This window comes from Poecile atricapillus, chromosome 3 (assembly GCF_030490865.1).
Source record: "Poecile atricapillus isolate bPoeAtr1 chromosome 3, bPoeAtr1.hap1, whole genome shotgun sequence".
In the NCBI taxonomy this organism is placed as follows: domain Eukaryota; kingdom Metazoa; phylum Chordata; class Aves; order Passeriformes; family Paridae; genus Poecile; species Poecile atricapillus.
The window spans coordinates 50549521-50621609 of NC_081251.1; positions in this window are offsets into that span (position 1 = coordinate 50549521).

The window sequence follows — 72089 nt, forward strand, 5'->3', positions numbered from 1 at the left end:
ACAGTTCCTGATGAAAGATTAATATAATCTTTTAGCAGTTAGATTTACATAAAATAAACTATCACTTTGGATTACTACTTAAACATTTTCACATTTTCAAAATTCAAGTTAATTGTTAATTATTTGTATTCTATACTTAAATAATTTCTTTTACATGAGGTCCATGAATAACAGAAATTGTCCAGCAAATTTATCTTACAATAGAGATAAATGGATCTAAGGAATTTAATTGCTTGAAATTATTCTTGAATTTGTTTTGAATTTAGCAAATATTTCCATATAGTGATGCTCCCCTTTCTGCCCTAATCAGTAGATTAGGGGTTTATATCCTACTCACAATTAAAATTTTTCCAACACAGTGATACAGACTATGCATGAATGAGAAGGTAGGTGCATTTTTGTTCTATTGGTACTGTTTGGCTTCATAAAAGATATTTAAATACTCATGCAGCTAATGAGATACGCTGTAGTTGGATCACTTTATGAGCTTTCACAAGATGGTGCTTAGGATGCAGTCTGGAGCAGATACTGCAAAGATGAATTCAAACTGATGTAGCTCAGTTTGAACTCATCTTTGAATTGATGAATTCAAACTGAGCACCGTCTTGTAGATGGGCAGCTCCCAGTACTGCCTGTTGATGTTGTTATGCTTCATGATGTACTTCATATTCATGGAGCAGGGACTAGGAATGGGAATGTACTGCATTGCTGCGGCCCATAGATTGTAATGTAATTTCTTTCTGTGCCTCAGTAGGTATGGAAGTACGTTGCACAAAGGCGGAACATACTCCACATAAGACATTGAAAATTTCTCCTCCCCCATGCTTGATGATGTGGATTCAGCCATTTCAGGGAGGGTAAGAAAACAGAATGGGTTTTCAGCAGAACAAAGTAGATCCCCAAGTAAACTGCTCTGTTGTGCATCACAGGCTCATGCCCACATCCCTCCCATTTCTATTGCATTGTTTTTTTATAGATCCCTCAGTCAGCAAATAGTCTTTTCCATGTTTTTGCTGCCCACTTCCCATTTAGGATCTAAATTTAAAAAAATGAAGCATTTTCTAAGCTGTAATCTTGGCCAAGTACTTATTACTTGTGGTATAATTATTACAATTATTTCTTATTGTTATTATTGTTCAGGATAAAATTATAAACTGCCTAAATCTTCAATGTACAGGTTTTCTACAAGTACATAAATGTGCTCAGAAATGTTGTAATGGGGAAGCTAATTTGAAAGGAAGTGGGAAGAGAACTTAGGTGTAGTTATGTAGCAAATAGAGGTCAACTGAACTGAACAAAGGAAGGAAGTAAGCAAGAAATGGTTATTTACTTATGCAAATTACCATCTTCTATTTTGTACAATACCTGAATTTACTTGTTATTTCCTATAGCAAAGACTAATATTGGCTTTTCCCCTTCTGTTCTCCACCCCATCATTCCCTCTTGTCTTTTTTTTTTTCTTATAAAGTTTTATATCCTCTTACGCTTTCATATAATTATGTTTACCTCTTGTGAAATAGGTTTCTGTGGGCTTGTTTGAAAAGACAGTTCTTTCTGTAACTACAATTGCATAGCAATAATCTCCTTTAGGTGGAATTTAGAGTATTCAAATGCTCTTGTAATTTTAATAATCAACCTTTATAGCCAGATTATAGCTGAGTTTCTACTAATACCTTTGTATTAGCTATTGAACTTGTTTCAGTCGGCTGTACTTTATCCCTGTAATTGCAGTCTTTCTTTAATAACCTCATTATTTTGTAGCTTTGTCCGTGTGATAGTCTTTCTCTTCTCTTGAATTTCTGAAATATTAACTCCTGCTGGATGTCTGAAGCATTTTGTGCTGGATGTCATGTTGTCATCTTTGTCATGAAGGCATTACTAAATTTTTAAATCCATTCATCCCATTGCTTTTATATATGATCTACAAAATAAGCACAGGTTATGCTTCTGATAGTTTGTTATGTATGTTTCTGCATAGTCATTTAAAGTTATCTCCAGTAGCCAGCCCTCAAGAGCTGGGTAATTGAACCGTTTCACTTCATTTTTGATCTTTTTTAGTTTTGCCTGATTTGTAGGAAGTGGCTGAATACTCTCCTCTGACAGCAAGTCTGTCTTATGAGGTGTCAAATATCTAATGCATGTTCTGTTCATGAAGGTGTTTCTAGAGCATTTCATCTGCTGTAGAAATAAAAAAAAAAGATAAGACCATGCAAAAAAAAGGGCTCAAGATTGAATTTGAGGAGCCTTAAAAAACATTATTAATCTTATCAATAGAATTGGTATTTAGTGTCTGTTGGTTTTCAAATTTTTCTCACCTGGTCCAGTTGTGCCCCCTCCCAGGACCTTGCCCACTCCCAGCCCCTTGGTGGTGGGGGAGTGTTGAGAGACACCACTGGTGCAGTGCCAGCCCTGCTCAGCAGTAGCCAGAACACCAGTGTGTTATCAGCACCTTTCAGATAGCCATGCAAAGCACAGCACCTTGAGGGCTGCTCTGGGAAAATGAGCTCCATCTTACTCAGACCCACCACACAACTTCTTTAAACAGAGGGATCATCCCCCTCAAAGATCAATAGCATTAGGAGATGGAAAAATTCTAAAAAGAGAATAAGATGGAACTCCTTGTTCTCCATCAAAATGTTCTGTTCTAAATATCACCTTTACATTTTCATTTCCTTCAGTTTTGAAGAATGAAATTCAAGCTGCTTATTCCCTAAAATACAGTCAACAATAAGGACTGTGCATGAATCAGAGCTTTGAGAATTTTAGCAGTGCTGTTCAAAGGTCATCCCTGCCTCCTTGTTTTTAAAATGTTGCATCAGTTATTAGGTGGAGACAGTACTGATGTGTTTGGACTGAATCACCAGAAGTATTGTCCTTCGTGACTTCAAAGTCTTTGAGATACTTAGGTGGTTGAAATCTTAAACCTTACAGAGGATGCTACAAAATGGATATCAATACCAATACCAGCACTGGTGAGGATAGGTGTGGGGTCAAATGCTTGGCTCAGGCCTCTCTTCTTCTCTTTTTGGACTTTAGTGTAAATAAGTGGAAAAAAAACCAGCTACTGTACAACAGGTGGTTGATTTTTTGTATATTGTTGTCAGTCCTTAAGTAATATAAAGTGGGGTTGGTTTTTTTTCCCAGAAAAATCCTGCATCCTGCATTGGTTAAAATATTTATATCTACTGCTATTGGACACCTTGAAGAGGATGTGATTCACGTAGCATGTAGTCAGGGAAGGGTTGCTGTGAGCTGGTCAGCCATGAATATGAACATGAGGTTTCTGAATTGACAGTTATCGACAGGAGCGGTACTAAATAAATCCGATTCCCTTTGTTCAGGTCTTTCTTCTCCCTGGGGCATGCCCAACCAGCAGGGTGCTATTTATCACTCTCTGTGTCATTAGCCATGGCAGATAAAGCAGCCACAGCAGCAGCTGGGGGAGATTTAGATTTCAAACTGGGAAGAATGACAGGTGACTAGGGATAGCAAGGCAGTAATCAAACACATGGCAACAAGTGAGCTGGTGCTGCATGGCAGTGTCTCTTTCGGACAAGTAAGTAGTTATCAAAGTTGCAGCAGTAGCAATCTTCAGGCTTTCTCATGCAGAAGGACGTTTTTCCATCACTTAGCTGCTATTTTAACACACTTAAATAAGAAGCAGGAGGGCAACCAGCAAGGATCTGTCTGTATAGTAGATTACAATTAGATCCCAGTATCAGGCTATGTCTGTGAAAGCTATAATTAGGATTTATAAAAAATATTTATTTTGTGGTTTTGCTTTCTTTGGGATGTTTTGGACTAACATTTTGGCTCCATTTCTTCCCCTGTATTTTATAAAGGTCTACACATTTTGAGAGGATGATACAGATAGCCACTCTGAAACTCTGCAATGTGTATACTGGTGATCTATGTTAACATGGTAAATCATTGGTTCTTACAACAGATTGCAATTTTCTGCAGTGGGAATTAAGAATTAAACAATGTCATTGCTCTTCTGAGAATAAGGCTGGGTTATCTATCAGTGCCAATTGCTGAATCAAGCCAACTAGCCAAGTGTTAGCAAATTATCCTTGGAAGTTATTTATACTATCACTTTGTCAAGTCTGACAGAGAAGTCATTTATTTAGCCATGAGTATGTGATAGCAACTTCTATTTAATTTCTTTCCTGTGCAATGCAGACCTATTACAACCTAAATTCTCTGGTGATATTCTCTAAAATGTGCAAAAGTAGCACAGACCCTTGATTAGATTCCACTGGCTTAAGGACAAAAAGAGCCTATTGCTTTTCCCTGTAGCATGTTCCTCTCCTTATTCATGCATGGCTTTTGGTAATCCAGCAACCTTTGGGACATTATATACACCACCATCTTGGCATTTCTTATTTCAAATACCGTAGATATAGAATGTTTTAATTTCTGATTTCCTTTGAAACATTTTTTGGGGTGATTAAACACATTTTTATCTCCCAAATATGTAGTCAGGTGAATATGGCATGTTTGAAAAATCAGCAAGAAATTGATGAAATGAATGTGGGGTTTGGTATATAGTATTTCAATAATGGTATTGATTGATAGGTGGTGTCTAGTTCTGCAGATGGTACTGCTCTAGCATGGATTGTTCAAGTACAACGTGTAGTAGTGAAGCAGAAATGGGACTTCCTCCAAGGAAGTAACACAGATAACAAAGACCTAGGCAGATATTATTTGGTGGTTAGTTTCATTAATATCTAAGTAAGTGTGAGGGTATGCCTAAAGTAATTTTAAAAGGCATCTGCAAGCATTTTGTTTTCAGTTTGCAGGACTTTCGGGATCTGAACATTAAATGAGCTTTACTTGATGAATATTTTCTAGAATAGTTTCATTGAAATTGATGGAACAATACAGTTTTATATGCTATATATTAAAAAGTCTAAGAAAAATAACTAAGCTGTTTTGCACCAAGGGCATTGTCTTTTGCTTAGCTTTTAGAAGTGTTTCAGAGGTTTTTCCCTCCTAAAGCTGTCTGCCTGTAAATGGATGCTTGGATAGCAGAATTCATTATGATAAAAAAAGGTATTTGGTTCTGCTTGCTTAGCTATTATGAAATGAAAAATAAACACTCAGTATCTGTTCATTAAGAGAAGAAATCTCAGTGAAGTATAATCTTTCTTTTGTTTGCTGCCAAATATTTACTAGTTTCCTGTGGGATGCTTGCTCACATTTTCTTATTTGTTAGCAAATGGACATTCAGATTTTAAGAGCCAGCCTTTCAAAGTTATTAAGTATAGGCTTACCATTTGTTTTCACAGGAAACTGAGAATCTAAATAAATGTGAGGGTCTAGTATTTCATAACTGAGACAAGTTCTAAGGATGAATTAAACAAAGCAGGATGGGTGGGAGGGAGAAATGCTGATGGGGAAGCTTAAGGGTAGTGGTACTGATTGATTCCCTCCTGATTAAATGAGACAATTGATAATGTAGTCCTTTGCTACCAAGTTAATTCACCAATTCTTCTTTTTTAGATCCTGTTCTTATAATAGGAAAAAGCTGAAAGGAAATACTGGTTGCTGACATTTGCATAACTCCAAAGAAATTCTGTTATCTGAACTTCTTTCTGTTGCCTGTAGAAGAGGTTATATACCACTTGTATGCAGACCTATGCACATGAGAAGCTTAGGCTTTTTTATCTTTTAGTTCTCTGTATACTCTGATATTTTATTAGGCATACATTTTGTGATCAGAGAAGGGGAGGGTGGTAGCAGAGGATAGCATTTTGTGAGTCTGTGAGGTAAAATTCATTTGGAGATTCTCCTGGTCACCTGTCTTGATGATATACTTCCAGAGAGCTGTATTTGAGCTGCAGAAAGAGAGCTGTTAGCAGAATGGCAGGGCAGGGCTTATGTCAAAAGAAAACATAGTCAGCTGATTACTGTGTTTTCTATGACATACTTGTATCACCAGATCATTTGTTGAAGTGGCAGAAAAGAAGGTAATAATAAGTATCCTCCAAAAGTATACACATAACTCAGTTTCAAATTCCCATGGAAAGAAATTTAGGTGTGACTCGAGATGGGAATCTCAACTAAAATTTGTGCTTCGTGTGGAAGAGGCCCTAAAAAACCTGATAGACCCACCCCTTGCTATTTATAATTGCCAGTACTCTGATATAGCCAAAAGTATATGCTGATTAGATCTCTTCATTACAGGAAATTACTGTGAAAGCAGATTTTGCCCGAACTCTAGGATGGACACAAACACAGTGTACCTTATGCTGAACAGTGGTTCCTGAGAAGTGGCACTTTTGGCTCTATATTTAGTCCCAGGTTCCTTGGTGACTAACTTCCAGAGGGCTTACTTGCCTCTCTTCCTTTCAGATTTAGAAAGGTGTCTGACTTATTTTGAAATGTAAGTTTCTGTTTCTTTGTCATATTTTTAACTCAGCAGTAACTGCGCGGAGTCTCAGTCACATCTCAGTGTCCCCTAATAGACTCCCACAAAGAATGCAATGCTACCATAGAAGTATCTAATTAAGCACCCTGGCTAAAGGCTATTGGATTCATACTAGCACTGCCTGTAGGAAAGACTTTCCTGGGGAAGAGAAAGCCATACGCTAGTATACGTGGAGGGGCAGCCAGCAGGAAATCATCTTGGAAGAAGAGGATCTAGGGGCACCCGCCTTGGCATCTGTTTCATGTCTTCAGAAGGGCTGAACTTAGTGTACCATCATGTTTTCTGCTCGGACTGCAAGTGTGACCCCATAAGCATCCCTGTTTCAGCTAATATCAAATAGCTACTTTTGGTCATCAACTCAGCTACTGCCTAGAGATTGCAGCTGTTAAAGTTGTACCAAAGTGTTAATTTTGCTTCAAGGTTTTTTCAGAAACATCTATTATTTTTATAGGATTTTGTATTCATTACCAAGAAACAGGTCACAATTGATATTTTCATTTTTAAAAAAATGCAAGCTAATTTGCCAAACTTCTTAGAATATGCACTAGAATAGTATTTTCTTTAATTTTTAAAAACTTTTATTTTATATTATTGTTAAGATTTAAATGATAAGCAGCTGTATCAGCAAATGGTAAAATATAAATCCAGGATGCACAAATTTTTAGTTTGGTACTGGGTCAAAAATGTACTTTAAAATGTGCCAGAATTTGGGGAGGTTCTGATGAGTGAAATAAAGCAATGACTTTTTTTCCTTGTTTATGAAAAAGTGCTAATTTTTTTAATTCAGTCTTTCTATCTTCTCTGCTGGGAAAAGTCTCAAAACATTTTTCTCTTGGATATAAATCCATGTCTTGATATTTTGAACAAGTGTTGGTTCACAATTCAGGTAAAAGTCAACACGTGCCAATGTGCTGTTCTTTCCTACTGATTTTGCCAGGAATGAGAATTTTTTGTAGAAACCTACCAAAAACTGGGCCAATTTTGAAATACTCTCTTTCCATCCTAACATTAGCTCAATGTGTTGCTCTTACTGGAACTGCCAGCTGATGATTTGTCCAGTTTACCTCATTAATTTTTATTGCAGTATTCTTCCACTCTTCCATAGTTTAAAATTTTATATAAATGCATAGCATACTGTTAGAAACTTTGACTCAAGGCTCGTCAGCTTTGCTGGCAAAATAAAGTGATGGAAAAGCATGAAATCAATAGATTTGAAGTCTTTTCCTTGGAAGGAAAAGGGTGGACAAGTAAAAAAAACTAAAAACCTTTCTTATTCCTATTCCCTTTACACCAGACCATTGCTGCTTTGCAGTACTCTGTTGCAAAGAATGGGTTCATACCGGGTCAGCTACCTCCTGTGACTCTGGCCTACCTTTCTGCTAGTTCATTTCTTGCTAGACAAGACAACACCTAGGCAAAGATTACAGCAAAGCCTGTTGTTTTCAGTACAAGGCAATTATCTATTTCACTTAGACCTAAAGCTGTTGGTGCTTGTCAGCAGTTGTTTCTTTAGATGGCTGGTGATGGCAATGTAGGAGGAAAGGAGCAGGATACCTAGGGATTGCTCTCTTAAGCATAACAAAGTCACAAAGCTGCAAACACACTGGACACTTACAGCTAATATTGATAGCTTCGGCTGGAAAGGGAGAGGGTAACATTGGTATTGGCAGCTGAAAGTGCTCAAGAGCCATCAAAATCATGACAATTCATGAAGCCATTACCTTTTTTTAATTTTTAAAAAAAAAATCTTTTATGAGTAGGAGCCTGTAAAATATACTTTATGAGCCTTTTCTGTGACTGTGGGAGCTTAAAATAATAGCTCCTTGAGCTAGGTTTTAAGTAAGACACATAAAATATTGAGACACTTTCATAAAGCTGAAGCAATCAGTTTTGACAGAGTTTGACAGGGACAACACCACCTTCTTTTCATGGTTAGGAAAGCAGCCTGGGATCTGTTGCCCTTTAAATTGCAGTTTTACTGCCAGAGGGTATTGGGAAATACCGTTCTGGGTTAGAGTGTGAAGTTTCCCATTGTGACAGGGAGTGACCTGGCATCTCCTGTAAGTCATGCCTTAAATGAAAATCTGTGTCGTAATGTGATTTTTCTGTGTACAAGCCTGCTTGTTAACCCTTGTTTATGTTCAAACCCATGATTGACATGAGACTTTTCCTTCATCCATCCATGGTCTGTTTAGCCTACCAAAGCAGTCATGCAGCTCCTCTCATTGAGGTTTTACTGTCAGAGGGGTTTTAGCAAACATTGCTCAATGGAAGTAAGAAGATAAATGTGAAACCCTTCCCTACCTTCCCTACCATCGTTCTATGAAGCTTTAATAGGAGTAGCAAGGTTGGGTTTACTCTAAAAGTAGAGTGGGAAAAAAACTAGATAAGATGATAAAACAACCCCTCCCCTCAAAACCATACAGCTTTACCTTGGCCCCTGCTTTCCCTGGTTTAATTGTATTTTCTGTCTCCTGATTGCAGAAGCATTAATGACCCACACAGAGTTTGATTCCCCTTTGCACCATCTGCATGCTGTGCTAATATACCTAGCAGACTTTGCTTATAGAAGGACAAGTAAGCCTTCACAAGGTCACACTTCCAGAAAGGCAAGACAAATGAAGGACTGGAAATGCTAGAAAGTACACTCGTTAGATCTGGGCTGTATCAGTAGGTAGGAATAGGATTCAAACTCTGTTTTGGAAAAAGAGGGGCTTTCAGAGAGAACAAGAGAATTACTAGCAAAGGGAAAGGGAGAGCTGAGTCAGGGGGAGGAAGAGGCTGAAGGTCTGCTGCAGTAGTTATCCCTTTCTTCTTTGCAGTGGACTTGAAATTCTTGTTTTAATGTATTGCTTTCAATGCTTGTAATGCTGTTGGAGGTTTACTGCTCTGCAGACCTGGAAGGAGTTGTTCTTCAACGAACCCATGTACCCTCCTGGTGTCCTTAACAGCAGATTGCTGTAGGCTGTATCTGCTTCCCAGAGGCTTTGACAGCTCTATAAAGCTTAAAAGAAAGTTAGATTCACGTGGCAAAAAAGCAATAATGTAAAATAATTTCTGGTGTGCAACTTGAGAGTTATGGCATGAAAATCAAGATGAAATATGGGCATAATCTGTGCAAAAGATGCAGAGGAACTTGAGATTATCATAGGGAGTGAGAAGTTGGCATGAAAGATAAGGAGTGACAACACTCTGGCAAGACCTGAAGGATGAAGATTGAGAACTGATCATGGAAAAATGATTAATAGCTGTAGAGGTAGATGACTTCACAGCTATATTTTCTTAATAGGAAAATGGAAAAGTTAGTGGAAAAACTGAAGCAGAGAAGTGGGTGGCTTGACTAATATGTCAACACCATCTAGCTTCAGAAGCAAAATTATTTTCATACCATGAAGATCCAGGAGATTAAACAGAGGTTTTATTTCAATCTGCAGATGTTTGGGTTTAAGTCAATGGCCTAAAATTATACTTGGAACATGAGAGTTTAGTACAGTGCTTGGGATGCCTCCTCTTGTGAAAATTTGTCAGTGCTCAGAACTTGCCAGTTGAAATAGTTAGTCCCTTTCTGTTATTTTGTTTGGCTGGAAAGCAGAAAAAAGATTGGGTCAGAGAAGTGGATATTTTAACATATATAGGCAAAATTCCACTTGCTCATCCACCCAAAACAAGTAGCTGTTTTGATAAGGTACAAATTTAAATATTTTATTCAGTTATAACAGGAAGCATAGTCAAAGACCTTTTACACAGAATATTTGCTACAATTTTATGCCAATTTAATTCTTGTGCTTCAATGCAGTTATTTTATTTCCCCCAAAATAATTAGGGATTTTGTCTATCCTTTTGAGTAAGAGGCTAAAAAGTGAATTTTTTAGAACAGGAAATGTAGATTTTTTTCTTATTTAATTTAAATTCTAAGTGAGAGGATTTCAGCATCTGTGTCCTAGGTAAGTAAAAAACTATGCAGTTCTTTACCCTGAAGATCAGTCTGATGACTGCTGTGTGAGCTGAAATCCACTCCATTTTCTAGAGTCTTTGACTAACAACCCCTAGTTATATTTTCACTTTTCATTGTGATTTTAAGGTTTACAAAGTTCTGTTGCTGTGAAGCTCATGAAAGAGTGTCTTGGCAAACAGGCATTAAAACCTGCCTTTTTGTGCAGTAGACACGACACTTGTGCTGACAAAAGAGATGTCACTAGGGAACAAGTGTATAATGGTACCAGCATGTGTTACATGGTGATTGTTGTTAAAGCTGTTTCTGTATGCAATTACATATTGTATTACTTTTCCCTATTTAACATTAGTTCTCTTACTGTCCTGGTTTTATAGGAAAGCTTGCAATCCTATAGCCAGAGACCATATTAAAGGTCTAAATTCTAGGTGTGAGGATGAGGGATGATAGGTTGAAAATACTGCAGGCTGAAAGTGTATCCCTTTTGCTTTCTGCTAGACATAGACAGAATCTGGGAGATTAACCTTTCTTTCCATAAAATATATATTTTTTTAAAAAGTACTGTGTAGAAAAGAATTGGTTTTTTTTTATTTTTTCCAGTGATACCACAGTTAAGTTGGCTACAATTAATTTTGCAGCTGACAGAAAATATAAAATATGTTGTGAAAATTTGTATTGCATTTTATGGTTTGTCATGTAGGAACACATAGATACCTACATTATTGCGACTGTTATGACTGTTTATTATTATTACCAGTACTACAGGGTTTTTTCCAGCCAAACTTAACTTATTTGCCATGTGGTCAGATGATCTTCAGTGAAAAATCTTAAGAAGGAGGCAAACATTTTCATCAGGGAATAAAAAGTGCAGGCAAAACATGATTTGACTTGGAAGAGATTTAAACCTGCAATTTAAGGCAGTGGAAAAAATTATGTAATTGTTGTTTCTGAATATGTAAAAAAAGAGAACAGGTTTTTATTCAAGCAGTTTTCACCAATAAAATAGTGGCTTTTTCTGCAAACACGATTCTGAACCATTAAAGTCTGGGCCAGATTTCATAGTTCAGTAATAGACATAAAGGACAGAAAGTATGCAAAGAGAGACAATAAAAATTGAATTAGTTAATTATGAGTGTCACACAAACTCGGCAAAAACAGTTACTTTTACTTTTGCTTCTGCAGTTATAATAAGTTGCTTTTACATTGAAAATGCCAATGATCAAGATATATATATATATATTGTTCAATAGTAAAAGTCTGTTAATTAGAAGTAATTGGTTGGAAAAAGGTGTGTGCAAAATTTTGGTTGATTATCAAGAACTGATCTATCTTTTACAAAAGTATCTGACTAGAAAATGATTGTGTATCTCTGCTGAGAAATATAAGTCAGCTGACCTTCTTCAGAGTTCTGTGATGCACAACCATAATTCCTTGCTGTCCTCTCTTAAGCATTATGTAGTCTTATGTATTATATCAAGTCCCCAACATAATGCAAGTGAACAGATTTGAAGAATATAACATGATTTTATTTTAGTACCTTTCATTTCTCCATTGCATAAAAGCACTTTGGAAAGCAAGGAACTAAACTCTGGTTGTTGAGTCACTATGTGCCTTGAAATGAAACATCATTTTGCACTCAGCAATAAACTGCAGGGAAACTTGAGTACAAGAATAGAACTAGAGACAGAGAATCAACTGGGAATTTAAACAACTCTGTTCACTCCATCTTGTTTGGGGGTGTTTTTGCAAAAATGGCTCCATTTCCAGATGTGAGATAGACTTTGCTGAGGTTCTGAAAGATTTCAAGACATTTATCCTATTTTTTATTTTTTTAGCCCTTGAGTTTTCTGGAACTGACCAGCAATGGAAGAGTCAAGATATCTTGAGAGGTGCTGCTGCTAGAGAAATTCCCAGCTGTGTTCAGAAGTGTTGGGAGTCCTGAAAGACAAGCAGTTCTTGTATTTGATCTACTCCCATTTGCAGACCACACAGGTCTGAAACTCATTTATTCCGATCTAAATCAGAAGCAATCATACTAAATTCAGTAGGTATGACTCAAATCAGCGTAAATGAGATCTAAACCCAGCCTTCAAAGGGTTTGATAATTTCTTGTAAAGATTTTTGAAATTTAATGGGCTTATCTAAATGGAAAATAAATGTAAAACTTTTTCAAGTTTTCCTGTTAGCTAGAGAGCTGTGTTTTACATGAGAGAAAAAAGCTGAAATAAGTACAAATTTTATGCACAAATATTTTAAAATAACTTTGGAAAATCACAAATCTCTTTTTATTTTTGTGTTGTCATTTCCTCTTGGAGAAGTATAAAGTTTCTGAGTCAAATGAATCTAATTTGTTCTTGGTTATGTGAATAGATTTTGCTGTAATTTTCCAGAGGTAAATATGGACACTGACCATTGTTAGGAAATTTATTTTGTGTTTTCTTATTAGCAAATTGTCACAAAGCTTACAGCAACTACAGAGTATCTATGAATTTGTAGGTATAGTTACCCCCTCTACAGGCAGTGGACATTGAGTTGTCTAGACATTATGGATGCTGTGTGTTTCACCTAATCTTAGCTGCCAGTCAAAACTCACTCAGATAAAAGAGTGACACTTTGACGTGATGGCTCATCTCAGCCTTTGTTCAGATGGGGCAGATCAGTGTTGGATGCACCTGTCTTTCTAGCTGGATGACAGAGGGAGCCCTTACACTTGCTATAAACAAAAGCAACAGAGCAACAAAGCTCCTTCTCAGGAAACTAACCATTCTTGCCCTCGGAAAAAAAAGGAGAGAAATAGATGCAATGAAGGTCTTTATAATGCTACTGAGTTTCCATTGGAGGGTCCTCAGCCCCGTCAGAGCAGGTTCATGCAGAACACTCTGTAAATTTATCCTGTGAAAGGGTATCTGATATTTTTAGGATGGGTACACAAAAAAATCTGAAACTTAACAAATGAAGTAACAGGCAATTTGGGAGACTTTAAGCTATGTTGCCTTTTTGTGTTTTGAGTTGTAATCTATATTTTCCCGAGGTATTAAACAGACCTTTCTTGGAGTATTCTTCCTTCCTGAAAGTAGTCTTCTGTACACCACTGTGGTATTTGGGTTAGTAAGGAGATACTCAGTGTTAGCAGCAGTAGCAGCAGTCTGGCCTTAGAGAACAAGACATTGAAGATTCTATTTCTGGAAATGTTCTGTCACTAGCATAATAGACTCCAGTGGGTAAGTCATTAGATTACACAAGGTCACTTTAGAAAGGTATTTTCCTGTGCAGGTGAAGAATTACTCTTTTTGAGTTAATAGCATATAATCTTTGTCAATGTTTAGAGGTGTCTGAACATTATGGTCTATATGATAAACTATTTTATCTAAATAGCTGCCCTGCTAGCCCATCTCCATTAACAAATTGTTGTGGTCCCTGGAAGACTACAAGAGTAACACTATTGAAAATGTAAGAACTGCATTAGGAAATTAAAAAAAAAAAAAAAAAAAAAAAGGTAAAAGCCATTCTTATGTTATATTGTTATATTATTTACTTTCTCCATATTTATTACCAAACAAGTGAACATATGCCTATAGATATATATAAATATAAATATGAAACCTTACTTTCATCCAACTGAAAAGTGAAAAAAAAGGAAAAATTTGCTTCAATCCATACTTCTTTCCACGAGACTTTTGATCAGCCACCTTTCACAGCCAATTTATCCTATTTCTCAATTGCCAAAATTATGTAGGAATTTCATTAAGATGCAAGAATAATCAAAACAATCTAGTTTTGCGTTCTCCCCATTCAAGGTCAGGACTGGAGGAGGTGCCCTAGGATACATATTTCTGTGAATTTAATGCAGATATAGGTGACATTTCTAGTGGATGGACCTTTTTGAGTAGTTCTAGATTATCTGGGCTCTACTCAGAAGGCAGGCTAGGACACTGATTTGTTCAAGTGACGTTGCACTCATAAATATTCCATTGTTAGCAGCCAATATTGTTACCACTGCATCTCCCTTTGACGGTTTGAGTTTCTTTCAGCCTAACATACTGATATAATCTTATCTATGTGAGCACTGAGGCCGAGCTATCACAAATTGATATATTCCTTTTTTTATTTCCCTATTTTTCATGGTCTTTTAGCTATTTTTAATTCAGATGATCTTAGTGATAAGTCCATATGAATAAACTTTTCAAGATATTGAAATAGATCAAACTTTCACTTGCTTCAAATCATAGTGTTTCTTGTATAATTTCTCCAATAACTGCTTTTGCACATCCTAAGTCATTCATGTTCATCTGCAAAAATGATTACCTAAGCCTCTCCTCACTATTTTTTTAACCTATCTAAATGTAATGAATCTTTTCAATGAAGTGTCACTACATGATTTCAGAATGGATAAAATTTTCACTTGTGCCCTTTTGTGGGTAAGGATTGTAAATGGGTGCCTGAGTGCAGCAGTTGAAATGCTGAACGAATGAGTAGCACTCGTTGCCTGCTCACTGAACCCCATTTAGTTTGTCAGTGCTCCACATCACTGTAACAAGTTCAGATATACTCTATTGCCATTTAGCAATTCCTCAGTCGTTGATTATATTTCTAAATACAGTTTTGGCTTTCTGCATGTGGTCTTGTGCTCTGCTTCTTCCAAGGTCTTTCTGAATGCCTCATCTGAATACTGAATTTGATGCTAAGTTAGTGTTAAAAAAAAGAGAAGAAAATGTTCAGGTTTCCTGAGGTTTTCCAAAGTCTTCTTGCTTTTAACTTTATTTCACTATTCTTTTTTTTTCCCCCCCCTACTGTCTGCAGGTGGATCATGAGGATGTTGCAAATTCTTCATAATGAATTCCAATATCTGCATTTACATATTATTTCCCTGGCAAATGCTTAGAAGTGCTTAATGCAGGTAAATATGTTCTTTGTCCAGAATATTTTTTTTAATATACTTTTCAAGGCTGTTCTATTTCTGCAAGTGCAACAAAGCAGCAATGATCTTCCAGCATTCTTATGGTAAGCACAAGGACTGATATGAACCTTCTATGCTAAAACTCTGTCTTGCCAAAATGCTGTCTTGTAATGCCTTTTGTAGGGAATTTTATTCACAAGGTGCATCTTAAGCCCAGCTGATGTAATTCCTTCTGCATGACACAAGTGTACTGTTCTCAATGAATAAAATAAATTCATTCTAATGACTACTGCTCTAGCTTTGCTTCTGTTTCTGTCACCACGAATGGTGTCTCAATCCATGCTGGTTTCTTTCCCCTTTTGCTCAATTTCTTGAGTCTGGAGGAAGTGATCCTTGAATATCAACTCTTGGACCCCTCTTCCCACAGGATCTGTTCCCATGGATTCTTCCAAGAAGATCCCTAAAGAGGCTGAAATTCCCTAAAGATCCCTAAATTCAGCTGTCGTGAAATCCATGGTTACAATCTTACTCTCTGCCCTGCTTCTTCCTTGTCCAGTGCTGAACTCCACAATCTCATGGTCACTGTGGCCAAGGCAGCCCCCCAGCCTTCACATCTCTGACAAAGCCTTCCCTGTTTGTCACTCTGAGTTAACCAGGACACCATTCCTTGTGGGATCCTCCCCTACCTGTGGCAAGAAGTTGTCAGCAATGCTTTACAGGAGCTTCCTGGACTGTTTCTGATTTTCTGTGTTACTTCAATCACCTAAATGAGGAGTGATCTGGTGCAGTGATTAAAAAAGAGTATAAAGCCATAACAGCTAAGGTTGTTTGCTCAAGTTGGTTTCTGGTAATAATGATATAGAATATTGAAGTGTAATAATAATGCAAAAAATAATATAGAAAGCACTGATAAAAAATGACAAAATAGCTAAGAAAAAGCATATCTGAATTGATATGGCAAAGAGATGACCATGATGTTTTATGACAAGTTGAGAAAATATGGGTGGGAAGGATGTTGCTTTAAAGCTATCTTTCAGGTAATGTCTATTTGCAAGTGGAAACAATTTGCACAGACCACATTTTTAATATAAGAGAAAAACACTTAATTTAAGGAAACAAGGAGAATTTACAATGCACAGCTGTTTGTCATAGTGATGTTCAGATCACATTGTACATGTGGCCCAATGCCCATGGATCCCTCTGAGCTGTGCGATGAAGAAGAGTTTATCCATACACATCCCATCACTCTGAGAGACATTATATGAGCAAAACCAGACTTGACACCTGAGCTGGGCTGTACTCCTCTTTCACTTGCTCCTTTGCCTCCATAAATGGCTCTCTGCTCGGCACTGGATCTCTGCACAAAATCTGATTTCTTTAGGATGTTCAGGTTTCCACTAATTGCAGGTGGAAGACAACATTTGAGTTATTGTGCATGAAAATACACTCGTTTTACTTCATGTAAATAGCATCAAGCTGCTTGCTTTGGAGAAGATTACCTGGCTGCAGGTTCAGAGGTCCATTCTGGTGCAACACTAAGGACTCAGGCAATTCTTCTGCCAGCCTGACCTAATGGGAAACAAGAAAACAAAAATTTCCAGTGTTTAACTTCTCAATATTTGTAAGCCCACAGTTTTCTATAATTTAATAATAGTGGAAGTTAATTGAATTTAATCAAAACTGAAAGACGGAAGCATATGATTGATGAGAAGTCTCTAAAAAAGATGTTCCAGACTTGACTACTGAACAAATTATAAATTAGAATTTTTCTGATCTCTTAATAAAAGTTTACATCCCATTACATGTTTTCTGTATTCAAAATTAAAGCATTCTTTTTTCCTCATTTATTTACCTCAGACATGCAGATAACAAACTCCTCCTGGTCTTCATTTTACTTGACTGAAAAGAAGTCAGTTTCATCTAAACTCGCCTTATATGATGGGCTGGTCATTGGTCAGAGCATATCAGTACTTCTTTACATCTGTTGTACATCTGATTTTCTTGTACCTAAATGTGTTGTGAAAGCTGTATTTTAAATTGGGAATCACATGACATTCACATTTGCCTAATTCAGCTAGAAACAGCTTGACTGAAATACCTTTTAATCTTATTATTTGTTGCTGCTTCTCTTTGCTGGTTTATGGCTTTGTTATGATAAATTAAGGTACTTATGAGTCTCTCCTTCTCCTTCAGTTCTAGCTGATGCTAAAAATTCATGTTATTTCTTTAATTCAGGATCTTGTATTTTATTTTACCATTACACTTCTGTTTCTTTTTGTTTCAAGGTCACCAGGTTCTCCCTAGGTGTTATTCCATTTATCTTTTGAAAGGATTAACTTCATGGCTTTGTGTTATTGGTCAGTTTCTTAATTAATTTTTGTTAAAGAAATGAATGATAACAATGAAATAATCAAAATTCTAAAACAGTGAGCAAAATTAGACAGTGAGCAAATTTCTTGAAGGCTATTTTTCAAGGCAATGTCACATAGTATTCCCTCCGTACCTTTTAAATCCTTTTCCTCTGTTCCTACTGTGTGTTTTTTTTCTGTGGTCCTAACTCCTGTATCCCTGTAACTTCTGAAAATGGGAAAACCAATCTGCTCTGTAGCCGAGTGGCTGAACTTCTTTCTGGTGGATCTTTTTGAGAAATGCAATACCTCTGATAGGAAATTGAGACTTATATTCATTTCAGTTTTGTAACTTCAGCCTCCATTTCAATAAACAATATTTTCTGAGAGGATATAACTTCACTAATTTCTTGAGCTACAACGTCAACCAGATCTTCCATTTTTATTTAATACAGAAAAATTCAATTAGTTAGTAGTTCTTAATGTTTTTCCACTTTCTTTCTATGAATAAACTCTGTCCTGAACTTGTCCTAGTAATTTCTGAAGTTTTCATGCTGAACAATTAATTTCCTTTCTGCTCAATGTTTTGTTAAATGATATATCTCAGCAGGTAGTTCCTGAGGTGAAGTAGTCATGTTCAATAGTCTTCTGGGTAACACAGAGCCTGCCAATCAGAATGAAATCAGCGTATTTCTCTGTGTTGCCATGTGAATTCTAAATCCAGTTAGCTAGGTTTTCTCTGTTCCGGTCTTTAAAGATGAAATAAAATTTATTAAATGCATAATGTGTTACAGGCCCTTCAGCAGGCCAGTTCAGCTAGCAGATATACATTTAGAAGGCAATTCTGCCCTTTCTTGGATATAGAGATTATAGTTGAGCTTAAAGATGAAGGATTAATCTAACCTCGGAACTAGATGTTACATTTCATCATATGAAATTGATGGACCTGATTTTAAATTTCTTAGAGAAGTTTGTTTCATGATAATGGAAAATCATGTATACGTATTTTGAGTTATTTCTATGCCTTGCACTAGAATCTGCTCTTTAAAAGTAATATGTTTCTTCATAGCAACAATAACAAGGAAACAGAGCACTTGTAATTTTCTTGTTTTAAGCCATATGGTATCTGGTAAGTGGGAAGCTGCTCAATGTTGGATGGTCAGAAGAAGCTCAGTTACCAATGCTACACCTCTGTAGTAGAGCCAGTTAAGACTCAGCTTCCTAAAGAAAGCTGGCACTGTCTTAACATGTGTTGTCTTGTCTCTTCTACCTTTTGGTGCTGAATGTTGAGCAAGAAAGGCAGCAAAGCTCTGCTCTGCCTCTTCTCAGTGTAAGCAGGAAATAGAACTGGCTATCTTCAGAGGCAGAAGTTTAAAAGCAACTTAAGAGATGTGATAAGGTTGGGGACAAATAAAATATTCCATATTCTTAATTGTCCTTGGAATTACTGGACTAGATTTTTGGGTTTTTTTTATTCATAGTTCAAAACGTACAAATAGATACAAGCAGCCTTGTGTTTTAATTATTTTAGAGCTGGATCATTACTGGTTGTCTCAATTACTTCATTTTTGGGGTTCATGAAAAGCATATTGCTTAATAAAATTCATATATAATTATTTTTGCGTTGAAAACCATTATCACTGACTCATTTTACAGTAAAAATATTTGAGTCTTGTAAGCTGACAATGAGTAACAAAATCACACCAAGCTTCACGATGTGAGCAAAAAATATAAAAAACCTGAGTAGGAGTCTGCTTCCTAATTCCTCTTGATAGAAATCAGAGGTGGCTTCCATAATTTAGAGGTTAAGTATTAGGTTTCTGTAAGGCACCATGAATCCTACAGGGCAGAAAAAACACTAATTTCATAGCAAAATTTGATACATCTGGTATGTTTGAATGATAAGCAAAAAAATATCTGTTCTTTGGGGGCAGTCAATTCTGTCATAACCTTATGGGTTATTTAAAGTGTGCAGGAGAGTCCTTATTTTATACAAAAACATTATTAATACTCTGAAAAATGAATAATTCAAAGATGTTAATTTTTTTCAGGTTATTTTCTTATTTTTCTCTGCCTTCTCCTAGGGCATGTTTGTCTGAAGATAAAAAAAATAAAAATACTTCTTGCATTTTCATATGTTCTACTAGGTGTTTATTAGAAGAGTGAAGGTCAAGAAGATTGGTTGTGAAGACAGAGGAGAAGATTAGCAAGCCAGTATTGGTTCTCAAGTCTTCTGATAATGTTTTCAGAAGTATTGGGCCAGGTCCAACTAATGTTTTGTCCAGCCAAGAACCCTAATTCACCCGGCAACAAGCAGCATTTTACCTGTTAATCATAGTGTTTTTTAGGAAAAAGCAGTTTTTTGGTTGGTTAAGGTTTTTTTTAAGGGAAGCCTAACCTGAAAGGTGATGCAAGATCTCGATTGTTACGGAAATTTCTGCAGGGAGACCCGAAGGCAAAGCCCAGTTTCAGACTTGACTGTATTTTCTGGATTTCTGTTTTATGTCCACAGCTATGCTACAATCTTTCTAAGCACATCCAGGATACATAGGGTCAGGTTATTTAAGGCAAATGATTACCAAGTGTCCTAGTCAAAATTAATTACTTCTCCCTGGATATTACTGTATCATGAAAATTTCCTATCAGTGAAGAAAAAGAATTCTCAAGTAACTTGTGTTAAGACTGGACTAATTATGATTACACTTTATCAAATAGATGAGAACATGCCTATTTGCAAAGGCTGTTTTCCCTGCCTCACAGTGTAATTCTAATTTTGGTCTGTTTAATTTTCAAACTGTTGTTCTTCATCCATGAACTCATCTCCATCAAAACGTAGATTAATTTAGTCAGGGTAATATACCTGTATGATGTGAAGGGCAAACAGAACTGTGTGCCATTAGCAAACAGATTCAAATTTGAGTCTGTAATGTCTAACCAGTTTTCTAAATAGTGGAAGATGAATGACCATTCTGAATCTTTGTGTGTGAATTGTCTAAAATTTTAATTTCTTGTTTTCTGTCATGAGATATGTTTGCTTAGCAAGAATTAGGTGTCACCTCAAGAGAATACATCCTTATAGAAGTAGCTGTACACAAAGGTTGCTCAGGCTATGAAAGTTAAAGGAGCAGAATGCTGTACAAAATATGAATTACCTCCTTAGATGGCACACTTCTGTCTCATGTTTTCATGATGGAAACACTGAACAATGCAGAGAGATCCCAACAGTATAAGAATGAGCATTATACTTCTATCTATGGGATAGTCATAGCATGGCTAATGGGTTTTTATTTCTGGATGCAGTGTGTACAGTATCAACATTATTGATAATGGGTATGCCAGCTTTAAAGACACTTCTCTGAAATTACTGAGGAACAGAAAGGGTAGTAGCTAGCCATTCAGATGAATTTTGGCATGGATTCATCAGTCAGAGATTAATTTCATCATATTTTCTGTTGTGAATGGAAACAAAAGTTTTTTCAGTGTGTGAGAAGGGTCCACAAAAAGAGCTAAATGACTGAATTTTTTTGCAACTTTCTTATATGCTATTTTTAGTATATTTTTGTTAAAAGTAAAATTACTTGGCTTAAAACTACTGAGCTATTTGTCAGAATTAATCTAATAACCATCATTAAACCTTTCTTCTCTCTGTTTGGTAGAAGAACTGAACAGCACTAAGACTTTGAATCACTTGGTAGCAGTAGTAGCTTAAGAAAATAGAGAATATGTAGAATCTAAATGAACAAGGGAGTTTCAAAGAGCTTTAATACTTTCCCTTTCTTGCCCCAGTTAATTTGCCTGAGGCATCGTTGCAAGAAAAATTAGATTACTGCTACATTTATTGACAGTCTTTATGGTACAAGTTTTTTTAGCATGCTTACTTGAAATATTGAAAGAGGGAAATGAGAAATGTTTTTGTGTTTGTCCATTCCTTAGAACTTCGATGTGCTGGATTCTACCAGAAAATGGTATAATCTGCTATTTCAATGGACAGGACACTCAGTGGAGAAAGGGTCCAAAACTTACATGGATCTTTTCCTACACAATTTATCTCTGAGGTTAAAACAAATATATAAGCCCATCATGCTCCTGGGAAAAGTTCTCAACAAAAAAGATGTGTTTCTGTAAACAAGAATTCTTAGTTTTGAAAAATTATGGTGAAAATCTATTGAAAAAATCTCACCCAGGCTGCTGGCTACAGTATACAGACTGAAGAGATTTGCTGTAGGAAGTGGAGGTTGAGGCCTCTCTGTTTTATTCAATAGCCTCTGGGACTGATTTTTTTTTCTACTAGGGGTCTGAGGAATAAAGAGTCTGTTATTTTAAGAATGTCTCATTAAGATATAATAAGCCAAGCACATTAATTTTATTAGCTGTCCTGTAGTCTTCTGACTGAGAAAATGAAGCTGAGTGCTTGTGCATGACCTTACGTGGGATATGTATGATCAAGGACACAAATCAGCTGAGCCAAGGGACAGAACCTGATAAAATACACTGGAGTTTTCTAATTGTAAGAATATAACTTATCATAGGGTCTCAAAGCTATCCTAGACCAAGACTACAATATTGCAAAATCCGTATGCAATATGTGAATCTGATTAAAATCCTGTATTTTGCATTTAATTTCACATTTCACAATATGAAAAAGACAATTCCTTAAGTTTCTACCTTACCTATCAGTCTCCCTAAATGTCATAGAATAGACAATCATAAAGTAAAAACACCACTGGCACGTAAAGAATATGTAAATGTAATAGCAAGGATGACCAGCTTGGTGAGAACAGTTGTTTAACACAGATTCATAAAAATTCAGCAAACCAAGCAATTTGTTTAATTATTTTCAATATTTGTATATCAGGGAAGCCAATGGAGAAAATAACCATGACTTGTGTGCTGTGTTGAGAAATTTTATTTTAAAAAGCATTTTCAAAGAACGCCTGTTTTCAGATGTATCCTCTACCATCAAAGTAGGGAGGAGTTTGAGCCTTCTCCTTGGACAGCTTTTCCATCATGTTTGCAGCTTTTCATTTCTGATAAGAGAGGAAAAACTGGGATGACTCCTCAGATATGTATTTGGAGAAATCTTCAGATATGTATTTGACAATATATGTAGGAACAGTTTGGATAGAAGAGAGAAATAGTTCATCTGCACAACGTGGAAAGCTATTATGAACAGAAGCAGACAGACCTAGACATTGTTTTTAAGTTAATGGAGAGAAAAACCCCTCAAAGTGAAACTAATAGTAAAATTATTAAAAAGGAAAAATATATTGAAAGCCAAGTGTAGTAATCTAAAAAACAATCAAAAAGAGAATAAAGGAAAGATTCACTAAACCAGAAATCATCTGCTTAAAATTATTTTCAGGTACAGTATTATAAATAAAACATAAATATAGAATTTCATTTCATCTTCTGTTTCCACAAAGATATAAGTAAATGGAGGCATAGGTAATTTTCAGTGTGTTTTAAGAGACCTCCATTTGATACAAAAGCATCATTGGAGGAAAGAACTCAGACCAGATGCCCACAAACAAGCTTACAAATTAAAACTGAAGGATAATACAAAATAATAGCAGAAAAATTTGATTTTTTGGGTGCTGGAGAATGAGTCTTCTCCAGAATCATGGGAAATATAACTCCAAATTACTCCTGACACATGCCTGAGTGACTAATTGGCCTGGATATGTTCTCGTCTCAGATTCAAAGCACTAAAGAGGCCAATAAATGAGGCTTTACACAGAAAGTGTGCCTTTCTGTAAAGCACACCCATTTGAAAGAACTTTTCATCATTCTGTTCATGCTTGCATCTGCAGCATAAAGCAGAGGTCATTTGCTATTTGCTGGGCCAGTTCAGAGTTAAAAAGCATCCTTAAAAAAAAATAAAAATCCTCCTGATCCCATTTTGCAAAATGGATAGGATGGACAATGCTATTGACCTCAGACTCAGATTAGCTTAATTTCATCACGTTTATTCTTGCATTGTTCAATTTGTGTATAAAAGTAAAGGAAAAAAAGAGATGAATGGCAGCTGTCACTCCTCCTAAGCCTGACAGACATTTTGTGGATGAATAAAGTATTTCCTTGCCAGGCAACAGAAATATGTTTATGTCCTTGTAAAATAAACCAGGCCATTTAGAAGCATTATTAACAAACAAAGGATGTCAAGGATGGATTATTTGTAGTCTCACTAGACTTATATGAATATGAATGACAGTTGCTTCCTGAATGTGCTGGCATAGGAAACACAACAACAAACTTTCTAATCAGAACTACTAAGCAAGTAGGTCTCAAAACATACAAGCCAAAACCAAATGTTATGAAAATGAGTGTGAAAACTCATAGTCCCAAAAGAGATGCTCTGGGAGCTGTTGATGAGCTTCCTGATCTGGACAGCCTCATTTGTATCCATACAATTGTTCTGTCCTGAGTATGTAGGGCAAGCACTCTTTTCATAGGCTGGACTCACATTAGCATTCTACAAAAAGCAAGTTCAGCTGATGGAGGTTCAGCAGTAAAAGGCAAAGGCAAACTAGAAAAGACAGGTCATTTCTGTGGGGACTCTGTGGTGTGACAGTAGCTAGGGGATTGTGTAAAGCTTTGGACACCAGTTTCCAGCAGGTATTTGTCTCTTCCTGGTTTGCAGAGCATACATACCTTATACAAATAGCAGTCCTGGCAGAATCTGTGTGTTAAAAATTTTATTAGCTTTCCACATGTGCAGTTTTGGCAACTCAAATGCACAAAAAATGCAAGTGGACACAAGGACTTGTGAAAATAGCTCTCAAACTGAAATGTAAAGTATGACAGACTGGTCTCAGTCCTACTGCTCTTCTGTGATGTTCCTGTTGTTTCCTTGTCTTATCCTGAGCCTAAAAGGCAGATTGTTGAATTACACTGGTGGAAACTGGCATAAATCAGGGCTAGATCAGCATGGTGACAGGAGGCTGTACCTGCTGCTCCTGACTGCTACCTGTTTTGGCATCTTCATGCTGAGTGATGGTCAGGGTCAGTTCAACAGGATCAGCCTACATCTGTGAGAAAAGTAAACTCTGGATGGATCCCATGACACACTAGCAGCATTTCAGTGCTCTGGCATCCCTGACAGGGAGCTGACTGACTGAAAGGCCAAACAGGGCTTTAATTGCGTTATTGCTAACCTGTCTTAAAAATAAGAAGTGAGAGAAGGAGAAATGGAGAGATCTACATGGCACAAATATGTTTGTATTACTGTGAACCAATTTTCTGTATCCTTTTAAATCTTTCAGCTTTTAAAGAAAATGTAAACCTAGATACAAAAATGATTAATGAATCCTTCTTCTGATTTTACTTTTATTTGTATGCCTTTCTTTCACTCTTCTTTTCACAGATTTTAATCTGTTCTTTAACTTATAAAGCTTTTAAATTTAAGGCTTCTTATCAAGTTAACTTTCTATAAGATCCAAAATAAAATAAAATCTCGAGTTCTAGCTGATTAGATTTTGCTTTGAATAGTAGAGTATTTAATTGTTGTATACTGTGAGTTAGAGGAGCATGTGTTTTCAATCATTAAATAATCTTGAACTTTATAAAAAGTTTTAAACTTTGCAATAGATACATTAATAAATAGTTAATTAAATATATTCCAGTTACCATTATAATCACTTGAACTGAAGGCTATAGATTATCATATTTAAAATTTTATGGCCTGACTTATCAGAAGTCATGTCAGTAAATGTTAAGTGAATATATATATTTATATATATGTGTATATATATATATATATATATATATATATATATATATATATATATATATATATATATATGCATTTCAGTTTTGAGCAGCCAAGGAAAAGATTAAAATATCGAAGCTAATGTACACACAACAAGGTTCTTTGTCTTTTTTGTGTGGATTTAAGCATCTGTGGCATGCATAAAGGGACAGAATTGTGCAAGGAAATGTGCCAGTCTCTCAGGCTCATAAATAAACCAAATACTTTGTTTATTTTCCTATCATCTATCTATCTATCTATCTATCTATCTATCTATCTATCTATCTATCTATCTATCTATCTATCTATTTATCTGTCTGTCTAATCTATCTATGTGTCTGTGTCTATTTATGTATGAATGCATCTAGCTATTTACCTGTCTATCTACATATTAAATAATTCAGAAAAGTTCATATTATTGTGCAGTAGCATTTTTATTCTTCATAACACATTCCATTAGCAGTGTCATGTTGGTTCCACATAAAAAGTGATACAATACATTAAAGGGAATTAATTTTAATTATTTCACAGAAGTGTGATGACTTACTCCCACTTATTATAGGAATATATAGGGAAATCTTGAATAGAGCATAAAAATATTTAGTCCTTATTTCTTTTGTAACCCTTTAGGATGTATCACATCAAAGGACTGCAAGTGTATCAAAGATATTAATTTACACTATATGACATTATGAAATTTGTGGCAGTGTAATTTGGATGAAAGGTGTCTTCAGGGATATTAGTTTTGTTGTTTCTGTTTTTTGCAAGTAGGCTGCTAATCTAATTGATTGTCAAAATTATCAATCAAATTGATAATCAAAAAGTTGATACTGTGGTCCCTGTCTGGTTGGTATATTGAAATGCCCTAGGCCAGATGAGATATCTGCATAGGACTGGCAGATATAATCCAGGTTCTGTGCCTTTCTGGAAAAGAAACCAAATGCCAGATCGGGCCAGGCAACTTGGCATTAGGTGACACCTGACATTAGGTGTCTACAAGGTATGATTCAGTTAGAGGTTTAAATTACTAAGCAGAGGTGTCATCACATAAGCAAGGTGCCAGACTCCTATTACAGCCAGTGGAGCACTTGTCTGTATCAAGCATATGCTGCAAGCAAAAGCTGCAGAGAAAGAAGTGCGTAGGTTTAGTTTTGTGATTTTCACCTCTACTCTGCTCTAGTGGGATTGCACCTGGAGTACTTCATCCAGCTCTAGGGTACCCAACATAAGAAGGACTTGGACCTGTTGGAGCAAGTCCAGAGGAGGTCACAAAGATGACTGAAGGACTGGAGCACCTCTCCTATGCAGACAGGCTGAGAGAGTTGAGGTTTTTCAGCCTGGAGAAGAGAAGGCTCTGAGAAGATGATTTTTGAGCCTTTTATTATAGAAAGTAAACTTCTATGAAAGATTCAGGAAGAGTTTTTACCAGGACCTGTAGTAACAAGAGACAATGCTTGTAAACTGAAAAATGGTGTACTTAGACTGAACATAAGGAAGAAATTTTTTATGGTGTTGGCACACTGGACCATGCCTCCTAGAGAAGTTGTGGATGTTCCTTCATTGGAAGAGGTCAAAGTGAGATTGCACAAGGGCTTTGAGAAACCTGATCCATTCAAAAATGCTTCCCATGGTAGGGGTTTGCACTGGATTATTTTTAATATTCTCTTCCAACCCAAAGCATTCTATAATTTTATGATTCAAGGTGGACAGAACTTGTCTGGTGAGATAAAATTTATGGGTTTCATTGGCTATTGGTCAAATCTCCATTGACTGCAAAGGGCACTTGGGCCTACATAGATATAGATAAACGTGTGTGTGTGTCTGTGTGTGTGTGTGTGTCTGTGTGTGTGTGTCTGTCTGTGTGTGTGTAGGTATCTTCTTTCTGAGTTGAATTCTACATGATTGAGTCTGGATTAGTGTGAAGAACTGACTGCAAAAATGTCATTGTAAGGCTGACCTGTCTCACAGATCATAAGGTCTGTCTGTGAAATGGGGCAGATGTCCAGTGAGTTGTACCTTAGTATACGTACCTCCAGTATTCAGACCAACAGAAAGTATCAGGGTTACCACTTCCCAGTTTTCCATCATACAGGAGAAAAGAGGGTGCAAAATTTCATTGCAGTTGTGGAAAACTCCTCTGTGCTGAAGGGGAATGTAGTGAGATTAATGCACTCTCCTAAGTGTAATCTCTTCTTTGCATTGACCTTGAGTCAGAGAGCATTTTTTACAAAATTTATCTGAAAGCTTTCCTGAAAAAAACAATTGTATTCCAGAAGCATGATACAGCCAGAGGCCTTCTTTAGCAACATCAGATTAGAACAAGTGTGTAAATCTGAAGAAATTTAATTTTTTTCAGCATAAACCCATCAAACTCTGCATAGGCTTGAATACCAGAGAAGTCTGTCTTTTCTGCTTGCCTCAGGCCTTGATGCTGTGCTTGCTTCCCACAGCATACAACAGAGTGGGGTGCAATGATGACAGACAAATTTATATTTCAGTGTAATCTGAGAGAAGCCAATAAGATAAGATTTGTTATCAGTGCGCATTTATTAATGTTTTTTTTTCATTTTTCACTGCGATGTCTAGCTGAAATGTAGATACAAAACTCCCATTAAGACAGATACCAGTTTGATACATCTGGTGGTGCCCAGTTTTTTGATAGGCAAGCTGATGTCATTTATAAAACTAGACCATTAAAAGTGAGCCATGAAGACAGTAAATTGATGAAATATTTGTTTTTCACATTTGTTAGTGAAACTGCTTTTCCTATATGCATATCCTTGATCTGTCCCTTTCTTTTCCACTTGGCGTTGATGGAGAAAATGGTAGAAGTTATGATGGTGCATGGCTCATGAAACTTTTATAAACAAGCTTTAAAAAAGTGAATCAGCTGTTAGACCAAAGACAAAAGAATTGACCAAGAACTCTTAATAATGCAGGAAAGTGGTGGTGAAAGGTAGTGAGAGGTGAAAATGTACAGGATAATTTCTAATCCTTGTCATATTCTGCTTAAACTCAACTTATCCTAAAGCAAAATCGTTCCTATGATTTCAAGTAACAGCCAAATCCAACTGTACTTAATGAAAAATATGGTGCACTGTCTTTGTGTGCGTGTGTGTGTGTGAGAGAGAGAGAATGTGGATTTAATTTAGATTCTTTGGATTAGAATAACCCTGCAAAAAAAAGTACAGAAAGTATTTCACAAGATGAGTTAAACTTTCCAGCACCACTTTGACGAATCAATATCTTCATTTTGCACAAGGAAAAATGGAAAGACAAGTGAGAATCTGTCTTCCAGGGTCTGCAGAAAACTGCAGCAAGCCATGAGAATGGTTTCTTGTGCAGAGACTTTAATTTCCCAGACCTGTGAGTTTTTAAAGCTAGAATTTTTCTTTCATAGATTTTTAAATGTTAATAAAATCTTTCTTTAATATATCGTTTTGGAGATGACTGTTAGAATGGTATTTCAATGTCTTCTTAAAAAATATATTTATGCCAACAGAAATATGTAGTTCAAAAATATACCACAACTGGATTCTGGGAAGGTGCCACCAACTGCAAGTGTGCTTATGCAGAGAAATGCTGTGTGGTACGATCTTGACAGGATAAAAGTAATAGATTAAAATGTTTTTCTGTTTATGATGGGGAAAAACTGAATAATTACATGTAGCTTTTGTCCGGTCCATTGGTCATACTCTGGTACAGGAAAGAGCTGAAGGTACTACAAAACAAACAACAAAAAGCTCCTCTTGTTGTATTAATACCATATTTTTTGTCTGTCATTTAGTTTTGCTGTCTACTTACAACTTTCTAAATTGATCTCTGAAATAGTGTTGTTCAGTAAAATAAAAATGAGAAATTCCTTTTTGTTTTTATTTAATTTTTAGATTAGTAATGATAATAGAAATTGTTGGATGTGTCATTGACTCACAAGCAGTAGCAACTGAAAGCCACTGCTGATTATCAAATTAATTGTCAGTTGTTTTTTTTAATAGGTTGGGTGTTGTCATCTGGTGAATCTTACTAGATGCTATAAAAAAAATTACACATTTATCTTTAAAACTAAATAATTTTGCCGCAGTCCTTAGTTTAAATAGGACAAGTTAACTCACTTCAACACACCTTATATTACACAAAAACCCTTTGAGTGGTTTGGGATGAGATTGGGAAAAAAGTTCTTAATCCCTGCAGTTTATTTTTTAAATATGTAAAAAGAATAGGCTATATAGGTTTTATTATAGATATTATATAAGATATATTATTAATTTATATTATTTGCTACAATTTTCCTGAGATGCCTAATGTGATACTTAGTTATGTTTAGCTATTATTTAAGGTGTTCAAAACCAAGTAAGATTTTGTCCATCTCTGCTGACCTCTGTCTGCCTTGGTCCTGACAGAAGGGACTGCAAAACCAGGATTATTTTATTGTCTGTTGAAAAGAAATTTTTGCCCTGAAACCTTAATTCTTTTTTAATCTTTTTCTCTCTTTCTTTATCTCAGTACTTATGCCCAGTGAAGTATGAATAAATATTGTTACAGTGAACATAAAATTTCTGATATTACTAGCAATCCATCTATGAAATAAAACAAATTTGTAGTTTTGGACATTGCTCTTCAAAAATTATGACAAAGTTTCAATTAATTTTGTATTTTCTTAGAAATTTTACTTTTAAAATATCCTTCAAAATGTTTGCTAAAGCCGTTCCTATTTCTAAAGTTTATCTGATTACTCTTGACAAAGAAATGAACTAATATTACTGAAAACATCCACATGTAGTTTGCTTCATACAGTTATTTTGTCTTTAATATGTATCGTTATGTGATCATGTTGTCAACTTAAAAGTGTTCTCTGAGATGAGATATAATAGTGAATACAGATGGTATCACTCTCTTAACAGTTAGATGTTCTTGAGTCAGTTATGAAGGCTCTCAGTGTCAAATGTTCCAGCATTACCTTGCTTTTAAAAACAGTTTATAAGTCTTCAAGCAGCAGTTTCAAAAATAATTTTCTTTTTGTTTTTCAGAATATGTGACCCACTGAAACCAATGATGTATGAATTGTAAACTAGTTGCAATCTGGAGGGTTTCTGAAGTCAAGGGAAGCAAAGTTCAGCAAAATAAAGGAAAATTCTCCTAACTTTTAAAGGCATAAGGGGCATGTCTGACACTAGATTATAGGCTGTGCTTCTGCAAATGCATCTGCAGCAATATCTATTGAAGCTGGTAGAGCAGAATCATGGGAGGGCAACTGAAGGTCCAAACTATTGACATTGCAGATATGACATCCAGCCTACATGTAGGTCAAGAGCTTTTGCTTCACACACATGCATCTATTAGGTAAGACTTGTTAGGAGGGCTCTGGACCTCCTATATATTCTGATTTCATCCAGAAGTCTACCAGTGTGAGCAGTGTGAGCAGTGTGAGACCAATATGTTTCATTATGAAATGAAACATAGTGGAAAATGAAGAAGCTTGCTTTAAAAGTGTCACCACAGTCTGAAATAAGAATCCTCTAATGAGGATGTAGTCTGCTTTGCTTCTCTTGAAGTGGAACCCAGGAACATGGTAAGGTCTGTGGTTGTGGTCCTCGCATTTGCTCCAGCTGCCTGGAAAAGTGGAAGAATTTGCAATGCAGTTCTGCTGCCTGGAAATAAGGAATTTAGTCTGTGATTTCTTATCCTATTTCACAGTATCACTGTCCATGTCAAAAGTGCATACTGAAGAATTCTGTATGTTTTTCAAGATCTGTTTTCAGAACTGTAACAACAGAACTCTGCTGAGGAGAAAATGCATATATCATCTCCTACCCATTGCCACTTTGTCCCTCTACTCCTTATTTCAGTGCTTCCTATCTTTTCACTGTCTTTGCTTCCTCAATATCTACATACTCTTCATTTGACCACTTATTTTATTGTTTGTCTGTTTCTACTTAGTCCCCTACTGTGTCTTTCAAATGAATTCCTGTTGAGAATAGTATTATTCTTGCTGCTTTTCCTGCAGTTCTAGTCCTTATTACCGCTTTCTAAAATATCATGTAGCATTTTCACTTAGTTGTGCTTGCATTTTACTAGAGTGAAGATAAATTTAGTGATTGGTAGATACCAGAAACATGCTCTTTTGATTTTGAGTATGGAAAGTGTACTGAGCGTTTTCTAAAACCTCTGGAGCTTCTAAAATAACTGCCAGTTATTTTGTGAAGCCCTCAACTGAAAGACTGCTTCAGTCAAAGCAGTCAAAATGCATACTTTGAATTCTTGGGCATATGTGTTTACTGACCTCCTGGGTTTCACCTTCCTGAAGTTTTTACCTTAGCTAAGGTGCTTGCATAAATTATTTTTATCTGGCTTTAAAACCCTCTTCTGAAATGTTTCATTTCATATTGCTTGCATTGTGGAAACTTTTAATACATATCCCATTCCTATAAATTGGTAACTGCTGGGGTTCAGATTAATGAACTCTCATTAGTTATTTCCTTTGCATTTTGTTTCCTGTATAAATTTTGAGATGATTGCTAAAATAAATTACTTGTACAAGCTTTAAGTGCTTTTCTGTTTCCTGCTGTGGTGACAAGTGCCTCATTCAATTGTTTTGAAATGAATGCCTTAAGTGACTTTTCTCCTTTTGAGAATCATCCTCAGTTACAAACTTCACTGAAGATAAAACTTTGATTTATGAATCATTTCCGTACATTAGGATTTACTGCAGGGAGTTTTTTTCTGAAGAAGTTATTTCTCAATAAGTAGCTGTTTTAGTTGCATGGTCCTGGAACAAATTGCACATGCAATTTCTAATACCCTTATTGAATTAAAGGTGCCAGCTCTACAAAATGGCATTAAAAATCTTTATCACTTATTTTTGGGATAAAATGTGGACTAATCTGTACTAAAATCATTGCTACCTCCTCTGTAATAAGAAAAGTAATTTTGCTCTCTCAAACAGAGAGAGCAAATATTGAAAAATTGTTGTCGTTCTACAGTAAAAAAAAATCCTGCCGTTTCAGACTGTATTGCAGATCTCAAAAAGCTAATGCAGAACAAAGAAGATCATATTGAGAACTTTTTCTCTCTGAACTCATCATGTTTACACAACATGTTGCCAAATGTAGCATATTGCATTTTCAAGTATGTATTTTTTAAATATTTATGGTTAGTGAATAATTCCTTTTAGTAAGAGATAAAAATGATTTCTGATCCCTTAGTGCACTGCAGTTATAAAACCATTATTCAAATTAATTAGATATTCCAGCTGTTAAATGAAAAACTCTGCAATGGCTTTTTAAAACTTACTGAAATATTTCTGATATAGATGATCGATTGTGACAGGTTTATTTGAGTCATGGCAGATGAAAAATCTGAAAGTAAATTTCTATTTCTATGATCATAAGTCTTACCTCTGCAGACCATGAAAGGAAATATTCAAGGTCAGGCTGGAGAGGGCTCTGAGCAACCTGATCTTTTTGAAGATGTCCCTGCTCACTGCAGGGAGGCTGGATTAGGTGATCTTTAAAGGTCCCTTCCAACCCAAACTGTTCTATGACACTGTGAACAGAACTTTGCTGCTCAGTGTTTTCTAAACAAATGCAGCTATGAGAATGTTTAAATAGTTGCCTTTCATAAAGTGAGAACACATTTTTCTTTTCACATTGTTTTCAGATTTCCCTTTGCTACTTTAATGAAATGGTTGCATATTGTGCCAGGAATTTGATTCTCTCTCTGAATCATCATTTAATCTCTTATTTATGTTGATGTCATGATTTGGCTGACTTTCTGATATGGAAAAGAATTCAAGAGGAAGAGATTCTGACATTGCTACAGTATAATTAAGAAAAGGCTGGTAATACTGAGTCTACAACTGATTTTCTCTCTTTTTTTTTTAAATACAGATTTTTTTTTTTAAAAAAAAAGAAAATTTCTCCTGACTTTTGATATTTTCCATATGAGCAGTTAGTTAGGTGTTATGACAAAACCAGTATGATGATCAGCACCAGTGTAATAACAGGAAGAAAAAAGAAAAAGGCCAGTTAACTTTTTATACTTAATTCCTTCATAAAGCTGCTTAAACCTCCACTTTAATGTCTTTATTTTGTTTTAGATTGGTTTTGTTTTGATATCCTTGTTGTTACTGCTCTTTTTTATATTGGTTAGACTGGGTTTAACCCAAATGTATTTTTGACTAAACACTGCTGTGTTCACTTCATTGGGGGAAAAAATAATTTTACTATTCCATCATGGTGTTGTTTTGAAACCCATATCTTCACATTGATCTTTCTGAGATGTCCTGTGAGGGACTCACTGATTTTATGTAGACATAGAGGATAACATCTTCTTTTCACTTGTATTAAAACTCATATTTGGGATGTATGTTGGCTACTTTAGCAAAAGAAGAAAGAAGAAAAAATATAATGGTTATATAAAAAATGGGAAAATGCAGGGATTTTGGCCAAGAAAAGCTCCCTAGTGACCAATTGCTTCACTAAAATTATTTTTCAACAACTTTTGGTCTTTTCATCATGGATATTTTGTATCTTTTCTTAATACCACAGTAAAACATCACCACATTAAGAATTCAAATGCAAACATTCGGGTCTAGTAACTAGTAATTAGCTCTCGTGACAATGGAAACTAAAAATTACAGGCAGCATAAATTACTTTAAACTCAACTAGCCTATTTTTTTTAAGGTTTTCACCAGTATAAAAATTTCTTATTACTATTGAAATTATTTTAATGTGACATATTGAATTATAATTAATATAATTTAAAATAAGAAAATATTATTCAAAGACTGTTTATTCAATAGAACTTGTTCCCATAGAAACAAGGAGAAAAAGATTCAATTTATTCAGGTTTCGTGGCAAATAAATATTCTTCTGCTCTGAATATTTAATGCTCTCACATCTATGTTTACAAGAATATCACGAAAAAATCAATAAGCTACTGAATATAGAATATTTCCTTAGCTCTTTACATGAAGTTTTAGTTGCATTTATTGTAAAAAAACAAAACAAAATAAAACAACCCTGAGTAAATCTGTTTGTACTCCATGAAGAGCCGCAGATGTTTTCTTGGTATTGATCTCCAACAATAATGATTTTTAAGCACTGAAGTAGTGCATATGGGGATTTTGTGTGATGGCCAAGGGAAAAAAAAAAAAACAAACTACCAAAAAACAGCAAAACAAAACATGGAAGAAATGAAGACTAAAGAGCTGCATCAAGACGGCCAGCAGTCAACACAGCTTTCATCTTATGCAAGTACTGTCAGCTTGTGTTTGCAAAACCTCATGATTTATTTAGAATTTTAATTAAAGAAAAGGAGTGATTGGAACAGCATCCTAGCAGTACCTAGCATCTGCCGACCGTGCCTAATGATTTTTACAACCTCATCTGCAAACACTCCATTAAAGAAGCTAACCATGACGTGTGACACAACTGAACCAAATGAGTGAGGAGAAAAAAATAAATTTGCTTGCAGCTATCACTAATAAAAGAGACAGAATAAGATTAAAAAAAAAAAAAAAGGGAAGAAAAAGACACTGTGCAAAGTGTTGTAGCTTCAGGGCTCAATCTCAAGTCCTTGGGAAGAAGGATCATTACATACTCATGAGCGTGTTAAGCATTTTGGCCTCTGGATGCTCCCTCGACAGCTTTTTCGGAATTTGCGTTATTTTTCTGTTTTCCTAAGGAAAGAAAAAAAATCCAGTACTTCAATTTTAAAAGCAAAAGACCCTCAGATTTTTCTTCAATACTACTTGTCATTTGGTCTCTCTTTTTGTAGGTCTTTAAAAAACAATGCTTTGCATTTGGTTGGAAATTCACTGTTCAAGGTACAACATAAAGTATAGCAGCTCCTGGGTACAGGGGGATATTATAGTCAGATGTGGTTATGGATGGGGAATACAGAGGGACAATGTGACTATAACTTCCCCGGCCAATGGCTGCAGTTTTTTCTTCTTTGATTAAATACTCTATCTTTTCCTTGGTTTCAAATAAGTTAAATATTGCAGCAAACTGGATCCAATCAAGATTCTCTGCAAAGCACACCTTTTGGGATTTAGCCCGACAACCAGCAAATTCTAATGTTTTCTTGGGAAAAAAAAATAAAATGAAGTAACCACTAAGTATTACAGTATTCCCTAAGCTATTTCAGATTTTTTGTGTTCCACTTACATAGTTGTTGGAGATGGAAAAGAACTATTAATGGTTTCAGCCCTTTCTCTGCCATTATGGGGCACTTTACTGCATTATAACACAGTAATACTGCCACCGTAGTGATAGAGTTCATTTTTCTCTGGATATCTATTAGAGGAGTCTTGAATCTTAGGTCTGGCTCCTCTCCAGACTGATCTGTGCATAGAGACAAGCACCACATGTGAGGGTACAGACATGTAAGCATCTCCAATGACCACCAAGCTCTTCCTGAGTGTCCAGCAGATGGAAAACAAAGAGAAAATTCCCAAAGGTCAGATATTGTGTATGTCAGAGTTCAAGAAACCTTGAGACAGTTGACTAGAATAACAGGGAATCTTCATTTCACACAGAACACTTTAAGAGGAAGGTTCTTGTGACAACTAAATCATTGTAAAGCTTGAGATGCATTTTGTGTGGTGCATCACAAGTTAAAAAAATATCCCCCTACTACATGAAGTTATTCTATAGCTTGGCATATTTAATTAATGCATTTGATAGCTTGTGGGTTATAAAAGATTGTATAAAGAGTATTGACAGAAAAAAGAAACATGCGGAGTTTTCCATTCTCTGTTCCTTTCCAGAAGTAGGAACGTTTCTTATCACTGAAAAGGACCCTGTAGAAAAACAACTTGCTTTCTTTTGGAAAACAGTCTTCTTAGGGAATGTGGGAATTTTTCCTGGCAGATTTGGGTCTTATTCCAATTGAAAGAACAGTGTAACAATGGTTTTTAGTGTTCTGGAAGAAAATACACCTATATAATACGTGTTCTTGCAGGTCATACAATCCCTTCACACCAGGCATCTTTGAATTTGCTTGCAACTGGATTTCACTTCATTGTTTGGCTGGCAGGCTTCAGCTGCTTTTTGTAATACTGAAGGCACATACCAGTAGTTTTACAGCTGAAATAAAAATCCTTAAGCTTTCTTTTGACTGCTAACCATGGTCTATGCATTAAACTTCATCTAAATACTGTAATGAAGCATATTTTTTCATGTCCCATGTCTTCTCAGTATGTTACCTTTAAATCCTATGGGTATCATGGAATTAATTTCGTGGGATCTGGTGGGATTTCAGAAATGTCCTCTAAGGTGATGCTTCACAAAATGCTGTAGAGAGAAGCATTCAGACAATTCAATTGAACTTGTAGGAGATCTAAAATAGACTTGAAATATTCTGTATGGATTTACAGAAAAACCACTGGACTTATGTTGTAACACTACTGAAAAATTTCAGACCGACAGTGAAAACAGTAGTTTGGACTCAGCTCAGAACAAGCTGTATCTGCTCATATTCCTCACTTTTCAATTTGCTAATGTTTCAGTTGAGAATATGACCTCAAACAAATTCAAATTTCTAAGTACTTTTATGAGTCACTGAAGTGGAGGAAGCAAAGGTTCAACTGCATAGGTAGGCTCAAGTCAAAAGTCTCAGATTTACATGTTTTAAATTAGTTATTTCACTCTGTAATTAGAAGCTGAAGATATTTGATCTGAGTTTTAAGTGTCTGCACTCAACACAAAATTGAATGTGGGTTACAGATATCCCTGGTTACCCTAAGCTTATAACTGCAGCAGCTCTGAAAAGGACAACTATTAAAATATGTATTTCAGTATTTAACTTTAGACAATTAAACATAATTTTTGTGGATCGTTGGTCTAGTTTTGGGTAATGTGATACGAACCATATCCCCATTAGGAGATGTCAGCATTCAAATCCTTTCTTACCTGCCTGGATTCTGCACAACCTGATCAATCTCAGTTCAAGTGTTGGGTGGCCAGAATTATTTATGGTAGCCTTGCTAGAAGAGTGCAGAGACAGAAAACATGCCAGATTCCTTTCAATTTGTTGCATTACCTTTGTTTGATTTGCTTTCCAGGCATGGATTGATGTGCTAGAAACAATTCATTTTTCATATTTTTAGATAAATTGAAGGTGGGCAGAGTATCTTTTTTGGTTGCAAGAACATATTTGAAATTGAATTGTTGTGAGACAATGGAAATCTGTTTTCAGAGCAATTTTTCAAACTATCGCATCACTCTTTAAACTTAGAAGTACTAGTGCCTTATTGGCTCTAATTAGATAGCTAGATATATAATCTCATATTTATGGATTTCAATATTTATATAGCTCAATAAGTTAGTTGAAAGTCCATGCCAGATTCTTTTACATGTATTCCATTTTGTAAGGGAAGATATAATGTATTGTCCTTGAAAAAATTACTTCACTGACAAAGCAGTACTCAAACTGTATTTGTAGAGGTGCCTTTTGCTGTTCTGTGGAGAGCTAGCAGACATTAATGTCAGGGCCTTGTCAAATCTTGATTACTTAGAGTATTATAGAATATGCAAAATGCTTCCCCAATGCTTATGTCATATATAAAATTTCTAATAATTGCTAGCCAGGTGATAGACAATGGCAGTATAAAAAAAAAAAAAAAGAAATAGAGAAAAGGAGGATAGTTCTAGTAACTATGAATTAAAGGTAGGCTAAAATCAGCCAGCCTGTGGGAAAGATAATCAGAGTGATTGTTGAGATATTATATTTATTTATTTATCTATTTATTTAATTAATTTTTCTTTCTTAAATGAAATCTAAACCCATGGAAAATCAGGTTTGCACTTGGCCTTTTAATGAGTAGACAGACCCATGCCTTTAGCTAGAGACTAGAAAGAGCCAAGCAGCCTGGTCTCTCCCCTGGCATGTGGAGAGACTGGTCATTGCAGTACAGCTAATAGGTCCAATTTTACTGGGGTCATTGGACCACACATGGCAAGGCTGTGTGAGCGTTAGTACAAAACAACATTCTGGAAAAATGAATCCACTGCATATGCCAGCAGTTCTGGCACAATTGACTTTTCTTTTGCCCTATATCCTTTTTGAAATTCAAATCTATATCCTGTCAACATTCTGTTACTCACAGGTGAATTATTTGTCTTGAGGATTAAATATACTCAGTGTCTCAGCAAGCAGGAAGTTTCATTAGCTGTAGTATGGTGCATCTCTCTCCCTACCACATGACATGATGCAGTTGATTGGAAGTTGGGCTCTTTATTTCAAGTCCGAATGTAGGACAGTATATTTACCAGATGAACAGAAGGTTTAAGTTTAGGCTTTAATCTGATTTATTTATTTATTTATTTCCATACATGCCCTCTGCTACCTCAATGTTCCCTGATATAAAGCAAACCCAGAGAATCCATTTGGATTTTTGCATTTCTCATAACAATTTTCATTATTTGGCAGATACATAAGCAATGGGCAGCTCCCAAGACATCTTCAAGAAATTATGAAACTGTGCTCCAGTGGTCTTCTTGACTTCTAATTTTTTTTTTCCTATTGATTCTGCTGATGTGAATATCATAGGTGAATTTGATATATTAACTTGGTGAAAGGGAAGTATTATTGGTGTTGAGGCTGCCTGCAGATTTTTCACAACAAACCGTTGGATTACCTTGTTTGGGTTTTTTGATCTGCTAACATATATTTCAGGGGAGGCAGAACTGAACTGTAGAAGGTTGTCATTAACAGCCATTATTTTTACTTAGAACCATCATTCTATGCATATCTCTAAAGTGGTGGTATATTCTGAACCTTATAAAGCAAAATATGAAAGTATTAGACTAGTAAGAAAATACTGTGTTCAGTTTTGTGTTTGTCACTACAAGAAAGACACTGATGTTCTGCAATGTGTCCAGGGAAGGTCAAAAAGGCTGGTGAAGGATCTAGAGAGTAAGTCATGTAAGGAGCAGCTGGGGGAGCTGGGGTTTATCCTGGAGAAAAAGAGGATCAAGGGCAGACTCCCTACAACTGACTGAAAGGGTGTTATGGCCAGGTGGGGGTTGTCCTCTTCTCCCAGGCAACCAGTGAAGGACAGGAGGATATAGTGCCAAGGAAGGCTCAGATTGGACAGCAGGAAGAATTTCTTCATGGGAAGAGCTGTTGAACACTGAAATGGGCTGGCCAGGGAAGTTGTAGAGTCACCATCTCTGGAAGTGTTCAAGAAACCACTAAAAGTGACACTTAGTGCTTTGGCCTAATTTACAGGGTAGCAATCAGTCAAAGGCTGAACTCAATGGTTTTAGAGATCTTTTCCAAAACAAATGATTCTGTGATTCTCTAATTGTTATATTTATAAATTGTTTTAACGGGGATATAATATCCACAGAAAGTGGCACTATGTCCCAGATACTCCAGATAGGTTTACAGCAACCCTGGAGCAAACCTAAAGCAGGAGATTTATAGTTAGGTGATTATTTTAAACTGTTTCCTATCTTTATTCTATATCCCACACTAGGCATGCTGAGCAATGTAGAACTACAGGGTTGCTCTTACATTTATTTCATAGTATCCAGACATGCATGGTAAACTATTCTGGGATTTCAAAGACTCATATGGGGCTATGAGCCAATGTTGCCCAATAGCACCAAACACTGTCATGCCGCAGCGGTGTCGATGACAGGGGTGTCGCGACTACCCTGAAGAAGCCGTCCTGAAAAGGACTGCCCAGGGGCACAGGCACATCCTCTGCCCGGCGAGTGATTTCAGCTCAGCAGCAGCGTGCAGGCGACACGGAGAGAGACTAGAGAGCTGTATGGCATTCCACTGAGAAATAGCCTTTATTATAGCAGGGCCTTCAGTGAAGGGAGCCAGTGACAACAGCTCTCCAAACAAGGGAAAAACTGGGATATTTATAGGGAAGGAGAGGGGCATGGGAAACTTGGATACATGTATTGGGGTGGATTGATAGGGAGGGAAACCAATGGGGTGTAACAAATTAACATGTTCAACTCTAGGGCCTCTGGGTGTGACACTTTTTCTCTGAATGACATAAAGTGTCTTGCCTAGAAAGAAGCTCTCCAGGTGATAGCCAGGATTTCTCAACTGGCAGGTTCCCTGGCCTCCATACTGTCATGCACAGCAATTGCATATCTGTAATCTGAGCAAGTGATTCTCTGTTTTTGCAGCTCAAAGTTGTTTTGTTCAGATTTCTTTCCTGAAACTTTCTGCTTCTATTTGCTATTATATTTAAAAGGCCATCTACTGTAAGAAACTTTCCATTCGATGCATATTTTCCACATATAATTTGATTGAAAATTTCAAGTGCTAGGATTATTATTCTTTTTTTTTTTGTAATTTACCATGATGCATCTTGTACTCATGACCACATTCTGCTTGTAGGCACATTAAAAAATCTCTCTTTCTCTCTTCTAAAAATTATTAGCTATTCTTTAATTTTTGAAAGCATCCAAAGAAGGGCAATGAAGATGGTGAAGGGCCTTTAGGGGAAGCTGTATGAGAAGCAGTTGAAGTCACTTGGTCTGTTCAGCCTGGAGAGGAGGAGATTGAGAGGAGACCCCCTCACAGCTACAACTTTCTCATGAGGGGGAAGCAGAGGGAAAATCACTGACATCTCCTCTGCCAGTGACAGGACCAAGGGAATGGCCTGAAGAAGTGTTAGGGGAGGTTGATGTTGGATATCAGGGAAAGGTTCTTCACCCAGAGGGTGGTTGAACACTGGCACAATCTCCCCAGGGAAGTGGTCACAGCACCAAGTCTGACAGAGTTCAAGAAGCATTTAGACAATGCTCTCAGGCATATGGTGTGACTCTTGGGAGGTGCTGTGCAGGACTGAGCTGGGCTCAATGATCCTTATGGATCCCTTCCAACTCAGCTTATTCTGTGATTCTGTGATTCTGTGATTTATGTGTATGTATTTGGTTTAGGGCTTATTATATTAAACACTGTTTTCTTTTGTGGAAATCTTACCACTAATAACCAGTGATGGAGTCATTCAAGCTCTATTAAATCTTTCTGCAGGCCTTTTTAGGTAAAATGTATGAAGCATTGTAACTGATTCAGAACAGTTGGGTATTTTTCAGTTTTGGTTGGTGGCTGAGTTTGTATCACCTTATACTGGTATTACCTTATACTGGTCAGAACCTTTAAAACATTTTCCACTGATGCCTAGGGTTTTCAGTTTCTGTAGCAAGTTTGTCAACAAGATGACTTGATTCCTGATGGTTAGGGAGTTGAAACTAGCAAAGTGCTAATAATGTACATTGATCAATGATATAGGGGTAAACAGAAAACAGGCGAAATATAATTTCTACTGTCCTATGATTGGGAGAAGCATGAATAAGTCTCTGTAACTCTGCTTTCCTTGCAGCCCTCCAATTGACTGCATTACTGGTATTCACTCCCTGTAACCTCCCCCCTTCCATCACCATCCTTACACCAAGTGCAGGTGTGGGTTCTCACCTGCACTTTTCTGCAAGTGAAACATGGCAAAAGTGTGCAGGAACTAAGGAGATCAAGACAGAAATAGAAATCTGAAGTAGAATAAGAATAATATTGGAATGTTTCCCTTTTTAATCTCTTCTGAGTGATGCACTAAAATCTCTGGAAGACACAAAGAAGGTCAGGTCTAAAGACCCCAGTGGGTCTTGTGTGTTGGAAAAGGGCAAGGTTGTAACCCATTAAGTATTGGTAAATGCAGAGTGCATTCTCAGGTGAGAATAAACAGGTACCAAAGCCCAAACTGTGCATCTCCTCCTGTTGTGTGAATAGATTATCTATTTCCTTGATTCGGTGACGCTGAGTAGAATAAAATGACAGTGTCAGTGTGGAGGGTATTTTCTCCAATTTGAAGCTAATGATTTTGTTAATTTATGTGTTAAATAATCTCTCTAAATGTCTGAAAACACAGTTTAATGAATACTTACTTATACGCTTGAACATAAATGATTACAAAGATTCTATATTACTATAGGCAATTAATTTATACTAACTTAAGATTTATTTTTTCATGGTCAGTGGGGATATATCCTTCCTGGGTTGTGACCAGTTGCTTAAACATGAAGACTGTAATTTAAGCTTTTATTGCATTTATATTACTACCTCAGTAGTAATGGATTTGACTCTTTCTAGCAGGCATCTCAAATCCTACAATTTGCTGGTCAGCTTAAGGAAAAAGAAGTGCTCTGCAAATGAGTAAAAACCAGTCTGCATCTCTTATCTGTGAACCCTCTGAGCCAGCTGCACAACTAATAGAATCAGCTTTTGCTCTTTTCACCTGTGGGGAGCACATTCTCTCTTAATAAAATCACTGCAATTCCACAGTCTGATGCAGTTTGGAAAGAAGTGAATTTTGGACTCACTGAAGCACAAGCCTTTCAAGCAGAATTTTCGGTTCAGAGTGAATGAGTCCAGTATCAGAGCTGGTAATGGAGAGGAGAGGTGCCTGGAATCTCTTTGCAGCTCTGTCATTTATTTCCAGTAGGAGCACAGATGCTTTCAAGTACTTGAATCTCATTCTTCTTTTTTCAGTATTCACCTCCAGCAAGTTCTGTTTAATAAACATTTTTTTCTCAATGCCCTTGTCCCAAGTTTTATGTGCTTGTGAATTTGAGGCCCTTAAAGATACAGTTTCCAGGGCTGCTTCTTCTTTCCCTGCCAAAACTTAATACTAGCTAACAAACAACATATGATCTTAAGTACTTAAAACAAATCTGCTATCCAGATTTAGCAAACATGTTTTTTTGATTTTTTTTAAATCCTTGCAGGATTCTGCATAATTTCTTGGACTTCTTAAAATATCAGTGTAGCTGCAAAAACTTTATCACAGTTTTGGAGCCTCAAATATCATATTAAGATGGCAGTTTTGGCTATACACATTTTGATGGGAAAGGAAGGTCATGCATACTTGGCATTTCAGAATTACTGTCAGCTGTGTTTAGGAAAGTAGGGTCCTGAAGATAGGACTTAAAGCCCAAAGTACATGCCTCTGTCCATGCCTCTGGTCTCTACCAGGGACCACCTGACAAAAATTTTCCTTCTTATTTCTTGATCCAGGGTTTATCTCCTCTTAGTTGCCACAAAAAGTCCAGTTTTTGACTTATAATTATGTTTTTGGCATTTTTAAATTAATTTTGAGGTTTTTCTTTGTTTTGTTTGGTTTGGTTTTTTTTTTTTTTGTGTGGGTTTTTTTTTTGGTGTGGGTTTTTTTTGGTGTGTTTATTTTTTTGTGTGAGTGTTGTGGGGTGTTGGTTTGGTTTGATTTGGTTTGTTTTGGGTTTTTTTTTTTTTGGAAAAGAAAGCCATGCAGTTCACATTTAGTATTTTCCCAGGACTTGGTTAGCTTAATTAAAAATTATTAATGCAAAAATGTGTCTTCAATTGAAACATTAAATTAAGTACCCTTTGTGCCTCCCTTCTGGAAGCTCTGCTCTTCTTGAAGCACATCTGTTTGGGGAACAATCTGAAACGTTATTGGGACAATGCCTGCAATACAGACACTGCAGCTGAGTTCCTATGCACACCTTTATTACCACGGATCAAAGATAAGTTAAAAAATCCCACTTGTTCCCAGTCCTGTATCTTTGTTTCCTGGGTAAAGCAAAATATGTAGAAAGGAACATACAACCCCAAATATTTATACCTGTGAGCTGGCAGAATCTAAACCTACTGGTTTTACATAGCTATTTCAGCCTCTTTATATTGATACAAATCTCTAGTCTCTCTGAATATGTCTAATTTTATTCTAGTTCTCAGCTATTTACATGAAAAATTGCATTTTATCAAAATCCTGTTTCATCAGGGTCATTCTATAATTTAAAAGACCAGCTGACAAAAATCCTTGACAGGCTGAGCATGGAGCATTTATGCTTCCTGCAAGGAAGAAAGACACAGAGGAGATTTGAGGAGTCAGCAATTCTAGGAAACTGATTTGGTTCCTGGCAGCCCAAGCCCTGTGTTATTGCTGTGCTCTGCTTGGACCAGGCTACCTTGCTGAACAGATATTAAGCTCTGGCAGCTCAGACTCCCATGCTGCAGGCATGGGCATGGAAATGTAATTTTTAAATGATAGCAATATATCTGTTGGAATTCATTTCCTTTTAACCCTCTAAAGAACATGTTTATACATTTTCAAGCAGCAAGCAGGTGTTTCACAGTTCCCTAGCCTGGTGGTATACATGGACACAGGCCATTTTGGTAAACTTCTAATCATTCTTTTTCAATCTCATTCAAAGCTTTCCTTCAGCAGCCAAAGTTCCTGCCTGGGAATGGACAGGCTTGCTAGACAGTGTTTTGTGCTGGCTTTTGTTCTGTGGGTAGGAAGTATTGAGTGGTAGTAATGGGGAGGTGCCTTGCTTTGACTCAGATTTAAGCGGGTTCTGAAGTTTGTGCCACTAGCTTGTTAGGATAATGCATTAGCAGCTGCTATACTCTTTGTGGGTTTTATTCAGCCACAAAGAGTCAAGAAGGGCTGAGTGCTTCCTGCAGATTTGGTTTCTTAAACACAGAAGCAGAAAGCTTAGTGCCCAGTCATCTTCCAAATTCCTATGTAAAGGCTGGCGCTGTGAGCAGCCAGGGTGGATGAAGCTGTGCCTGGGAGAGGCTGCTGGAATTATCCACTTGTGGAGCAAGGCCCTGGGATGCCCACAGTGAGGCCTGGCACCAGGGGAGCGCATCTCTGCCTGCTCCTGCAGCAAACACGGGTGCAGGCCAGAGCAAGGCAAACAGCGGCATCCCGGAGCAGGCGGCGAGTGAAATCCAGAATGGGAGAGTCCCCTTGGCACCTGGCAGGCAGCTCAGCTGGTGTGGGACTGCAGAGACTGCGTGGATGGGAGGTGAAGTCTGCAGGGAGTCCCCCAGGGGCTGCTCTTTCTGCATTGAATTGTGCAAAATGTTGTGGTATCAGCAGCAAGTCACACGCTCTCTGTCTCTCTTTTGAGGCAAATCACTGTCAGATTAACTGCTACAAAAGAAATAGCTATGTTAGAAATAATGGGTGAGGCAGATAGATAATCGTATTGTGTCTTTTGTGGGGTAATATCTTATGTTTATAGTACCTTTTCATAAGATCAGAAAGCCTTCAGAAGTGAACAAAAATGGGAAGCTATTTGGAAAGCCTGAAGTAACCCCAGGTAAAATGGGAATTAGAAGCAGCAAGTCATCCAAGTCCCTGCACAGCAGGCAGTGTTATCTTCTGTATGCACAGCAAGCTGAGCTGCTCAGAGTGGTGAGCAGAACTAAACCTGTCACCTCCCAATTGCTATTTAGCTAACTAGCCACAGTCACTTGGTTCTCATGCAAGGCTGGGAATGGGGGTAGTTGTTATTCACTGGAACTGCTTTCCGCTGGTCTCTGCAACAGGTTCAGCTCTTGTAGAAGTGCAGTCCTGTCTGCCAGCCCTGAGGCTCTTCTTTACCGTCTGGAAATGGGCCATGGCTTCTCTCTGCAAAAAACTTTCACCTGCCCTGGTCTTTCTGCTGTCAGAAGCAGCAGGATACTCTGATGTGATCCTGTTGATATAGCTAATCTATGCAGTTGGTAGGGAAGGCCATTACTAGCGTTCAGAGAGTTAACTTACCTTAAAGGACTGACTTTTGTGTGCCCAGCCCTGGTCTGAAGTTTTTCTGATTGAGTAGGTCAAAGGCTGAGAGTTGTACACATGTTGATGAGGTGTGATTTTAGGAGAAGCCATCCTTCCCTTCTCCAGCTCCCAAATCTTCTTTCTGCCCAAGGAAAACAAAGGTGTCTGAAGACCAAGTAAGTTCCAAAGGTTTTCTCAGCACTTGCAAAAACTGTTTTTCAAAGAAAATATAAGCTAAATGAGACCTGGGGTAAGAGTGAGAGAACAAAGCAAACCCAACCACAGATCAGGTCATGCTCCTGTCCACTTTGTATCTTGCTGGCTGAGGAAATGAGTTTAGGTTGGCTTTCATCTCCTTGAGATTGCTGTTTCGTCCTTATGGGCAGCTGGGGATTTGGGCTATGAAAGAAAAGTTAGCAGCTTTGTGCTCTGTGTGTGGAAATGTCTACTTTTGACCTAGAATTTATCAAAGAAGCAAAGCAATAATGGCCATGAAAAAGCTGTTGGAGTTGCTCTGCTCAGTAATGAGAAGATGCAGTGATGCTAGATGCAATTGCTAAGGCCAATTAAAGTAGCTGAGAGGGAAGAAGTCAGTCATGTCATTTTTCCCTCCTCTATAGCTTTAACTATTCTAAAGGTCACAAATATAGCTGTTTACTAGAGATCTCCAGGCTTTCACAGACAAACGCTCAAGAAAATATGTAAAACAAAGGACCTGATCTCTCAAAATATTTTTTGTATTGAGCAACTTTTCTTGCAGAGAGTGAATCATGCTCTTCATAGCACCTTAATGACCTCAGACATACTTGATTAAACATTAATAAATTAACTCTGTTAGATTTAGGTTACGTTTTTTCTTTCCTTTAGGTCAACTAGTAACCAGAACATAAAAGCATTATATATGTTTGAAAGTGATTTTGAAGCTGTTGTATTGATGAGGGCTGATATTTTTCTTGTGACTTAAATCTTGAATATGTGATTACCTCTGTTTTAAGATAGAAGGGACAATTTTCTATTTATTTATTTATTTATTTTTAATGGGGCTGTGGCATATTCTGTTAGGGAGGGCTGCCTTCTGCTGAGCCAAAACCCAGGAAAAGCAAATAAATGAAATGGATTGAGCTTTATAAAAAGAAGTATTTTCTTTATGAGACATAGAATTAAGAAGCTAGTGAAATGAAAAAGATTAAATCATTATCTTTGGTACATAACCAAGGGTTCTGAGCCTTAGCAGTGAATGTATCCAATTTGAAAATATCATCATTTAGGATTCACTTTTTTTTTTTTTTTTTTGTAATCTACTGGGTGTTTGAAGAAGACTTTTCCATGGGAGACTGTCCTGTATCCTACTTAAAGTAGAAGCACCTCAAACATCTTTTGGAAGATTCTATTCATTAGGATATTTAAACTTATGGACTCAGATCACATCTGGTTTTATTTTTACCCCTTTGGTAGAAAATAAGGAAATAAAAACTGGCTTAATGAACACATCCAATGAAGGAGCTTTTCTGAAAGGAACAAGAGGGAAAAAATGCTGGGGTGAGTAGAAATGAGCAAGTAAAATCTGAAGAAGCCTATTAAAATTGAGGGATCTAGTCACAGCAGATATTAATACAGAAAATATCTGCATGCCAGGTCCACTCTTGGATACATGTTCAAGGATACAAATGCTAAACACATGTCGGAAAGCCTTTAAATATGTGTCTTTTCAGATGCTGAACTGAGCTCTATGATCAGTCCATGATGACAATAGAATGGAATGGAAACTCAGCTGCAAGCCTTCTAAAGCTCAACAGAAAAGAATCTACATTTAACCACAGTGGCTTGGTACCACTATAAATTTAGAAGTGATCAGCAGCTTATTCACACCATGAAAACCATCAAACCATTAGCGGTGCTGGGACTTGCTCATAGATAAAAGATATTCTGCTTTATAAAGTAGAATACCAAAGATGGCTGAGATAATTGAAAATGATGAATTAGTTTTATCTGACATTCAGAAACTTCAACTGCCTTGTAAAATTAAATAGCTGTGAACTTATGTGGTAGTTTCTTTTCTCTAAATCTTTGGCAATTAAACATGACATTTTTATGACCTTATTCTATCTCTGGTGCATATCGTCCCTTAGCATTGCTGGTGACAATATTCACAAATACAATTAATATTTGCAAAAAAATACCTAGACTTTTTTTTTAGGCAATCCATGTTTTTCTCAGTGACTGTTTGTAGCAATAGACTAAATAGGTACATGTGACTCGTAAAGAAATAATTCCTTTGCATGGTTCTAGATTTACATCACTTTAGCTGCAGTCTGATGTTTTTTCTTTGTATTTTAAAACAGATGAGAATTTATAACTCAGGAGTGATGGCTCCATTGAACTATCCCATTTATCAACAACTCAATTCACTGCCACTGCCTGGCATTGATAATCTGTTGCCAAAATCTGTCAGACAAAAAGAAGTTCTTCTTGCCTCAGTGATGGATGGCTGTTCTGAACAAAGATATTTTTCCTATAAAATACTGACTCTTTTCTTTTTGTCACAGACTAATTTTAAGTGCCACAGCAACATCAATACGGTGTCATTCCACCAGGCTGGGCCAGCAGGTGAGAATACAGATTTGTGCCACTGTTTTGTGAGTCAGGGGCTGAAGATACAAGCTCAGTCCAGACATTCTATTGTCACATAACTGGGGTCTGTTTCATGATGTCCAGCTCTACTTAGGCTGTACTAGTTCAGGTCCCATGTCATGCTAGTCTTCTTGTGGGGCTCTCAGCGCTGGTGCTTCATGGTCAGCTCTGTTCCTTTAGGTGCAGCAGCACTCGAGCCTGTTCTGTACTCTGAACTGCTGAGGAACTTAAAGCTGGGAAAATTTTTTTTGCCTGTCTAGTTTTTCTGTGTCTTTTTTAATAACCTGTTTGTTTCCTTTAGACCATTTTCGTATAAGACACACCAAGAATGTTCTCAAAGACATGAAAATCCTTGGCATTTTCTGGAGGAAGAAACTGAACTCATTGCTGACACTAAAAGAATATCAGTGAAAGCTTAAATTATAATGGACATCTAAAGTTTTGCACAGATGGAGAGGAAGATGGTTAAACATTCATTATTGTTCTTTTTGTATCAGGAAGGACTGCTTTCTTCTAAATATATTTCTTTAAAGCAAGGAACGCTTCACCTTCTCTGGAATCCCTTAAGAATTTTAACTTTTTAGGGAGAAAATTACGAAATACATGTTCTCCTCATATAAAAAGCATTGCAGGGGACTACTATGCTAAAGCAGAGCTGTCATAGTACTACCATTTACTGTTCTAATGCATTCAGCTAGTTCAGCAGAGCTTATTGCACCCAGATTTTGTTGGGAAATGGGTTAACATTATGCAGTATTGTATCCTATAGCCATCAGATCCATGCAAATTCAGTAATCATGTTATGTGAAGCTTCCTGTTGGCCTGGGTAACCAGAATGTATAAATTAAATCAAACATTGTTTTAAATGAAACTGAGCAGTGTGAAAACCTAACAACCAACTTAAATAATGAGCCATGAAATAAGAAGGATTGCTGGAGCCATCTTAGATTCTTGTGTCTTTGTTCCATTATGCTTCCATGTTTCCTTAGAGCTTATAATTTTTTTCTTTATCCCTACTATTTTAAAGTTCTACCTTGATAGACAAGTGGCTTCCAGCAATTCAGAATAAAAATAAGTCTATTTTTTTAAAAGTATTTTTTCCTGAAACCACTTCTATGATATTTTGTATTATCCCACTGAAAGAAAACTGAAATATATCTCAGAATTGCACTTGACTATAGTAAATCAAGTGGGCTAAAAGTCCCAACCTGATAGTGGCTTTTTCAGCTCTGTTCATGAGGCAATGGCTGAGGAGTTGATGCTAAGTGTTTATATGTGTCTATAAAGCAGAAAGCTCAAAGTCTCCTTTGCAAAAGATTTTTGAAGATGAGCTACTTCGAAAGTTAATACCTCTCCTCATGTTTGGTATTAACAATGCCAGTGGTAGAGTTCAAATGATGGTGTTTTTATGCATAAAAAAATTACCTTTATGTAAGATCTATAGAGGAACATGAAATAGTTGATAATAAGTACTTTGTCTGCCTATTTTGACTTCCCTCAAACCTGTCCTGCTTGTGTTGTTGCAAAGCACCAAATCTAAAATTCAGGTTCTTCATGTGCAGACCGTATATACGACATCCCTCACATATCGGCTTTATTGAAAGGAAAGGGCAGCTTAATTACTTATTAGTAGATTAAGTACAAATAGAGCTATAAAGTTCTAGTTTGAACACATCTGGATTACTGTACAGAATGTAGGACTGACACTAGAAAGAACACAAAAGAAATAACATGAAGTGAAGAAAAGAGCAGGTAAAACATAGGAAGATGAAGAGACAAAAATTATGTATTCTTTAAAAGAAAACAAGGGACATGAGAGCTGTAAAGTACCTTCAAAGTAACACCCCTAAATGAAGTCACTAGCATTGAACACAAACCAATGCACTTAAGAAAGAACTTCAAAACAGACAATAATGAATAAAATCCTGTTGTTGCATGAATTCCTAAAGGAATTACTCAAAACCAGAGCTATCCACAAATGGTGTAATATTGGGGGAAAAATTAATTCATGTAATTGATATTTAACTGTTATTTATTTATAACCAAATAAAACCCCAGACTTCATTAGAACAATTATTTTATATTAAATAGTAATTAATTATTGGTACACAGCAATTGAAAAGTAATTACCATGGTGTTGGTATGTAGTATTTTATTTTCCAGTCTCAGCAGATGGCTTTAAAATATTTTTGTTATTAACTGATACAGATAAATGTCTTATTGAATAAAAATAAAATTAATATTCATTGACTATCACTTAATCATTTACTTTCATTATTTCCAACAGGATTCTCTTAGAGCCCTACCTGGTTTTTTTCCTTCCTTCTTCCCATCTTTATGCCTGAGGATACTAATAACGATGAAGTGAGAGTAGAAAGTCATAAGAATAATTTAATTATTTGGCAGGTAGTGAAATATTTTATCCTTTCTAAACTGCACAGAATGTGCTTGTGATTAGAGAACAAATTTAATAAAACAGAGCATATTGATTACCAAAGGGGGCATTTTTTTTTTTCCCAAACTAATGGTGCTAAGCACTGTAGGAGACTATACAAAATAAAGGTACTTGTTCAGACAGCTGTCATCTGCAAGAGTGATCCAGATGTAGGAAACATCATAGCTGTGAAAAATAAAATGTTATTATCACAGATAATGCCTGCAGAGAAATTCTGATGGAATGCAGCTGTTCTAGATGTTACTGTAGTTCAGGTATTTCTTAGAACACATGGGTATTTGGGCAGTTTATAGTTTCACAGCATTTTGCATCTGAGGATTTCCAAGCACTGTGTCAGTGGCAAATATTTGGACTAAGCACCTTATTTATGAATACATCTCATGCAAAAACTAGATAGAAAATGACTGTCATGCTTTGTGAAATTTGTCTTTCAGACTTCACCTGTGTTTATTTTCAGGTGAGTGTTAAAATTCTGCAACAAAATGCCATTTTGAAAGAATTTAACAAGTGTTAAAATATCAAAAATGTGAACACTTTCTCTATAAGGTAGAAATTATAAATATAATATATGTATATTGTTATAGTGACATTAATATTATAGAAGTTATAGCATTTCCACTATATCTAGACAAAATACTTCACTATTTTTCATGTTACTGAAACAAGCATGTAGAAATTATTTGTTTTGACACTTCTCCCCCAAAATATAGTCAAATTTGACACATACTTGTGAAAGGTTTTCATTTCCAAGTAATTGTAGTTTTTCTGACAGGTCTGTCTGTCCCACCAGCTATTTTGCCCAGCTTAGAGCTGTTTTCTATTTTAACTGAGGCCCAAAGGACATGCTTTCTAGATCACACAGGAGTTGGTGACTTGCCTTGCATTAGAGCTCCCGGCTTGCAAGATTTGTTCTCAGTCTGAAAGAAGGAATTTGGATATGTTCATCTTTGACAGCTGCATTAGCCTGGCACATGCTGCAAGAAAAAGTGTCAGCATTCAATATTGTTCAAAACATGAAGGTATGCCTGGCCATACTCTTTTAAAAACTGGAAGCAGGCTTGAGGTTCTGTGAACTTCCTTCTGATTTCCCAGCAGAGGAAGGACATCAGCCTGTTGCAGCAAGGCCAGAGGCTACCAAGCTGATTAGAAGGATTCAGCACATCTCCTATAAGGTAAGGCTGAGAGAACTGGGTTTGTTCAGCCTGGAGAGGAGGTGACTTTGGTGTAACCTAATTGTGGCCTTCCAGTACCTGAAGGGAGCCTGCAAGAAAGATGGGAGAGACTATTTAGAACAGCACACACTGGCAGAGCAAGGGGGAATGGCTTCAAACTGAGAGTAGGTTTAGATTAGATATTAGGAAGACATTCTTCACGGTGAGGATGTTAAGACACTGGAATAGGTTGCACAGAGAAGTGTTTGATGTCCCATGTCTGCCCCATGGAAGCTCCAGGACAGGCTGGATAGGGCTCTGAGCAGCTTGTTCTAATGAAAGGTGTCTCTGCCTACACAGGGTATTGGAACTAGGTGGTCTTTAAGGGACCTTCTAACACAAGCCATTCTATGATTCTATGATTCTGTATTCAGGTAATGTCTTGGCATCTAGGAATTTGTGAAACAATGTGCTATTTCACAGCAGATGAATCTCTCTGTGAATCTTCATTTGGACTCTGAAGAAATGTTTTTCATAATGTTCTTGCTCCTATAGGAATTATTTATTTGATCATTTCTGTATTTATTAGGGAAAAGGAAATTAACCCATGACAATATGGTGTCTGGTATATTTCTTCTCCTTACAAATTAAACAACTGGTCTAGTTAAAAGAGTTTTACGCTGACTGAAAAGCTTAGTATGGAAATTCCAGTTCTTAGAAATCGCTCATTCCAGTGTGAGAATCTAAAGATTGATCCTTTTAAAAAAAATATCCTAGCCAGTGGTTTAGTCACAATTAAGGCTGATGCTGGTATTGACTTTTAATAGTTGCTAAAACAATGGCTGTTCTCTCATCTATATTCAACCAGCTTGATATACCCAACTAGTTCTTAGAAAAAACACTAGAAAATATAAGTAAAATAATTATCTCATTCTATTTTCAAAAACTCACAATCTTGTGATGTTACATGGTCATTCTCCAGTGTTAATGGTCATGTGAAAGCTCTGTGTTTTGAAGACTGGAATAATACTTCGTACTACAAGAAAACAAGGCTTTACAAATCTATTAGAAATCAGTCAAGAACAAGAATAAACACACTCATGTACTCATTTTAACAACAACAGGAAATTGATGAGCACTATTCTTACCTGGTATTAAAGTAATAGAAACAAATAGAACTTGATGTAACAGGGAGGACAGATTCACAGAGTACTTTGCCAACACCTTGCCTTATAACACTTAAGGGAAGGAGATGCCTCTGCTCTTTTTAAGTGCAGAGCTGTCCATGTGCACATAATTGTTTCATGTCAAGGTTAATGCGAAAAAAATCATATTTGAATCTTAAGTTCAGACAATAAATCTGTCAGGATCCATGAAGTCTTGGGCTTCCTGGGCCTACCGGTGAAAAGTAAGGATGAAAAAGGTTTTCTTCAGTCACTAATCAGATTAGGCTTTTAGCCTTGACATGAACTGAGGAACCTTGAACTTAAACCCTTTCTCTGACTAAAGCTTTACTTTGACCAAAGCAGATGTTTGATTATAAGTACAGAACAAAATAAATAGCTTTAATTCAGGCTGGACTGAACTGCTGGAAGAACATCAAAACTTGATCTCCACATAACAGAAAATTTAAGAAAATCCCATGTGTGTTGTTATGATGGCTAGATGCACCCAAATTGTGACTCTGTAATCTAGTGCAGCAGGTATAAAATGATACTGCATTTGAAAGAGGTGGTTTTGGACTCCCATTTCCCATTCCCATCCTCATGCCTCCCACAAACATGAGTGTTATCAGCTGGTAACCTGCTTGAACAACCAAGTCAGAAAACATACAAAAGAGAAAATTAAGTTTTGGGTACTAAGTTCTCTTCAGGATGTAGTCTACACTGGGATTGGTTTCTATGTGAGAGAGAAGATTCAAGAAGATAAATAAATTTATAAATATGAAGAAAAATAAATTGTGTTTTTTCCTTTCTGTTTTCATTGTTGTCATAAAGTTACATCCCTAAGTTAATTTTAGATACCTCTGTGGGTTTGATCTGTTCATGCAGAAACACCTGGAGAATTAGTTACTTTCGATCTAGGGTTTGAAGATATTTCAGTCCAGCTTACAGGTGTTGTTTGCTTTCTTTGTGATTCTTAGTAATCCTTCTAGGGGATAGACAAATATTTTACATGATTATTGTTGGAAATACACTTCTGGGCTCCATGGTGCTAGAGAAATGTGTCACAGCCATTAGGTCTGTCCCATGTGCAACTTCCTCTGCAAATCCCATCTCAGCTTTCAAAGAACAGGTTAGGATGTGAAAGCAAATACTCCCTGAGGAGAGAAAGGGCATTGTTTAGCATCCTGTGTCAATATGCATAGAAATATTTTTCTAATAAAAAAGAAAAAAAAACAAAAAATGCATTAGGGATCTTTCCTGACTTGGAGGACTTTTGTACTGATGCAAAAATGAGGGAGTGCATCAGGTCCTCTGGGAAGCTCCCAGTCAGAACTCACACTGTGGTATGGTTTGAAGGGGTATTGTAGCATTTCTTAGGAAGAAATTCATAATTTATTAAATTTATGAAGTGTACATGGTACCTGGCTACTGCCTAGAAATTACGTTGTCACCTTAGTCTATATGGGAACTTTTGACACAACACAAAGGGATAAAAATTGCAAAATATATCAAACAAACTCAGACCAATTTTTTTTACTAACATTTTATTTTTTGTATTTTCAATCTTTGTAGTGTCAAGGTTATTCTTTTCACTTGACACTTCCTTCACAGATATAACAGCTACATAGGTCATCTTCTGTATCTTACAGCAGTGACAAACAGTGTGCATCTACTGAAGGTTTGTCTGCTGGCTGAAGTCTTATGGGTGTGCTTCCCTGTTCCTTGGAGATGTTCCACTTCAGTGCAAAATTAATTTTTTTTATTTGGGTTGTCCAGTGTATTAGTAAATATCTGTCTCAAGTTGAAAACATCAGTGAAATATTTTCTGCCTTAAAACTAAAGCTTTGGATTCTATCAGTAGTTGGTTACTAAATGGAGAGCCTCTCTTTTTTATGCATCTTTCCAGTATTCTCTCAGTCTACCATTATTTAGCTTTTTTCTTTTTGGAGCAGTATGACCATATGCTACTTATAAAGAAAGTTTAATTGCCACTTTGTGCTTCAGCACTCTTGTAGTTACCAAGTGATTATGAATCTTACATTTTTAGTCCATAATGCCCACACAAGATAAACTCTGAGTTACTTTAGAGATACAGTATTTAAATAATATAAGTTTTAGTGAGATTTTTATGATGATTTCTTATGCCTTTGATCAACATTTGCCTTTGTCCAACAGTTCTCTTATCCTGGTAGGGTGATTTTGAAGCATGCTCTTGGGGCACTGCGTGGTGATGTATGAACCTGTGAGAGCAGAGGTTTGTTTCATTCATGCCCTTACTTGCATTTCACCTATTCACTAAGTTATTGAAGCACCCATATTATTGGGGTTAGGTTTTTTTAAAGATGGAGAAAAAAGGCCTATGACCTTGAAAAGTCACAAATATGAAAAAGCGCATGCTGTTTCTCTGCTGTGCTCTGTTGTACCAGTCCAAACAGCCCTAGGCATTTCTACCACAGAGAATTGTCCCTGTGTGCTTTCCCATGCAAATGGAAGGTAAAAACACATTGCAAAGTGTCAGCCATTCTAAAAATGTCTAGTACTGCATCAGTTTTATAAGACAATGTGAAAGGGGAGGGTATCACAGCAATAACATTAGATCATTGAATTGTATCACAGAAGCACAGAATGGTTTCAATTCCCCTGCCACGAACAGGGACACCTCCCACTAAACAAGACCCATCCAGCATGGCCTTTAACACTTCCAAGGATGGAGCATCCACAGCTTCTCTGGGCAACCTGTTGCAGGCTTTCACCACACCCACAGAAAAGAATTTCTTTCTAATATCTAGTCTAAATCCACTCTCTTTCAGTTTAAAGCCGAAACTACCCTAGGCTGCTTGAAAAGAAGTGTGGCCAGCTGGTCTCTCTCTGCCCTTGTGAGACCCCACCTGGAGTTCTGTGTCCAGCCCTGGGGCCCCCAGCAGAAGAAAGACGTGGACCTGTTGGAATGAATCCAGATGACAACCACAAAGATGATCACAGGGCTTGAACATCTCTCATATGACAGCAGGCTGAGAGAGTTGGGGTTGTTCAGTCTGGAGAAGAGAAGGCTCTGGGGAGACCTTATTGAGGTGTTTCAGTATTAAAAGAGGGCTTACAGGAAGGAGGTGTACAAACCTTTTAACAGGGTCTAACAATAATGTTAAAGCAAGAGTTAAGAATATATATTCATACTAGATATAAGGAAGACTTTTTTTAGAATGAGGGTTGAGAAACACTGATACAGGGTGTCCAGAGAGGCAGTAGCCCCATCTGTGGAAGCATTCAAGGCCAGGTTGGTCTGGGTTCTGAGCAACCTGATTTCATTGAAGATGATCCTTCTTATTGCAGTGAGAGTTGGGTTAGGTGACCCTTAAAGGGCCCTTCCAATCCAAACCCTTCTATAAATCTATGATTTTATGAACTCCTCCAAATATCCCTCTTGCTGTTTTGAGATGGTTGCTGCTTATACTATATAGCCTGTGAGAGTTGCTCTTTATCCTGCAATCTGTCACATACATGGGATTTATCTACTGGTGAATGTCATAGTTGCATGAATTATTGGAATACCTCCACAAGATGCAACTCTTTTATGGTGACAAGGAAATGCATGAGACAAATTGGTGTCATTGCCAAGATTCCTGTCTAGCCAGCAGAGGTTGGCATTCCTTTGTTGTTTCATGTTGCACTATGAACCGGCTATGCTTTGCTAACAATTTCCTTTCTGCATCCAGCATAAATGGAGAAATTTATATTCTCAGAGTAAGAGAATTATACATATATTTTTGATGCAGCAGAAGGGGCAGGTAATGTTTATGAGCACCAAATAAGTGGAGCTTTTTTTTACATAAGAGCCAAACTTCAGTAGTTTGTGATAGGTACTTTATAAGCCCCATGCACTATTCTGCTACAGATAATTGTTTCCAGTGAAGACCTGGTTCCAGCACCTGTGTTTTGTGGGGATGAAGAAGCATGCAGCCTCTATGTGGCTGCTGTAATCAACAGATGTTTGTTGGTAGGTAGCACTGAAAAGAGAGTGACTCCATATAAACAGAATTGCACAGAAAATATTCACACTGAAATTCCCTCTGCCTGGAAAGTTCAGTCCTGCAACAGTTGTAAAAAACTCTAGTCTGCACAGTCTCACCACTCAGCCTTCTGTCCTCAGTGGACACAAACAAAATCCATGTGCAAACCAAAACCTGAAGGAATATAGTCAACCTGCCTCGGATCTCACCCTGAGGAACGTTGACTAAGTTTAATAGTGCAGTATACAGAAACAAAGAATTAATATCAATATGGATTCCACAGAGGAGTGGAGAGAGGCCTTTGAAAATTCTTTGACAACAATATGTCCATATTAAATCATATGAAACCATCTCTCAGCATCTTGATCCTCTGAAGTTTAAGATTTCCATCTACAGATTCATACGCAAAATTAAGAGCAAGTGATAGAAATCACCCCTCCAATCATAACGGAGTATTTCATCATGAATAAAGAGGACACTCACAATCAATCTACCATTGTATACAGGAAGCTTTATGAGATAGTGCAGTTAGTAAAAGAATAATCCTTCAAAAGTGTGAAGAATCCCAGGTACTCTTTTGATAGATAAGGATAGTCATTTGTGGCTCATTTTTATATGGCTTTTTTATTGCAACAGCAACATTAAGAGCTACAGAATACTGCAAAATTTACGAAGTTAATATTTGTCCAAAGTTGTTCCTGGAATTGCAGTTGCATAATTCAGATGTTGGTGTACGTGGGGTTTATTGCCAGCTTCTAACTATGAGGTGAATCTGAAATGAGGTTCTCAGGTATGTAATAAAAGGAAATATTGTTAGCCTGCAACTCTTTTCAGTAATCTGTAATACTGGGGTTCAGTTTCATTTGGTTGTATTTACATTCCAAAATTTAACCCTTAATACTGAACTGGTCTGTTAAATTCTACTTATAAGCCTAGATAAATAGGAAAAAAATTGGAAACAATTGATTGTGTACATCATCTAGTCCAACTTCCTGCTCAAACAAAGGCTACTTTCAAAGTTTAGATAAGGTTGTTCAGGGCCTTGTCCATCTGAATTTTTAAAATCTACAGAAATGAAAACCTATTCATGGGCTCAATCATGTTCCTTGAGGAGAAAGTTTTTTCTTAGCAAGACTGAGTTTAACTTGCACTAACTTGTGTCATTTTCCTGTGGACCTCCAAGATGAATCTGTCTTCATCTTCTCTTAGTGTCCCTTTATATTGTAGGAAAGAGGAAAGAGCAATTAAACTTTCCCAGAGTTTTTTCTTCTCTCTCATATTCCCCTCATACATTATGATCACTGTCCCTTGAGCACTTCAGCATCCTCATCTTCATTTTCTCCTACTCCTGAGTCATGTCTTACCAATGCATAAAAATGCTGATCCTGAAGACTCACAAGTTAAAAAAAAAAATAAAAAAATCCCTTTTTATGTCAAATAAGCTTCTTTTAAGTGACTTTTTTTGCTGTTTTTCTATTCCGATGTTATGTATGAGACATCTTTCTTCTCTGCTCTGTTATTGCAAGAGGAGCTGAACACAGAAAGCTATGATCTGTAATGTGCAGCATACTGGAGAGAAACAGAGCTCAATTACTCTTTTGCACCCATAGAAATTGCCTTACTTTAATTCCTTGAAATACTTGTGAACAATTTTGATCTTTAGAATACTTAAGGATTGTGTCATTGTTATGTAAATCTTAGACTAGTTCTCATGTTTTTTACTAAGTTGAATTATCCCATTTCAGTTGCATGTCTCTGGTCCTTACGATGTTTTTTTGAACAGCTAAGTTGGACAGACAGTGCTCAAAGGTACTCCTGTCTTATAATATCAAGCAAGGAGCTTTTTTGCTCCCAAAGAGAATCTCATATGGCATTTTCATTGTGTGGGATATATATTTATTGTTATCCAGAAAATATTTTTAGAACTATTCTGAACCTTTCTTTTTGGGCTCTTTTTCTTTACAAATACTTCTGTTTCCTTTTGAATTCCTGCTGGATTCTGTAAAATTAATCCAGCCAAGAGTTCATCTCCTCAGGAAAAGAGGACCACTGTGAACAGTTTATCAGTCTGCTAGTTGCTCTCACTAATCTCAAAGAAACTGGCATTTCAGACTGACAGCTACAGTCCCTTGGCATCATAAATGTGTTCTGTCTTTCAGTGAATTATGTGAAATACAGAAAAAAAGGCACAAGTGAACTTTGCCTGGATCTAGCTAAGACACCTTTACTTGAGAAATCTGTTTGATTTCTCACATGACAAGGAGTGAAAAATAATTTTTTTACACATCTATGTTAAATTTTTGCTAGTAGATGCAAAAGGAAAGGTTTTTGCTTCCAGCTGGAAGTAAGAGTGAAGATTCCTGATTTACCAGCTATTCTACTTAAACAACAATTATCCAAATAATGAACTCTTCTTTTATTTCAGGGTACTGAAAATTATTTGTATATAACCTATGGTGATGATCTTTCAGCTCTCTTTTTATGGTTTTCTGATTATTCCTTCACCATTAAGAAGAAAGCAGTCTCAGATTCTTCCTTATTTAAGTCTCAGCCTTTCAGTGACTGCTTTTTTCTTGAGGGACAGCAATGGCTGGGTGAGCTTTCATCCTATAATAGACACATTTCTCACTGGTTCTATTATAAATTTTGTCTTTTCCCATTTATTATTGTTTTTCTTTCACATGTTCAGTTTACACACTCCCCTGTAGGGATAAGGTTACAATCATAAACACTCTGGTTTATCAAGTAACTTTCTATTTTCTGCTGTTTTTCTTTTTGTGCATATGCCTGTAGAACAGTGAATACATGGATATGTGCACTCTGTGTTTTGGGCTGAATATTGTTGAGCAATACAAGACTGAGGAATTACTTCTCTCAGTTGCAACAGCAGCTATGGGGTCTTTAAATAAATCTATTTGCCTTAATATGTTGCTGTCTTTTTAGCCACATTGTCTGCACTTTGCAGATCTTCACATGTGTTATGTAAAGTAACACTCGTCTCTTGTTTCTAAATGAGAGGAAGGTCCCTTCTTTTCCAGTATTTTGGTTTCTCTGGAATGTGCATATACTTTGTCCATAGTTCACACTCTGTATCTACTCAAGATTATACAATTTCTTCTGGGTGGCACACTGTTTTAACTATGTCCTCTTTAGCCCCTGTTACAGATTTATTTGCCACAAACAATACCAAAATTTGCTGTTCAATCTTTTATTATTTATGTGGACTAATTTTTTTCTTTTGAAGAATAAACAAACAAGCTTTCATTTTTATGTGGGGACAACAAATGACTGTATTTGATGGATGTAGATTAGTAGAAGTTCAATGTTCAAATCACCATAGAATGGTCATTCACATAAAGTAAATAAACCAGACATCTATGACCCTGATACTACCCTGTGAATTGCTGATCAACTCCACTTTTCTTGCACATATGCTCTGACATTTCAGCTAGATGTTTTAGCAAGGCCTAGACAAATTCCATTCATCTATGTGTTCCTGAACAGTGAATGTTCCATCTGAATTCAGTGCTGGCCCAATAGTTGACACAAAGAACAATTATCCAGTGAAATCCTCCTGTTCTGATTGTGATTGCAATATGTCACCCATGATGCAATTTTTAAAAATCTAGTTTGGTTTTAGAGGGTGAGAAGCAGACCTAAAACAGTATGGGATATCCAAATTGTGAAATTCCCAGACAATTCAAGGTATGTGTTTTTAGAAGGAATGGGGGGTTTTCTGTCTGTTTGCTGATGTCCCTAATAATGTTTGTGAGCTTTTCGCACTTGTACAAAGCTGTCATCACCGTGACAGTAATAAAGGGTGCAGTATTACCTCTTCTAGCCATTAAGTTGTTTCACCACTTTACCTGAATATTGTAAAAAAGTCCTAGTGGGAAAGAGTCTGACCCTTGGAAAGCAACGACACAGGAAAAAGCAAAGTATTTGCAGTCACAGCTGGCTTGAAGGTCCAGAAAGATAATTCTGTACTGCAAGATGTACAATACACACCAGGCAAATGTTCAATAAGTGCACAATTTCTTGGCAAATAAATGGTATTCAGTCCTCTCTGTGAGCTTGATAAATGTTTTATTTGCATGGCAAGGTGTGAGAAGGGCAGGAGCTGACATATCAACATGTACATAAAACATTTGTCAGACATCTCCAGACATTTTGTTTAGTACTGTTCAGTAAATGAGCAGTCTGAGACAAGTTATCAATATTATTAATGCCATATTCCAGACTGGACTGCTGTTTATATAATTCTAACTGAATTTTACTGGTGTATTTGAGCCTTAATATTTTTTGTTCTTTCGTGTGTTTAAAACTTGTGTTTGTTTTTCCACCTGACATTGTTATACTGTTGCAAATAAGATTAGTGGTATCAAGAGGGTAATTTACTCTTCTTCCCACACCTGTTTTGTCCATGCAAGACATTTCTAGAAATAAAATTTTCTGAAGAGGCTCAGAATGTGCCTGACAAAGTAGTTTTCAGTGAAACAGAATGATGTGTCTACGGGCTGTAGTCACAACCTGGTAATTTTTGAATTGTGTGGGTTATAACAGAAAACATAAAATACACAAATAGATTCACTGCTAACTTTCATGTTTCTTCTTAAACTTTCTTTTAAGGTTTTACTAGCAGTATTTTTTTTTTTGCAAAGTTGCTCTGTCTTGTTTCAAACAACACTTCTTAAAATCTGTGTGCTTAAAAGCTGTGATATACAGCTGTCAACATATATGTCTACCATACACATAATCTGAGTAATTTGTCACTTTCCAGTTTAAAGAGTAGTTGAATATGTCAGGTTAAAAAGATATATGCAGTGTTAGCTTTAGATATTTGGAATACACTGCATTTCTTAAATGGTTGGAAAAGCTCAAAGTACTTCTGTTTTGCACACCATGTCACAAGTTTCATGAGCAGATCCATCTGGGACAAATTAGAACCAAAATAATTTCCTGCAAAACATATATCCTTACTAGACTTTTTAAATTAAATTTGCATCATTTTATGAACATTGTTCCTCTTTCTCTGGGCAACATGTCAAACAAAGTGAGTTCCTGCCATAAGCTTTGCAATGTGGGCAGGCACACCAAGGCCCCCCAGCTAACTTTTGTGAGGAATCATATTTTGGACCATCTCTGTATTGGGCTGGTCACATCCAAATCTTATATATGTGAAAGATTTATCTTGCATTAATCTGATTGTTCAGATGCAGGTATTGAGGAAGCAGACCATAGATCTATGTTGACATCCATGCAGCATAGGTACGTGGAAGGTCTTGTCCAAAGTATGGAAAGGCTTCTCCAGCTGGGCAGGACAATAAGGCATCGGTGAGGGCTTGTGAAGCCCACTTTTGTCCTGTATCTCCAGGTTTGTAGGGAAGGAGTAGGGTGGGTGGAAGAGAAATTCTCTCTTGCCAGAGAAGGCATCCACTGTGTGAAGGGGGGTAGCCCTGCCCTTGCTGCTGAGTGCTGTGACAGTCAGGAAACGTGATATTTCCCTGCTGAAAGTCAGCACAGATGGCAGCGGGTGTTTATACACTTCTCAGCAGCAGAGAAAAGCAGAAGGGAGGGCATTAGCAATGGTAACTATTATGCAACTGGTAATTCAATGAACTGACTCTTGGGAGTCTTTTAGATTTCCATGGTGTAGTTAATGTAGTTTTAATTGAAGATATCCATATGCAGGGCTAGATTTGGGTTATAAGAGTTTGTGTAGGTTTTGATGTTCCTGTATATTGGGTGGAGTGGGTAACTAAATTAAGACTCTACTTATCTGTCACTTACATAAAATACTACAAAATATCCCAGGACTCTTCCTGTGAAAAACAGGTTAATCTTTTTATGCTGCATTTTATCTGCAAAGGTACACTGATTAAAGGTCTTATGTCTTTGGTATAACATCATACTACTGTGCAGGCTTAGGACAAGATGCCATTTTAGTGGTATTTCCAGAGATATACAATTTTTTATCAAAAGCTTACCTGTCTTCAGCCTGCTTGAGTTGGTTTTGGTAGAAAGACCAGAAAAATGTAGTTGCAACTGTTAGGAAAAACATCTTTTGGTCAAGTTGCATAGCTGTGAATCTGGTCAGTTATTATATATGCTTGCATCTATGCACAGATCAAGACACTGATCAAATAAATGTAATTATTTTGTTCTAAGCGATGCATTTGCAAGGATAGGTTTTAAAAATCTTGATGACAAATATTCATAAATGCATACTGCTTTGTCATACCTTTCCTTCTTTGAAAAGGCCACAGTGCTAAGATACTGCTAGCAGTCTGAGAAGATATGTATCCCATTCTTGGATGTAGTAACAATTTAGATCTTAGTACCAAGTTGAGATTCTGTGATTATGATTAACCAACCCCCATTTGTGTCTTTTTGTATTTGCATTACAATATTGCCTATGATTATTTAATCATATGCTGTATTATCCACATAAATCCTTGTCTTGTGGAAGTATAGTACAGACCTTTTTTTGGAGATGAACCAAAGATTATGGTTAAAAAGTGTGATTACTCTAGCTTCTACCTAATTTGCTGCAGACACTAAAAAGGAGTGTACAAATAAAACTTTGAATATGGATTTGGAAATATTATTTGTTTCCCATATTGTTTCAGGAGATAAGCAGAAGAGTTTTGGATATTATTATTATTGTTATCATCAGGCAAAAAGAAAAACAAACAAAAAAGGTATTTCATATCATCTTACCAAGTATATTTAAGTTTTTCTTCCCCATATAGGAGAACTTCAAAAGAAGACAGCTATTTGAAATCAAGGGTTAAAATGCTTATACTTGAAGGCTGCTTCACTTTTATGTAATGCAGTATTACACTAATATTCTGTGAAGGTGCATTCTGTTTAATCTCCTTTTATGATCCTCTCTCTTAATCCCTTCCTACTCTGTTCACTGTAAGGTTGTATTTTCTGCCAAATTATCTATTCTTTGAAGGATGACCCAGACTCCATATGAGAACAGAATAAAGAAAAAGGATTTTTTTTTATTCAATGGACAAAACATTAGATTGTCAAGGACTCTGTTCTTGTTGTTTTTATATTATTTCTATGTAATGGCAGGACTGTTACCTAAAGTTTTCAAAGATGATTGCTAATACTAAACACTTCATCTTTTGGTTACCCAGCAATGCACACCTGTTCTCTGACACCTAGGAATTCTGACCAGCTGTCTCTGTTATTGGGAACTCTCCTTTACATGTACAGAGTCACCTAAAATTCTGATTACTTCATTAAGTTTGTTTCAAGTATTCTCTAACTGAGCATCCTCAGTTTATGAGGATGCTCATAAAATCTTTGAGACTTTCAATTTTCAATTTTGAATCTCAGTACAAAACAAAAAGAGCGTATGTATCCTGTTCTGTGGGAAGAGAAATATATTTTAGAGGAATACTGTGGAAATCAATGTTGATAAAGAATGAACATCCAAGTCATCAAAATTCTTTATCTAAATCATAAGACCCACCAAATATTTCCAGTGTCAGGTCTGGCAAAAATGTCTGAACCAACCTCACTGCTTCCATAAATCTTCACTGAGAGGGAAACCATGCATTTGTCCTCAAAGCAGATGCCCAGTTTGGTTAATCAGAAAGCTAGGCACAGGACACAGTCTAGGCTTAGATGTAAGAAAATGAACATCTGAATCCTGATGTACTTTGCAGACTTATCCAGGACTGTTAGAAGGAGGTGTGAGTGAAAGTGTTATTTTCTTGAAAGGATGCTGGACAGGTTTGCTGTTGTGCAAAAGAGTGAGAACTCCTCCAAGCATATCTCGGAGGACTCTTGAGGACTTAAAACACTGAGGCTGGGAATCCAAAGGGACTGAGATGTGTGAGGAGTGTTTCCACTCCTCCTTCACCACGATGGAGGCACCTCCATCATGGAACACTCAAGGCTGATGGAGCTACTTGGTGGCACCAAGACTGCTCATAAAACCTCACTGTACCAGTCAGGGTGTTTGCTGACCACTTGCATGACCTGAGTGCCTACATGCTACATTGGGGGATATATATTTCAACTACAAATGACAGAGTGTTGAAAGCATTATTGGAGATAACACTGTAGTTGTTCATGCTTGTTATTCTGTGTGTGAGAAATGGGCATGTTCTTCAAGTGTAAAGTCCATCTGGCCTGTTTTGGATGCTTACATTACTGGTACTATGTTGACCTGAAGAAGGGTAAATGCATATTTTCTTACCTTGTTTGAATATTCAGTTTAAAGATTACTCTTTGAGACTGTTGAAGGAAAGACCAGAAAGAAATCACTACTGTTCTGTACTTGCAAGGTAGATAGAAAGAAATGAAGGGAGCTATAAGATAAATAAATGAGGAAGAGGGAAATACTGGACTGGTATTTATTTTACGAGATCCCTCTGACTTTTTTCTTTATGTAGTTACTCCTAGTTGTAGCAAGATAAAGTGGTTTGGATGCCTGTAATTACTACAATCTGTATTTTTCTCTATAAGACTATGTGTCATTTGATCTTTGCTCTCTCTTGTCAAGGACAACATTTATTTGAATAAGTGTCTAAAGATATAATTTCTGACATTTTATGGGCATCAAGTCAAAATAAAAAGTAGTAGCTCAGGGAGATATTGTTAAATTCAACACAAACTGAAACTTCAAATTTTCATCAATAAAGAAAACAGTGAATTGGCACAGAAAGTTTTTATTTAGACTGTATATTGATAGCTTCTCTCCAAAACCAGCACAGACAAACAAAATTGACTGTATTACTTAAAAAAGAAATTACTTTGATCTTTTCTCCCATTTCTAAATCCATGTTAGTAAATTGACTCTATAAATATCACAGATGTGCTGCTGGTTCTGAGATTTGATGTTTGTTTCATAGGTTGATATGTGGACATACAGATACATGTATATGAAGATAAGAAGTAATGGCACTACATCACTTGTAGATGTGACAGAGTCTTAGAGCTAGAATTTTGAATCTCAGATACAAAGTGGTTGTTTCTGGAGGCCTTTTTGCTTGTGAGATGGGGCAATCAAAAAGGTAGAAAGGAAGGAATGTATATATGTAGAGGGTTCCTTTTTTACAATCTAATATCTTGTTCTTTCATGTGAAAAGTCTCTCTCTAGACTTTTTTAACCATTAACCACTATCTGCAACTGATACATAAGAAGTCTCTAGACAGTGTACAGTGCTGGAGACGACACTGTTTGGATATTCGGAAGGTGCAGTTTTCATTTCTGCATTCCGAGCTCAGTGACAGATGTCAGGTGTCTAATCAGTCAAGGCTCATATTATGCCCCCCTTCTTTCCCAGTGTCAGCCACTCTTACTGATAGTTGCTTGATGTGAGAACTCTTTGAGCCCAGTGTGATGAAGGAGCAGGAAAAGCAGAATTCTGATTCTGATATGAATATATTTTAGTCCTACTGTTTTGATTTCTTAGTTTTCTCACTCAAAATCCTCAGAGAGGAGCATAAATAGGAGCTATTAGAAACTTTCTATTTTAAAGTCTACATGCACAAATATTAGAACTTATTGAATAGCTAAGTGAATCTTATCATGAAGATATTGCATGAAAGATCATTAGTACCATTCTTCTGCTGTCTATTCTTAAATTTAAGTAACAATAATGTGTTGTACTTAATGAATCATCACATGTTAATTTTGCCTTGAGTCTACCTGCTGAATCAGTGCTGGGGGCAAAGAAACCTGCAGCCTCAGTGTGGTGCAAGTGCCTGTGGTGTGCATAAAAGCAAATCATCTTGTGAAAACTTATGCAGTTACGGCCTCTTGATCACCTAAGCAGGTTTTTTGGGTGTTGTAAAAAAAAAGTCCTTACATTTCTTCTGAATTATGCTACAGATGCCAAAGTACTATTTTGGATCTCACTGAATGATCACAGAGGATTGCCAAAACCAAATTAAGTTAGAGTGCCACAGGAAGGCCAGAAAATCTTACCATCATATTGCATACATTTTTTCATGAAACTTAGAATACAGTACTTACTGGAGCTTATAACATTTGTGTGAGCAAAATATTTTGTTTTTAACGAAGATATCAGGTGATATCCAGTCTGCAATATTAGTAAAATGTTCTTAATGGCAGTATCCCTACAGGAAATGATAATTTAATTTTATCCGCTATTTTTCTCAATTTATCTTCTTTCAGGACAGCTTATGTTATCTTTTGTTTTCCCCCTTAGCATAAGCATTTACATTTTCAAAAATGTGATAGTATGTGAAAACTGTTACCAGGTTGGACCTTAACTTTATAAATAAACCAAAGAATTTTCATTAACTACTAATTATGAAAACTAAAATGATCCATTTTGTTAATTTTTAAATTCTCCCAGGCATTCCAGTAAGAGGATGAGATAACATAGTCTTCAGCTGTGACAGGGGAAGTTTTAGAAGTTCTTCACAGAAAGGGTGATTGGGAACTGCCCAGGGAGGTGGTGGAGTCACTGTCCCTGGAGGTATTTAAGAAAAGACTGATCTAGTTGACAAGATGGTGTTACATCATAAGTTGGACTTGATGATCTCAAAGGCCTTTTCCAAATGAAATGATTCTGTGATTCAATGAGTTGTAATCTTTTTTTGCTCAGAGTCACTGTTTTATACTGATATATTGCTCAATATAATGGTTTGAGGTTTACTTTGTTGAAAATCTAGGAGACTCCTTGAAAAAGTGTACTATTAAATTTCTTACAAGATTATTCTCAGAAGGGTCAGTTTCAAAATAGTAAAACTTTCTGTCTAGCTGTTACTAGCAGTAGAGATACTAAGAGTGAATACTTCAAATGTACCTACTTGCATATACTCCACTCTGTGGAAAAAAGCCCCTAAATTTCTGAGTCAGTGAATAAATCTTCCCTTAGAAAAAATTAAATTGCCAAATGAAGTGGCAAAAAATATGAGAAATTCAAAAATGTCAGGTGTTTAGAAGCAAGAGAAGTGGACTGCTGTTTAAAAGGCTTACTCAGGATCGTATGGTAAATTAAATGTAGGCATATTGCATCCCAAGAGAGACGGATGACTCTGATTTAATGCTAAGCCTTAATCCATTCATATCAGTCTGACCTTGATTAAGATTTTTGAGGCGGGGAAGAGGGACAGGAAATAGGAAAAAAAAGAGATTTTATGGGATAATGCAATGGGTAATGAATAAAGAAGCTGTATTTGTCAGTACTGCATTCTGTAATATGCTCACGTTCTTCTGGACTATGAATCCTTTGCAAAAAAAAAAAAAAAGAAACACGTTAAACCTCTGCATTTAGCCATCTCATTTTCATGCAATGTAAGTTTGAAGCAAGCAAAACAAATGCATCTTAGCAGTCTTAGCCTTTGAGGGTAGTTTTCATGCTGAAACCCCCTCTTGCTTTAAAGAAGAAAAATATCTTAGAAAGAAGAAAGCTTTTTCCTTTAAGTGAGAGACTTCCTTAAGTGAGCAATAGATATTAGACAAATCAGCTGCAAGAACTCAATATCATGAATCTCATGTTCTGTTTACTGTAAATTTAGGCACGTGTCATTATTTTGTATCAAGGTTAATTCACACATGGAACTTCTGAGAAATAGTTATCTTTCCATTTATTCAGACATGTCAGCTCCATGGCTGTTAGCTCACAGTTATCATTTGCAATCTGAAGTAAGTTTTTGCCACCATTCCAGACCACATTTGTATTGACCTTTAAGGCAACAAAATAATTAAGCACACCAATGTTGTTCTGTAACTTTGAATTCACTATATTAACAATCCCATGGTATTACAAGGCCACCAACTTATCCATTAAGTCTGACCGCACTCTTTTGGAATCAATAGCAAAAATCATAATAGTCTCCATTGATTGTGCTCAGACACTGGAAATTACTTTTATGTGCAGAATCACAAAGTAGCAGAGGTTGGAAGTGACCTGTGGAGATAATCTATCCCACTATCCCTGCTCAAAACACAGGATGTCCAGAACCATGTTCATTTGGGTTTTGACTGTCTCCAAGGAAGGACATTTCACTGCATCCTTGGATAACTTGGATAACATTCTACTGCTCAACCATGCTCATAATCAAAACATTTTTTCTTGTGCTCAGATGTAATTCTCTATCTTTTGACTTGTGCTCATTACCTCCTAGCGGATGAAAAGCTGGGCATGAGCCAACAATGTACACCCACATTTCAGAAATTCAACTGTATCCTGAGCTACAACAAAGTAATGCCCAGTAGGCTGAGAAAGGATATTCTCCCTCACTACTCCATGTCTGTGAGATCCCACCTGGAGGACTTCATCTGGCTCTGGGATCCCCAGCACAGGAAAGACAGGGGCCTGTTGGAGTAAGTTCAGAGAACAACCACAGAAATGATCAGAGGGGTGGAACACCCCTCCTATGTAGAAAGGTTGAGAGAGCTAGAGATGTTTAGATTAGAGATAAGGAAAGAAAAATTACTATGAGGGTGGTAGAATATTTGAACAGGTTTTCCAGAGAAGTTGTAGATGCCCTTTCCCTGTAAACTCTCAAGGTCAGGTTGGACAGGACTCTGAGCAACCTGATCTATTGAAGATGTTCAACTAGATGTTCCTGTTCATTGCAGGAGGGTTGGACTAGGTGAGGGACCCTACATGGGTCCCTTTCATGGGTCCTTCCAAACTGTTCTATGATTCTATGATTTTATTAATTCTGTGATTGTCTCTTTACTGGTCACCAAAGAGGAAAGTCTGGCTTTCTCTCCTATACACCCACCCATCTTGCATTTGTGCACATGGATAAGATCCCCCTAAACCTTCCCTCCTCCAGGCTGAACTGTTCCATCTCTTAACCTCTTCCCATATGAGAGGTGTTACAGACTCTTAAACATCCTTCTGGCCCAGTTCTGGGCTCACTCACTCACTCACTCACTCACTCACTCACTCACTCACTCACTCCCTCCCTCCAGTATGTCTTTGTCTTTTGTACTGGGGAGCCCAGCGCTCAGTGCCTCACCAGTATTGAACAGAGAAGGGGCTTTGCCAGGAAGGTGTGCTGCTCTCTCATGATTGCCTTGTTAGTCTTCAAGACCTCAGGGTCTTTTCTGCCATAATCAATAACTGATTTTGGCAACAGTTTTTGAAAAGAGTCATTTAGAAGAAGAAAAATATAAGATGCTGCAAATACAGCACATTTTTTGTTTGCAACACATTTTCTCCAGTTCAAAATATAAAATAGACTAGAACTAAGAAATTAAGAAAATGTTTAAGTTTAATGTTTAGCTTGGGCTGTTATTTCAATGTAAGTAAAAATTGCTTGGTATTTGTTTCAGAACTTGTGTCTATCTATTCTGTTTCATGCATCTATTTCCAACCTGTAATTATATTTGATAGAATTTTTATTGGAAGAAATTATACAACCAAAACCATGCTTTCATAAATAAAATACAAGATACATAATTGGTTTGAAACTTTGTACATATACACCATTGCCTGTCAAACACCGACAATATATATTGCTGCTTGTTAAGAGAGGAAGGGAATGCCTTTGTGGCTCCTTTACCTGATTAAGTTCCATAATGTAATCAGAAAAGCTCTTCCACTGGAAATAAAAGTTACTTTTTGAACTTAATTACATGTCAATACTAAATGACATAAATTAATTGCTAACAATCTGGAATGACTTTTAACAGAAATCCTAAACCCTTGTAATTTTCTAAAAAGTTAATTTGATTCCTTAATTGAATTTTAATTAATTTTTTTGATATACAGCTAGTAATTGCATTGTATAGGACTTGATTTTTTTCTAAAATAAATTTCTTTTTAATTTCCCCAAATATCTTTTTTTTTTTTTCCTGTAAATATTTAAAAGATTTCTTTGGTGCCCTTGGCAAACAGTTATGGTTATTGACTCTGGCTTTTGTCTTAGTAGCACAGAAAACAATGGGCTCACTTCAGTGGACATTCAAAATTCGTCACATATTAAATTGCTCTGGGGACCCTTCTGATCAGTATGTTGTGATACCAGGAAGCCTTGAAGCAGGTGTAAGATTCTCGTTGGCAAGGTGTGAATGTGGTTGACTGTGTTTTCTGGCAAGTTTTTTATCACTGCAGTATTTTCTATTGGGTCTGTTAGAGGATAGCCCTGTGTGTTGAGGCTACATAATAAGTTGCTGAAGAAGAGAAATAAAAACAATAAAAAAGAGGAAGGGCAGGTATAAAAAGTATCAATCTCATATACTCCAGACTTGTCTACCATCATTTTGAATGCTGGCTTTGATATCATCATAACTGAGGCGAGCAAGGACAGACAAATATGTTCTCAAAACTTTCATAGGCTGTGGACTGCAAACTTTCTAAATAGATAAAAGAAAGGAAGAAAATCCCACAAGCCTTCCTCTTACATCACTCCACCTGTGTAAAGAAGAGGGAGAACCATTTTAAAAGAGCTGATGCAAAAAGGTTGCTAGGATTTCAGGATGAAAAGACCATTTTTTTCTAGCTATTCTGAAAATTAGAAATGTTTTTACCTAAAAAATAAATAGACTAAGTAAATAGACTTGGGTTTTCTAGCTCATTTAGCTCAGTTGGTTAGAGCATGATACTAATGCCAGTCATGGTTTCAATCCCCATGAAGACAATTCACTTAAGAATTGGACTTGATGATCCTTGTAACTCAAAATATTCTTTGATTCTGTGATTTATTAGCCAAACTCTTTGCACATTTTTCTATTTTCTTCAGGCTCTGATTTATTTTTCAAATCAAGTGAGAGCTGACTT